This window comes from Pseudonaja textilis, chromosome 1 (assembly GCF_049901715.1).
Source record: "Pseudonaja textilis isolate UNSWEBS1 chromosome 1, rPseTex1.2, whole genome shotgun sequence".
NCBI classification, from domain to species: Eukaryota; Metazoa; Chordata; class Lepidosauria; order Squamata; family Elapidae; genus Pseudonaja; species Pseudonaja textilis.
The window spans coordinates 109,390,537-109,462,625 of NC_141990.1; the positions used below are offsets into that span (position 1 = coordinate 109,390,537).

The 72,089-nt window shown below is 36.2% G+C and overlaps 1 protein-coding gene across 19 annotated transcripts; it reads left to right on the forward strand.

The window, feature by feature from the left end:
* Nucleotides 1-19,387: 19,387 nt before the first annotated feature.
* Nucleotides 19,388-53,091, forward strand: MAP3K7 (mitogen-activated protein kinase kinase kinase 7). Of its 19 annotated transcripts, none has more exons than XM_026726716.2 (17): nt 19,388-20,058; nt 22,076-22,186; nt 24,596-24,661; nt 25,228-25,273; nt 26,019-26,157; nt 27,368-27,492; nt 28,439-28,567; nt 31,413-31,543; nt 32,430-32,511; nt 33,445-33,596; nt 34,193-34,358; nt 37,782-37,862; nt 41,907-41,974; nt 45,250-45,364; nt 47,518-47,579; nt 48,479-48,594; nt 50,091-53,091. In XM_026726716.2, the coding sequence occupies exons 1-17, from the start codon at nt 19,969-19,971 to the stop codon at nt 50,269-50,271; spliced, it is 1,860 nt and encodes a 619-aa protein (XP_026582501.1). In that variant the 5' UTR covers nt 19,388-19,968; the 3' UTR covers nt 50,272-53,091. The 19 variants fall into 19 exon arrangements, with proteins under 19 accessions (XP_026582501.1, XP_026582503.1, XP_026582505.1 ...); XM_026726718.2 differs by having other exon boundaries at nt 34,193-34,352; XM_026726720.2 differs by having other exon boundaries at nt 33,445-33,593; nt 34,193-34,352.
* The last annotated feature ends 18,998 nt before the right edge of the window (nt 53,092-72,089 follow it).

Genomic DNA, 72,089 nt, shown 5'->3' on the forward strand with positions numbered 1-72,089 from the left:
ATATGAAATATAAATAATCTACAACAATACCCAATTATGCCCAATATTCTATTTTCATTAAATAGGAAAAGGTGAAGGATCCCCCAAGTTAAGCTTAACTCTTGTGGGCAGAAATATGAAATGTTCTGCCATTTTCATAATTCATTGATAAATAGATGCTGAACTAGAAACTGGTTGCTATCAAGTCAATGAACATAAAAATGTTAAAAGTACAAAATGTAAGGTTCTCAAGGCAACCGTAATTTTACCATATGGAGTATCATGTTTGACAGAAGCTTCGCTTTGGATCAGCCTGTTGTATGGAGATAATAAATACCTTTATTAGCAGATATAAGAGCTCTTGATGGAAAGCACATAAGAGGATTTGTGTTCAGAAGTGAGGCTTCAATTGTACCATCCTTGCACTGGGCTTTTGAGAACGAAAGAAAAGAAGCCAGAACATTAGAACATTAAGCATGAGTGAACAACTAATACTGACTCCCTCAGGACAAAGAAAACTAAGGCTAAGGTTTTTAACTTGTATTACAAAAGGAATATCAGATTATATAGCTGAAGTATTATCCAAAACAAATTAGGTTCACATTATATATTGGGAAATAAATATGTTATACAATTCTGTTGTTGGCTTCCAGTTTTTCCTTATTTTGGGGTGAAGTGGCAAGTGAAAAAAATGCAATTTACAAACACAACCTTCTAAGGATACCAATATCTCAATAGCAGAGAGATTCTCAACATTTTAATCAAGAAGCATAAGATTTCCCTGGATAATGAATTTCCTTGAAATGGATTAGCAACCAAGTTCCATTCAGCCAGTGGGTTTTTTTTTAATCTCTCTGGTTTTTAAACTGCTTTCACATTCTGTTTATAATCTGCAAGGGATCCATTCTCCCAAATTCGGTTCTATTTTATTACTGCATTGAAAAATACTCTCCAAAAACAAATATTCCCTAAACTTTTATCAATATCAAAAGTCAATGTGGCATGGCCTTTCCTAATTGACATTCACTGTTCATGGTTTTTTTAATGGTTAGTTGTGTAACTTTTAATTCACGTATATATGCTATGCAACAATGGTCATGCTTTACTTTCTCCAAAGAATTAGTATTTAAATAATCTGATCATCCAGCTCTGCCTAGTGTTTGAATAATTCTAAGGGCTGTTGACAATTTTAATCCATTTGAAGTTGCTTCACTTGAAGTTTCATCTTCCATGAGATCATGCAAAAAACACATTGTAGTTAACTATGTGTGAGTGCACTACAGGATACCTATCAACAGGTATTCTAACAGTGTTAAGTGTTCATAATCCAATTGCTTGTCTAGTTCTATGTTTTTATTTTCAGAGGCATTTAATCTGTCTAAATAGTCCCGTGCTCTAAAGGAAAGTATAATTATAAAGTATAAGGAAAAGACTTAGACAAAACAAACTTGAAAGTTTTAAAAGCCATTGAAAACTCAAGATGTCATTAACCAAAATACATCTTAGCAAGATGGAATTCCTATTGTGTATGTTGCATTAATTCTGATAAAACAGAGATTGGGAAGGCAGGAAACTGCATGTAAACAATTTTTACATTTATTTTGATGTAAATTTTATATGTTCTTATGAACATCAATACTTTCATTTATACTGCTACAGATGAATGGAAATAGATTATTTGCAGAAAGCCAGATGCGATATTTAATTAATAATCTCTATCCAATAATCTCTATCCAAAACATTTACTTCAAACAACATAACAGCCAATCATCTAAATAAGCAATTTAAATATTCTCATGTGAAAATTATGTATCAGCTTTTTGAAAGCTCAGGATTATACTTTATAACCTAAACTTGACATTTCATGACATTTGAATATCAATATTTTTTAATTAAAGGTTTTTTTATATATACATTATTTTGTGATCTTTAAAATCTTCATATATTGAAGGACTTGAGCAAAGTATTATCCTGGAAAGAGAATTTGGAAAGGAAATTATATTTAGGATCTGGTTTTTAAGAAACAGACCTGACCCATCCATAATGTTATGCCTGCAGGACTTGAACCTGGAAATCATCAACATGCTTCATACAAACATGCACCTTCATGCATAGATAGGTCCATAACCCATCTGGATTCAAGGATCAGAATGCTCCTCATAAGGCACCAAGACATAACAAAGAATATTTGCCAAGACCAATTTCCTGGAGAGAATTTTCCCAGGTGAATAACTACATCCATGAATCCAACATTAAGTGTTTCATTACTGGAAGATAATAGATCCAAAGAATCAAGATTCCCAGGTGGTTTTCTATAGACAGGGTTATATTTGGGAGATTTAATCTATTAAATGAGAGACCGTTCAAAATGTGCTCACCATTATTTTCTTGTACTCCTGAAATCCCTCTGGGTAGGCATTGGTGGAATTCAAGACAATGTAGTCCTCCCATATTAATCATAGTGTGCAATGAATCAAGCTGTGATGTACCAGTGATTATAATCATGCTAACCAAGTGTAAATGAACTTTAACATATTTTTATAGATTAATTACATTCTGATGAGTCAAGTGTCATTGGATTACAGTGGAATATAAATGCAACAAAAAAATTTAAATATAAGATTTCACTCTGCAGACCAACATTAGAAAATGTCATGTAACTGGGTTTATTTGGTTACAAGTGGCACAATTTCTATTCAGTCTGGAGAATTATTATCCTCACTTACAATATCACTACCACTGCTTCAGAATTATAAACTGAAAAATTCTAATATAGAAGTTTTCTTTTTTCAGATTGCCTAGAAAATCTAGCATCTCAAAATGGAGGACAGGCTGAATTTATTTTACTCTATTTCTCATTCAATATAATGAACAATTTAAGTTGTTTGGCGGTAGTTTTGATTCCTGGTGACTGCCTAAACAAGTCCCACATTTTTTTTACATCAATTACCTTCTTTTTTGGGTGAGTGAGTGACCAGCTCAAAGTCCCTCAGCTGGTTTTAGGCCTAAAGCAGGATTAGAACTCAACTTTCCCCACCCATAGTCCAATACCTTAATTCCTGGACAAACTGGTCCTCAATTAAGTGTTATTGAATAATACTGCAAGAATGTACTGGTTTTGCTTAGGATGGTACAGTATATCTACAACATTCCTCAGTGGTTACTCTAAGTATGGAATACTGTCACAAGAACAGCCTATTCTTGTTCTTTTATATACATCTTATTTCTTTTTCTTTTATTTTCTTTTCTTGTTTTTATACATTCACCCATTAGCAACCACTTGTCTATTTTCTTAACCTCCCTTCCTCACTCTCCAAGTTCTTCTATTTTTCCCTTAGTCTCTCTGTAAAGAAGTACCTACTTAATTTTTTACTTACTTTAGTAGAATGCAAACAATCTATCATTCCATCACATATTAATTGTCCTGAGTACTCTGTCTTTCTTTGTCTGGTTAACAGTGGCTTATCTATCTCTCAATCAGGTATTCATTTATATATTTTTAAAAGTATGTGTTGCCTTTATAAACAATTTTTCCCAGGGTAGCCTACAAAATGATTTAAAATAGCAATCATTAAATAAAAATAACAGCTAGCAATACAAAGGAGCAAACGTTAATAGCTTTCAAGAGCAAAAGTAAAACAGTAGGAATAAAACAAAATTTTAAACACTATGGCAGAGTTTTTAAAATATCAAAATATGAGCATATTAGAAGAAGAGAAAAGATTGTGATATGAAATAGGCTTTATAAGGAGGACATTCAAGACCTCCAAACTATCACAGAAAAACCCATGTCCCAGGCAGCTATACTTCAAAATTTGGACCTTGTTGTTGATTTTAAAGTCCAGGTGTAAACACAGGGAAATAGTGATCCTTTAGAACTATAAATGATGTTATCCAGCTCTTTGAACTGAGACCAGAAGTGTACTACATTCCTGTGAAGATCATGGGTCTCTTTCTGAGTATACAATAAATTGGAATGTCTAATGTTATGACAATCTATACAATTCATTTTAAATTTATAAATAAAGAAAAAATAGGATTTATTTATTATCCTGATTCTATTAAATACCTTAGGATAAGTATTCTCAGAAAAACAAATTTGTTTAGTTTCAAATTGTATTATCCAGATCAAAGATATTCAAAGTTGGATGAAAATACCTATGAGTATGGGGAAAATATTAACATTTGCTGAGTTCTATGTAGACTCTATATGTGAATCAAGAAACCACAAATCAACACACATATGATAACTACATACAAGGAACAATATGGTAATAGGGACCTCTTACCTCTAGAATCAATAGATTGCCTATGCAGTCTCTTCACATAATCCTATTTGTTCCTCCTATGGTGGTTCTTCCACAACATCCAGTTTTTGATACTTGAGTTCAGCTTTTCCTTTCTTAGCTTCCTGGATTCCTCTGATATCAAAAAAGGCCCAAGGTAAGATTCCCTCCCAACCTTCCATTCCTATCTGCTTTGCTGATTTTTATTTTCTGTCTCCAACTCTGCTCTTTTTCTTCTTTCCTCTCCCCTACAACTCTTCCTTCTGCTGTCACTTTGCTTTTAGGGCAGATGGCAACCAATGTCTTCTTTGTTTTAAGGAGACACTTGTTCTTGCCTATTGTTGTGGTTTGCTTGCAGCAGGTGTGGACGGCTGAGGTTTCGGAGAGTGAGGACTCAGATGAGGGGCCTGTGTGTGATGCAGGGATGGGGCCAGGACCATCAGGGAATTGAATGCTGCCTTCAGAGATTGTGGAGGCTGGCAGCAGTGATGAAGTGTGCAGGGCTTGAAGGAAAGAGCAGCTACAGCAACATGGGCAACTCGGGAGTAAGGCTGCAAGGTAATGGCCCCTCCCTTAAGAGATAAAAGCCATCTGAGAAACTGGAGTTCTTTGCAGGAAGCAAAGAAGTTTTTGCACTCAAGCCTTGTGGATGTTCAGAGTATCTTGGTTGGTGTTTGGAGATTCTTTGTGTTTGAAATATTTCTTAGTAACTTTATCTAGTATTCTTGGCAGCCTTGCACAACCTTAGCAAGCTCGTTCTTATCAGAGACAATTAATTCGAAACAGCCTTTTAATTGTGAAGGAATGGAATTCATAAAGAATCATTAAAAGGTTTTGCGGTTACCTCTGTATCCTGTTTGTTTCCTTGGAACAAGATTTGGGTCAGAACATCTATCTCTATTCCTGTCCCTTTCCAGACTCAGCAAGAAAACTTATTCATAGCAACTACAGTACATCTGACACAATATCAAATTTGGAAGGGAAAAAGAAAGATTTGAGTAATGGTTCCCATCTGTTCCTAAAAGGTTCCCTTTGGAGAAGTGAATCATGTACCTTGAACAGGCCTTAGTTGGATAACCCTCAGTTGACATATGCAGGTAAGTGTGATTAGGGCTCCAGTTCTTTCCAGCATAAACTTCACTTGCTGACTGGAAATATATAAAAGTAAGTGTAAACTTGTTGACTCTAGAGAGGTGTAGTACAGTTTTCATGAAGCAAAGCCTGAGGCAGATTACATACTGGTCAACAATAACTATTGAGAAGAGAAGAGAGAGATAATAACATGCAGCAACGAGCAGCTAAAATATACATTCCCTGAACCTGGTTGTACCGTTCATATATTTGGCTCCACCCATTTTTACCTCAGCAAGAAAATGATGTGGATCTAGAATGGCATCTAGTACCACAGACAGCTGTGCAGGTCCAGTTCCAAGATCCTTCGCTTGAATTCAGGACCATGGCTAGCAACCTGTAGTAAGTAATAATAATAATTAACATCATAATAGATAAGATACAGTCATTTAGCAATAGCACTTAGACTTATATACGGCTTCACAGTGCTTTACAACTCTTTCTTAGCATCAGCATATTCCCCAACAATCTGAGTCCTCATTTTACTGACCTCAGAAGGATGGAAGGCTGAGTCAACTTTGAGCCAATCAGGATTGAAGGAATAGAACTCCTGGCAATGGGAGTTAGCCTGCAATACTGCATTCTAACCATTGCGCCACCTTGATAAGTAAGGTTCCAAATTCAACCCGAGACCTTCCTGAAGCTCCAGTACTCCAGTAGCTTTTTCTCCATCTTTTTTGAACATAAAATTAGTTTAGGAAATTCTCCAGAATCTTCCTCTCTGTTCTAAGAATCCTAAAAACAAATATATCTGAGTGCAAGTTCCAAGCCAAAAGGCTCAACATAATGATTAATAATTTCTTCATAGTTGCTGAAGAGCAATCTGAAAATTTTTGATCCAGAGCAATAACAAATATGTGCAATGTGTGATGGAGTAAATATGAATACAGGTAGTCCTCGACTTTCAATCACAATTGAACCCAAAGTTTATGTTAAGTGAGTTTTGCCCCATTTTATGACCTTTCTTGCATCAGTTGTTAAGTGAATCATTGCAGTTGATAAGTTAGTTACCCGGTTGTTAAGTGAATTTGGCTTCCCCGTGGACTTTGCTTGTCAAAAAGCCACAAAAGGGGATCACATGACCTTAGGACACAGCAACAGTCATAAATAACCATTGCTAAGCATCTGAATTTTGATCACATGATCATGGGGATGCTGCAAAGGTTGAAACTTTGAAAAACAGTCAAACATCATTTATTTCAGTGCTGTTGTAACTTTGAACAGTCACTAAATGAACTGTTGTAAGTCAAGATCTACCTGCATATTGGTGCCATCTTTGTCCTGAAGAGAAGAGCTGAAAGTACATTTGTGACTTTTTGCCTCTTCTGATTTGGGCTTCAAAAGGGCAAGGCATTTTATGCTGCTGAGTGTAACTGAGCTGTGATTGTTCCTGTCAGAAGTACTCCTGAATATCTAACCAACTAATCAAAGAATGGATTCACCTCTGACAGGTCAGTAATCTGGAAAAAACAAAACAAAACTGAAATGTGAAGTGTACAGTACTTGTTTATTACTAATGCATGTGAGGTATTCTAGGCTGACAGCCCAATTTGTTCGAACAAAATGGTGTTGGCTAATTGTCCGGAACCCCAAACTGAGAATTGAGAATGTTATAAACACTTCAGGAAGCCACTATAACAATGTACTCAAATTATTATATTGAAGTGTTTGTGTGTTTCTTCCTATTCCCCTCACCAGAATTCTCCCTTGTGACTTTTAGAATTGTGCTGTCTACTTGCCTCTATCCACTTGCCCCTATCAAAAGTTGTAATTTTTCTTGATCCATACAGAAGCAAATACAAGTAGCCCATTTGTTTAATGACCATTCAAAGTTAAAACAGCACTGAAAAAATTGACTTATGAACAGTTTTCACACTTATAACAGTTGCAGCATTCCACAAGAACAGAAGTCGGGCACTTGACATCTGGCATGTATTTATGACAATTGCACATGGTCATGCGACCACCATTTATAACCTTTCCAGCTGGCTTCTGACAAACAAAGACAATGGGGGAAGCCAGACTTACTTAACTGTTTAATTCACTTAATTGCAGTGATTCCCTGAACAACTGTGGCACAAGAGGTCATAAAATGGGGCAGAACTCATTTAACAATTGTCTTGCTTAGCAATGGAAATTTTGGGCTCAATTGAGGTCATAAGTCAAGGACTGCCTGTATCATATGATTTAATATTATTTTGAACAATACTTTTACTACGTGATGTGAATGGAATTAACATTTAACATTTTCCCAATATATAGCAATAGCACTTATAGTGCTTTACAGCCCTCTCTAAGCGTTTTTTACGGAGTCAGCATATTGCCCCCAACAATCTGGGTCCTCATTTTATCTCAGAAGGATGGAAAGCTGAGTCAACCTTGAGCCTGGTGGGATTTGAACAGCCGATAGTAGCAGAAGTGGTCTGCAGTACAGCACTCTAACCACTACGTGACAGAGGCTCTGTGGTTTTTTATATATATATATATTTTAAATATACATTTATTACCACATTTTATAGCACTGTGGTGCTTTATAGCACTCTCTGGGCAGTTTACAGCTTTTGCCCTAATGATCTGGGTCCTCATTTTACTAACTCAGAAGATGGAAGGCTGAGTCATCCTTGAGTTCGTCAGGATCGAACTCCAGACTGTGGGCAGCATTTCCCTGCAATACTTCATTCTAACCACTGCAACACCATATGTTCACATATGTATGCTAGTATAAATTGAAACCTTGCCTTTGCACTTGGTGGATTACTCTTCAAAACTTCTGATACAGGACGTACAACTAACAATCACAATGAATTCCATTACACCCCTTCCCAATAAGCATTTTCAGAATTTTAATCCAAGTTTCCAGCAAACATTGATTGCATTTCAAAACATTTTAAAAAATTCTTTTCCACAAAGAAACTTCTGCAAATGAAAGTTTTAAAAATAGAAAATGTATAAGAAAGTGTTGCAAAAGGCTTGTAATAGAATCTATAATCAATTTACAAAATATAAACAGTAACATGATGATCACAGTATTTTTCAGAAATGATTAATTTTTCAAATGCTCTCATTTAACAGTGTAAAAATGGGTTTCAGAACAAATGAATCTACAAGTAAAAAGTTAAGTAATCATGGTCCCACAGTACCACCTTGTGGGAAAAATGATGTGTTATTTCCCACTCAAAAAGAAAATGGAAATCAATGCAATTTCTGTTTGTTATATTTTATTTAGATAATAATAATGTAGTGTAGTACATTATATGAAATGCCTACTTTATTTGAAAAGTCAAATTTAAAGGAAAACAGAAGCCTAAACATAGACATGCCCTTTAATTAAACATATAAAACCCAGGGGTAATCTCTTTTTTAAACAACTGTTTCTTACCATGACAGATTTATTAGATTGCAAAACTTGCTATAAGAGATGAGAACGTACATATACATTATATTTTTCCTGTTTTCAAGATGTTTTATGAGAGTGTCTACAGGACTTATTAGAAGTATTGCTCTGCCAGTAATGTTTGACACAATGGAATCAGATATGCCAGTGCACAGATATTCAAGCAGCAAAACTAAAATGATCACAGGTGGAACATGGGTCCCATGGAGAAGGAATACATTTGTGTACATCCTGGAAACCTGCCACTTTTACTCTCTACTGGCATGGAAGGGGGTATTTTCTACCCCTCACGGAGACGATTGCACCCAACTACCCTGTGAGAAAGAACAGCAAGACCATCTGCTCTACAAGTAGGATAATGGTGGTCATCTGAGCTTCCATCCACGAGTGATTCATGTCTTATCATGACTGTTCTCAGTAGAAGTCTTAAACCATCAAAACCCGGAGATTTTGTTTGATTTGCTTTTTCCCTCTCATCTCCTCTCGGATTAGGGGCAGGCAATTTATAGGATTTTTGATGGATCATAGAGTCTCCACAGCAACCCTCTTGAACTAGCTGGAATGACAAATTTCAGAACCTTTGCTGCATGTTTGTTTTGATATTAAGCAATAAACTGAGTGCTTATCTTTGCAGACATCCTGAAACAAACCCAATACCTATATACTTGGGCTGAATTCTCAAAAAAGTTTAGGCGCAAGGAATAAATTTTCTCCTGAAGCTCATTCCAGAAGGACAAATGCTTAAACAAAAGACCTCAAGTTTAGGCCCACATACTTCACTGACCATGTTTTACCACAAAGGAGGAGGAGGAGGAGGAGGAGGAGGAGGAGGAGGATTCATCATGAACAAATTCTATTTGTTTTTATATACTGTATCGGTTATAGAGTGCTTTGAGGCTAAGGGAGAACTGTTCATGCTTAAATAAATAACCCAATCATAGCCAATTAATGACTTTACTTAATCAAACCCCAGGTCTTGGGTAAGATCTAGAAATTATTCTGCTACTGACACAAGTGGGAAGAAAAATAACTGTCTCCATATTAAGAGCTATGCTTCATATATTGCATAAGATAATCCAAGATTTGGTATAATGTGGCACTAATGATGTGCAGCAAGTCCTATACTAAGAAAATATATGTCAATAACAAGGTACCCAGCATGGGGTTTAGGTTGAATTTTAGGTAGAATTATCTTTCTGGGTTCAGTTCCAAGTGGGGAAAAAGACACTGGAAACATGAAGTCTGTTTGGAAAGATGGTTTAATGGTGGACAAGGCCACATGGCTTGGAGCTCCAAAGAAGGAAGGATGATCACATGCTTCAAGGTGAAGGAAAAGAGCAAGAAGGGGGAGGGTTGAAAGTGTCTGGTTTTATACTCTCTGTTGGGATTTGAATTTCAGCTTGTATTCTGATTGGTTGTCAGACTCCCATGGGGCCATGCAGGGGCAACTCTGTAGGCTGTCCTAAGTCCTAGGCTTGGTTGAGCCTTGCTAGATGATGATGTAATGAAAGGGCTTTTGTCAATTCCTGTAGCTCCACCTGGAGATCTTTGTTATGTAAAATATTCTGTCCCAGGCCTTAATGGCCCACCCATTAACAAAGGTGGGGTTGAGCTTCTGCTTTTGAGGTGAGTTTCTGCTTCGGAGTTTCTACTTCTCTTTTTAGGGGAAATATTCTGCCTTTTTAGTATTTCCTAGGATATTTCATTTTTCTAGGAAAGGAGTGGGTTTTAACTTCCAACAAGGTCACACTTATTTCAAGCTCACAAGGCAGAAAAGTATATTACTGTGGCTCTAGCGATTTGAATGGAACAATTTTATATTCTAAAATGTGACCCAGACTCATATGAACATTCTAATACATAAGGATAAAATTCTGGTAACAGTGCAGTGTAGTAAATGTTCTTAAGGCCACACATACAACCATTTCTCAAAATATAAAATAAATGATTTAATTAACACATGCAAACAGAAAAGCACATAAGACCCAAAGTATTCAAATGTTCTCTTTGGGGAAAATTAGCAAACAGCATTTCTTCTGGAGTCAGCTCATTCCAGATATTCAAAAGAATAATAATAAGTATACAAATAAAAACAAACAGATAAAACCAACAAATGAAGACATAGTCTGTGTTTGGATTAGATTACTTGGTGTTCAAGAATCAAACTCCAAATCTTGAGGTAGGATCAGAAATTGAGTAAGTCTTGCTATAATCAGAAGCCTCAGTCACCGTAAAGGCCATTTCTCATTCTAAGACATAAATATGAGGAAATAATCTTAGCTACTGAAGTAAAGTTCCCCCCCCCCCCAAAAAAAAAATGGGGAGGGATATTTCTGCATTGGTCATCCTCGGCTTGCTTCTTAGCAGTTAGTTTTGTTGCAACTTTCAAAAAAATTGCCTTATGAAAGGATATAAAAATTTCCCTCCAAATTAGATTCTATTACTAGATGAATCAGAAATAAAATCAAGCAAAACAGAAGTTCTGGGTCCTCTGATAGCAACTGTACATACAAAAGGTCAAACTTATATAAAAGGGCTTTATGATGGCTCCACATCTCATAACTCTGTAGGAATGCAAGAATTCAAGGGGAAAAAAAGCTTTTTTTCTCCACAAGAGCCAGAAATCAGAAGCAGTGCGTGCTTAGCCTCAACTTTGGAACATTGTTTAACTTCTTCATCACACTGACTCAGGGACTTTTCTTGAATCTTGCTTCTTTCCTTTCAGGATTTTCATTTTGTCGCCCAAGTGAGGAACTTTTCCTGTTTAACCTCTAAGTCAGGTGTCTCAATTTCCTCCTCTGCATCCACAGCTGGCTGATTATTTGACAGCTCCAAACTTCCAAGCTCAACCTCCAATAAATTTTGCTTCTTCTGAGCTCCATCTGCAACTATCGAAGACCCCACTTGCTCCTAAATATTGAAGTCAGAACCTCTTAAGACTGCTCCTTTAATTCAGAACCTCACTCAATACACCCAAAACCATCTATTAAATAGGTATGTTGGGGAGCATGACAAGGAAATATTGTTCAATTTCCACCATGGTCCAATAAACCAGGGGTCACCAACCTTTTGGACCTCAGGGACCATCCAACTTATAATTTTAAATCCCATGGACCACTACTATGAATTTTGACGTTGCTGACATTGATGGGAAAGTCGGTCCCATATTCCAGCGCTGCAGTAGTCACAAGACTGGCCCTTTGGTCATCCTGGAGCAGCTCCTAGTAGGCTGGTGCACCCGGGTGGAGAAGCAGCTGCTCTGGGATGACCAAAGGGCCAGTCCTGTGACTACGGCAACTCTGGAATATGGAACCGACTTTCCCACCAAAGTCAGCAAGCTACCCAAGGGCAGATTTCCCTCCCCCACCGGTGGTCTTACCTTCCAGTTCCAGCTCGCATGGCTCTACTCAAGGTAAGGTTTGTGCTTGGCCAAAGAGTGGGGACCAGCGGGTAGGCGGGCCATGTGGGGGGGCTTTGGGTGGGGACATTTCTCTGCAGACCACCAAAATTTTCTCATGGACCACCACTGGTCCCCGACCCACTGGTTGGCGACCACTATAATAAATAACAGTTTGCCAGGTTTGTCTGTCAGTAACTGCTTCTTTGAGTTCTTTTAAGCTAATATTTATGATAATAGGATCTAATCATTTAGTCTCCTAATTTTTATATTGGCTTTTATTATTGTGCATGTTTGCAAAACTGCTTAATTAAATTTTCTTTAACTTTCTTAAATATATTACAATTTCAAATCAACTGTATCTTCAATTTCTTTGAACTGATATATCTCCATTCTCTTTTTACTCTTCTTTGGAAATTAGTTAGATATTTTTTCCTTTTCCTTTTTGCCTTTCCTCAGCTCTTTTTCCATTCAAGAGAAGAGCTACAGTCAGCACCAGGCCTTGGTTTTCTTGAGTGAATTGAGCTCCCTTATATTTATTTGCAAAATACAGTCAAATGAAGTTGCTCCTGATGATGTCCACATGGAGAAAAATACTTAAGGCCAGTCAAAAAAGGAATTTTGTATAATCACTTAAGAATCCTGATGGAAGAGTAGTATATTATCTACTTTGTTTTGTATGCCAAGATCGCATTTGCCAAATTCCAGATTCTATTTCCAACTTTAACATTCCATTCATTTAAGATGAATCTAACATCTTCCTTTGATATTTACATTTTTTTTAATTGTTACAAGTCCACATAGAACTAATCAGTATTATGAACTAATCATAGAACTAATCAGTATTAACATCCTTTACACCTGTAGTTGTAGCATTGACTTGGATCACCATAATATTCCCATGGTTCTACAAAAGCACTGACCTTCATATTTATTTGTTAATAATTAAAAGTACTCCATTTAACAGATTAACAGATTTGGAAGGAACCTTGTAAGTCTTCTAGTCCAACCCCTCCCCGCCCAAGCAGGAGACAGTACACCATTTCTGACAAATGGCAGTCCAGTCTCTTCTTGAAAGCTTCCAGTGATGAAGCTCCCACAACTTCTGAAAGCAAGTCATTCCATTGGTTGATTTCTCACTGTCAGAAAATTTCTCCTTATTTTTAGGTTGAATCTCTCCTTGATCAGTTTCCATCCATTATTCCTTGTCTGGTCTTCAGATGCCTTGGAAAATAGCTTGATCCCATCCTCTCTGTAGCAGCTCCTCAAATATTCTATATATTTATTCTATTATCTTCTTGTCCACAGTAAAAGATTTAGTGGTCTTCTGAGTGACAATTCAGAACCATTTCATTTCACTGATTCTCAAAATGTTAATATTCATTTTTAACATTTTTGTTCTGACAACATCAAGTTTATCTTGATTCATTTCTGATATTCAACTTATCAATTGTATTTATAACTCCATAGAACTGGATTTTCCTTTTGCCCCTTAGCATATCAGCAGCAGGATTCTCTTCTGGATTTAGCCCAAAATGTCAGTTTTGGGCCCTACTTTTTAGATTCGTTCTTGCCTTGATTCAATGTTTCTCAACCTTGGTAACTTTAAGATATGCGGGTTTCAACTCCCATAATTGTAAGAGTTGAAATCCATATATCCAGGGGTGGGATTCAATTTTTTTAACAACCGGTTTTGTGGATGTAGCTAGGTAGGCGTGGCTAGGTAGGCATGGCTTCTTTTTTTTTGCAGCACAATACCCCCCCCCCCCATTTTTTTGCCTCCTGGGCCCCAGGGGAGCCTCCTGGGGGGTTGTTTTTGCTCCCAGGAAGCCAAAAAATGGAGCGCGAAGGGGCGCAGCTCTTCCCCGCGAGCCCCCTTTGCCTCCTGGGCCTCAGGGAAGCCTCCTGGGTGAAGCAGTAAGACAGCGAGGGGGATCCCAACACAGCTGATCGTTGAAACAGCTGATCGTCAGCTGTTATCTTAAGGAGTGACTGGGATGGGGGAGAATGCAGTCAGCAATGTCAGTCATGCGAGATAAGGACTGACTAGGCAGGGAGGGGAGGGGAGGGTGGAGAGCGGCAGGGCCAGCCAGGGGCACAATTTGCTGGCTCTCTGAACTGAGCAGAATCATAAAAACCGAACAGGTAGAATCCCACCCCTGCATCTTAAATATCTTAAAGTAATCAAGGTTGAAAAATATTGCCTTCACTGTTATCTTCCACTATTTTAGTTGTAAATACTCATTTTAATTTTTGCCAGCATACTGGAGTGGGTGGCTATTTTCTTCTCCAGTAAGAAAAAACACCCTGCCCTCCAAAAATGGCAATTTTAAAATATGTAACCTTGTGATGAATTTGTCAGCTTGGCAGGATTTCAGTTTCAATTGGATTATCTTTGACTAGGATCAGTAATAAGTCAGCCATGAAACTGTGTTCAAGTTTGCTTAAATTAATTAGTTAACTTCAGAGATAAATCAGAGATAACCCTGCATATATTTTATACTTTTCACAACCTTTGATTAAATGGGGAAATTATTCAGACAATGCAATGACAAAATCCTTTATGTCAGGACATAAGCAATCTATTACCCAGCAAGTATTCTATGACATTACAGAACCAAATGCTTTCATTCCTATTGAGCCACAAATTCAAACCTATTACAGAATATATATCTTTTTTTAAAAAAGTCCTCGAACAAAGTAATCTATAATTAAGTACGGGAATATTTCTCTCCATTAGTTTCTCTTTAATCTTATAATTTCAATTGTACAGTCTTTCTCCCAACTGAATTTACAAGACTAGCCTCCCCAGCTGTGTTTTGTAAATGAGTGTATTTTATAGTCGTAAAATAAAAAATAACTCTAGAACAAAGTAGTAGCAACCACTTTCTAAGAGCACGCTTGAGTCCCATATAGAGAATAAGAGTTAAATTCCATTTGAAGGAAGCTTTAGAGTACAGTAGAATGAAAGATGTTCTTTTCTAATCATATAGTTGTTTATGCCAACTTGCTGCACCCAATATAACAGCAAGAATAACCATTAAAGTTTGAGTTCTCTTCAGAATTATATGAATATGATGGGAGTGCTTTCAAGTTAAGCATTTATTATTTAATCACCCAACCTCATTAATTGTACAGAAGATCCAGATAATACAGTTTTTTCTGTTTTTTTCCCCCTTACCACAGTATTAAAGTGAATTGTCAACAGAAGAAAAGGTGGAAGAATTTTTGGTTGGCAGTCCCAGGTATTTTTCCATCAGGAAGAAGGATACTTCTAGTTTTATCACAGAATCTCAGCATTATTTATCTGGTGCTACTGACACTACTGCATTTTAAAAATAAAAGCCTAAAGAAAAAGCTTTTGTATTGCAGACTGACTGGGCAACACAATTATGTTTGTGTGTGTGAATTGCTTAGAAAACAACTTCAAAGATATCGTGAGCCTAAATCAAAAGTCATGACATGACAATTTTGGTGGTTCGGACCAATTATCTCTTTCCCAGCAGGATGAAAGTTGTTGAAATTCTCTGCAACTACCAAGTATGATATTTTACTCACAGACCAAAAGAGAGCACATTTTCAAGCAGTTAGCAATCTCTCTGGAGGCCAATTGTTGGTTTTTAAGCACTCAGCACTTCGTGGCTCTTATTGACCATTATGCTTAAAGGTGAGTTTTATTTGTTTGTCTGACATATAACCCTCAACAATTCAACCCACTTCTCCACAAAAGATGCCCTGTGTAAAAGCTCTCCTTCACTGATATAAAGTGCTGACTCTGATTTTCAGCTGTAGAAAAAGATATCACAAACAGCATGTCAAATAAGTCTTTACAAGAATCATTGAGAATAGGACATAAGGGCATTTTTTTAATCAGCCTGCCCAATAAATACACATAGGTTACTAGCATAAACAAAAAAAAACAACCCTGATTTTGTTCCACTCAATGTCATGGTTAAGGTGAAAAGAGAAAAATTTGTAAAATGTATGGATATGACCATGCATCCTTTTGTACTAGTTACATAAAGAATCACCAACTGTTGAGAACTTTGGCACATAATCAACCCATCCTCCCAGATTACCAAAATATAACTTCTACCCGTTTTTCTTGCTTGACTTTAAAAGAGTTTCACTTTCTGCCATTGCCTGTAGCAAATCCTTCTGAGATGGGGAGGGCTGCCCTGTGCCAACTCATACTATGACAAACATAATCCTGGTCCTTGTCCGCAAATTTTTAATGCTGCCTGCCTTTTGGCAGTGCAGGAGAGTTAGGGCTCTTCCATTACGGCAAAACACCATGACTTCCACCTCCATTGCCAGTCCTGAAGCAAGGAGAGGAAGACAAGGTTTTGCCCTACTTTGCCCCACTTCTCTTCCCACAAGAAAATGGAAGTAGCGTGGACACAGCTTCACATTATTCTAACACAAAGACAGGCATTGTTCTTTATTAGGATACAATTAAGTAATATGCAGTGAATTCTAACTGAATGGAGGATTTGGGTGAGGTGAATCAATCCACATATTATATTGTTTTTCATCCTCCTCTTCGAAGATCTGCCAGTGCAGCATAGTAGCTAATATATTGGATTAGGACTTGGAAAGCCCACATCATCTTACTAACTCCCCAGCCCTCTATTTTGGCTTGGGCTACAATACCTTTTGCTCATATAGGAGCACCTGTCTGAGTATCTGACACTTGAGAAATGATGCTATCATGTGAACTCCTCTTGCACACAAGTCTACTCTTCCCTTTTATTCAGCTATCTTCCAAAAAAACCAACATCTCTAAACAAAAATCAAACTCTAGAGGTGGTTAGTCAAGAATATCCCACCTCCACCTTCTTTATATATTGGTTCCTTTCTTAGCTAATTTTTTTTGTTGGTCTTAATTTTAATGTTTCGACTTTTAATGTTTCATTTCTGTTTTATAATGTCACAGCGTTCTATAGTAAAACAAAAAGAAAACAAAAGGAATGGAGAAAAGGGAAAAGAAAGGCCAATACTAGGGGAAAGACTTTGCAGTACAAATTTTTCACTTGTTGTGAGGAGGTTCCCTAAGACCATTCGCCAGCCAACTTTATTATTCATTGGTGATGGGACCAACTCCATTTGGGCTTCTCCAATTTTGCCACAAAAGTACATTTGAGTTGTCAGCTCCATCTTTCAATTATATTGCCACGGGTCTCAAAGCGCAGTTGAATCTTTGTTACTGTTGGAAGAATTATCTTTCTGGGTTCAGTTCCAAGTGGGGAAAAGGACACTGGAAACATGGAGGCTGTTTGGAAAGATGGTTTAATCTGTTTAAAGTGGGGACAAGGCTTGAGCTCCAAAGTGAAAAGGATGATGATATACTTCAAGATGTTGGGTGAAGGAAAAGACCTTTGCTGAGATGCTGAGAATCCCTTATATACCTTCTGTTTGGATTTGAATTTGAACTTATATTCTGATTGGTTGTCAGATTCCCATAGGGCCATGCAGGGGCAACTCTGTAGGCTGTCCTGAGTGCCCGGCTTGGTTGAGCCTTGCTGGATGACAATGTAATGAAAGGGCTTTGGGCAATTCCTATTATAGCTCCACCTGGAGATATTTGTTATGTAAAATATTCTGGCCCAGGCCTTAATGGCCCACCCATTAATAAAGGTGGGGGTGAGCTTCTGTTTCTGAGATGAGTTTCCGCTTCTGAGTTTCTACTCTTTTTAGTGAAAATATTCTGACTTAATATTTTTAATATTTCATTTTTTCTAGGCGAGGGGTGAGTGCTAATTTCCTACACTACCTAGAAATGTCTTTCATAAGATTGATAAATCAATGTCAAAAATGATAAAATAGTTGGGGTATAGGAGGGATGTGGGAAGAAGCAGGAGAAAACCCTAAAAATGAGTTTGCAAACCCATCCCACTCAATAGGTTGCTTTCCCCCTTTTTTATTACAGGGAATATTGATGCAGGTATGGTGATCTTCAGAATCCTGGAACAATTTTATCTCATTTTATCTCGTCAGAGAGGTGCAGCAAGGGATGTGAGTGTTGTGGGAGGAAGGGGGCTCTGCTCTTAAACCTCCAATCCATCTTTTGCTCCATCCTACCTCTTTCCTCCCACCAGGTCTGTCTTTAATTCAGCAACTGTAAAGATGACTACAGTACACCTCTTATTTTCAGGCGCACGTCCAGAGTACCCAAGCAATAGAAAGCAGTCGACTCTTTCTGTTATTGGCGGTCAATACAAGGAAGGCGGGAAAGGAAACCAGGGCCTCAGCTAATCACTGCACTGAAACTCATTCTCCCACGTTGAATCTGTATAGAGGTGAAGCGATCGCTCTCTTCAAGGCTGCGAGGGCCGCGTGGTTTGGGTTGACGTGGTTTCTGCCAGCTCAGCAGTTGGCGGGAAGGACCAAGAACGGAGTAAGAGCTGAAGGGCCCTAAGTTTCCAATCCCTCGACCAGGGAGCTTTGAGCCAGCCATTCTGCCTAAGCTCCTTCCCGCCGCATAAACGGTGTTGCCGGGAAGCTCAAAAGTCCACAAGAGCCTCACTGAGCTTCCAGAGAAATGCAGTGTAAAAATTAAAGCCGTTTGTTTACCATTTCCGTCCGGGAAAGAGGCGGAAGGATTTTTTTTCCCCCTTCTGGCAGCCGGGGAGGAGTGAAAAGTAAAAAGCCACGAGGTTGAGCAGGAAATGGGAGTTTTCTTTTCTGCATTGCATTTCTCCGAAAGCCCCTTTTCCGTGCTCAAATCCCGTGGCTTTTCACTCCTAATTCCTTCTACCTCTTTTCGCAGAAATGGCAAACAAATGGCTTTAATTTCTGCACTGCATTCCTCCGAAAGCTCCCTTTCCATGCACAAATGGCTTTACAGTGCTCCCCGGCTGCCGGGAGAAAAAAAAACACCGTTTCGCTGCTTCTCTCCAGTCGGAAATGGCAAACAAGCGAAAACCGTCCTAAGAGGATGCCGAGTTGAAAAAACGGCAACCCTCGCCAGTCTTTCGTCAACTCGCCGAACAAGGAGCAGCGGCGACGGCTTCTCTTTTCTGTCGCCTCTCACCTTCGCTGCCGGCCTAACCGGACCCTCCGGCCCTCTTTCCAGAGCGAGGGAGCGGCTCCGGGTATCCAGAATCGCGTTTCCCGCTCCCGACCTCCTTCGGCTGCCTTCTGGGAGGTTCGCAAAGGAGGAAGGCGGCGCAGTTTCAGGAAGAGGGAGGCGGGGAAGGAGGAAGAGGCGGGCCGCCGCTTCTGCTACCAGGCCGCGGTCCTGGTGGGGCCTTTTGCTGGCGAAGCAAGAAGGGGGACCGGAGCCCCAAGAGTGAAGATTATAGCCGGCCGGCCCCTTCCCATGCAACTTCCCCAATGTCAGACGTGCCGGCGGCGGCGGCTCAGTTCTGAGCGGCGGCTCCCATCCTCCCCATTCAACTCTCCTCTTGGTCTTTTTTTTTTTTCCCCTGCTGCAGGGGCGCGACTCCCAAATTGCGACCCCGGAAAGACCGCGGCCTGCGCGGTTAAAAAAAAAAAAAAGTGGGGAGAAGGGGATCCGTGGGCGCTTTCCAGCGTGAGTCGCAAAAATGACGAGCCGGGGTCCCCCGGCCTGGGCTTCCCGGCGGCCCCAATAAAGCCCGGGCGGAACAGCCTCGTATGAGGCTATTCCGCGGCCCAGGGGGTGCCTCCGCCAGGTTGCTGAGCAGAGGAGCCGGAGACCCAGGCTGGCGAGGGGAGCCCCTCGAGATCCGCCTGGGCCCCTTCCGCCCCGTCCCCCGTCAGACGGTCCCCCCTTCTTGCACCCCGTGGGAAGGGAAGGCATGTCTTCTCCCAGCTCCGTGGACATGATTGAAACCCCCCCGGTGCTCAACTTCGAAGAAATCGACTACAAAGAGATAGAGGTGGAAGAGGTGAGAGAGGGTCTGCAGCGGTGGGAGGGAGGGGGAAGCTCGTCCCTGAGGTCCTAAGTGTAACTCTTCAGGAGAAACTCCTGTATTTCGAAAAAACTTCCTCGGATGTCTGTGTGTGTGTGTGTGTGTGTGTGTGTTGCCTACCGCGCAAAATGTTGACAGCAGGACGAAAAGATCTAGGTACAAATTCACACTTAGGAAGCTCACTGGATTGACAGAAAAAAAATTAGTTTTTTTAAAAAATGCAGCAAAATTGCATTTCCACTTTAAGTGCTTAGGGCCAGACTTTTACCCTAAAACCTCGTTTTAAAGCTCACCTGTTGCAAATTGATATGACTGAACAGACAAAAACAACCTATTTCCCTAAACAGTTGCAGCTCCTATCATGAAAGTTGTTTTATCTTGCAGTTGTTTACAGCATATTTTATAATTTTTAAAGAAAAGTCTGTTACATTTAATATAATAAGAACAAAACAGATGTTTGCTTCTAAGGAAGAAAATCTTCTGGATCTAAATGGCCAAACAAATGTATAGATCATACATTACCAGTAGAAGTTTGTGTACCAGATATTGTATTTTGAAAACCAGACAGGATGATAAAACTCATTACTAAGACAGTACTTGTATGTCCTACAGAAATAAATGAAAACTGCTTAAAAATATATCTGCCTACTGGTTTTATACAATTTAAAATGATTCCAAAACTGTATGAGTAGGGTTTTTTTTCAGTCAGATCTAATCAATATCTACAAATCTATTTTCTACAAGGAAAGTAATACTGGAGAAAGATCTTAGTAATAGCATAAGTGAAGTCACACTTAAAGATAAGCTGTATTTTACATATCTGATAGTAAATCTTTTCAACAGTGTACAGTATTGTGGAATTAACAAATGACATAACAAAAACGTGTTTTTAATAGTAAAACTTTTATATACTGTTGTTTTAAAAGGTGCATGTTTGGCTGGTTTTAACACTTAAAATTTTCAACTTATAATGTTACTCTACAATAATAACATTAAAATTGTAAGTTTACATTATAAACCACTTTAAAATATATCAGATTTCAGAAGTTAACTAAGAAATGTTTTAAATAAATTAATGCAGAAAAATGCACAGCCCTATAACTCGTTTAACAGTTGTTGTACCTTTTCTATATTGAATTTGGAAGTGTTAAAATCACTTAAGTCCATATGAAGGAATAATAACCAGGCAATATTATCTCTTATAATAATGGTACTCCCAATAAAATCCTTTTAATTTGTATAAAAAAACCTTTTTGGGATGTTTTACTATGTCAAGTCTGATGTTCCTTTTGCTATAAAGATACACTCCTATGAAACATTTTTGGTAAGGATATCTCATTAGATTCTGTGGGATTTAACTTTTCTTTCTGGGCTGAATGAGCTGGTGGCTAGGTACACATCATCATGCTAATTTGTTTGGATTTCATTTTGTGAGATGTGAGAACCAGGCCAATATTGCTTGTTTAATAAATTATGGCTAAGCCTTGGATTAATATGAAATGTGAATGTAGTGTTAATTTCATACCATCTGAGTTGCAATTTTCCATAGGCATACATTTAAGACCCACAATAAACAGTGACTAGCAGAAATTAAATATTTTTGTGTTAAGCTTCCACACTGCAGTAGATAAGAGAAAAGGAAAAGGTCTTGGTTCATATATTTCCGGTATGCTCCTCTCTTCTAAGGTTCTTTTTGGGTTTGTTTCTAGACATCATAACAGCATCCTACAAGTTATTCATCTCATCAGTTGTGCCTAAATGTTAATGATAATATCATGATTTTGTTGCTTGTCTTGGACTACCAAAACTGAAAGTTGTCAAATGCTTAGCAGGTTACTGTAAAGAGCTTCTAAAAGTTGACAGGTTATAAGTTTGGACAGACCTTTTGTAGAATATAAATATGTATTTTTCTATGACATTGTAGAATATTAAGAAAAGTTGCAAGTTGTTTCTAATAGTTGCTTCAAAGTCTCCAATTGTTTTTTTTATTCAGGTTGTTGGACGAGGAGCCTTTGGAGTAGTTTGCAAAGCAAAATGGCGGGGAAAAGATGTGGCCATTAAACAAATAGAAAGTGAATCTGAACGGAAAGCCTTCATTGTAGAGGTATAATTTCACTTTAAAATTTGTTCAAAAGAATTTGATAGGTACCAGAATAATTTTTTAAAAAGATGTACAGTGAAAATGTAACTGTCTGTAAGCTGCAATTAGAACTGGTATTCATGGATTTATTAGGGGACTTTTTTATATATGCATAGTATTTTTGAAATGAATTTGGGTTATGGATAAAAGGTGAATTGGGAATCATAGTTCAGGAGATCACTGAAAAGCACACTCCCTGTGTATTGGTATTTTCTTTATTGAGGAATACTGTATTTTCTAAGTGATACCAGCATGGACTCAAATAAGTGTTCTGCTTCTTTGGTCATATTGACCCAAGCAAATTAATATTTCCCCTTTTGTTTTCAGTAAGTGCAGAGATCTTCTCTTCTTCCTCCTAGTGATTTGATATGCTTACTACTAGAACTGAACATTTGTAACTAATTCACACAGAATGTATGGACATGACAGTATTTTATTTATGTTATAAATAACAAATGTCATTTTTTTCAGAGACTCCATTTAGGATCACCATAATCATAATTTCAGGTACACCTGAAATTGTTCCAGCAGTTTATTCACCAGGAATAAATCATGCTTCTAACATACTGCTTAATATCTATAAATGACCTATTTCCTTTCCATTAAATGTGAAGTATATTTACATAGGGTTATTGCCACTTAAGTTATTGAGCAGAGGCATTATTTGAAAATACATTAAGTAAAAAAGTTGACTATATTTGGGTTGACCTTTAGGGCAGAACTTTCCGATAGGAAATACTAATGCATACATCTTACACTTAAAACTATCCAATAAATTCTATTCCTTTCTGTATTAAACCTATGAGTACTTCATTATCATGCCATTCAGTTAATTAATATTCTAAAAGGATTAGGACTATACTGTGCTTTGGATTTGAAAGTAAAATATGTTTCAGGATATGCAGAGGTAGAAGTATAGCACCTTTCCCTAACTCTTAGAGAAGCTACGGCTATTGTGCGTCTTTTACAAAGTTTTAAAACAACACCGTAAAAAAAAGAATAAATGAACTGTCCCAGAAACAACATACTCTGTAAAAAGAAAATACATCCAGCAGAGGCTCTGTCTCCATTTTGTCCAAAATCTGGGAAAATAGCTAGGTCTTTAAAAACTTCCTGAACATGGTACATTTGGATCTCTGTGAGGATATCATCCCAGAGGGCAGATATTGCAACAGAAAAAACACAGGTGTTCTTGGTTTAAGGAGTTGCAAATGGTGTCTATAGTTCCATGTCTTTAAAAACAGGATATTTTGCTTTCAAAACTAAAACCCTTCACACCTCTAATTCATATATACACATGTAACAAAATCAACAATGTAAAGGTTTATTTTAAATTATGTAAAGCCAATTGCTGGATCTAAGGCACTTGTCTCTTGTTAGCATCTTAAGCTTAAAAATTCAGTATCACCCTGTTGTAGCTGTATGTAAGTTGATCTGATTAGGTATAAATGTTCATTTGAATTGATCAACATCAAAACTTATCGCCTGAGCGTATCTTTTTTTTCAGCCAAAGTAGGGATCCTTAGTTTACCTTTTTTCCATTATAAAAGACAGGAATCAGTCCTTAATTTAATTAATTAATTTTATTCATAAAAACAGTGAGAAGGGTTTTTGCTGCTTTAAAAGCTTCAAAAAATAATGGAGTGAAACTGCTCCTTCCTTAAATCTTTTGGCAGTCTGAAAGATGCCCAGTCCAGTAGCTTGCTTTGTACTTGACTTTGCAGAAGCTCAGAATTAGGTATACAGTATTGAATGAAGTGAAAGGCAAACCATTCTATCTAGAAATTATCTGCACTTCTTGAAAGGAAGGCATGTGGCCTATCATTTCCTCTTGATAACAAGCCAAGTATTAGTCTTCCAAATTGTTTGCTGCAAATTTGTGGATGTAGGAGACTCTTTCTAAGAGATGCTGTAGTTTATAAAGAAATTGTACTACAGCATTATCCCAAAACAGAACTGATAAACATATTTCTGAAATCAAGTATAGACCTATTATATCCTGATGCTATAATATGCTCCCAGCATAGAGAATAGTTTGAACGTAACCGAAAGTCATAGGGAACATTGTTGAACTGAAATACGAATCAAGGTAGTATCATCATAGGCATTTAACAATCACATCTGATAAGTTAGCATACCCACATCCACTTAGAGAGTGACAATTTGCCCAGAAATTTTTCAGAAATTCTTTTTAAAAGGTAGCTTCTGTATTAGCCAACACACTCTGACTAATTTAAATGTAGAACTGATGTGCTACTCATTCCTATGTGTATACAGAATATTATACATCATTAAACTGCTTTTTATGATCATTTATATAAAAAAAAGTTTTATGTAAGAGAACTTTAACTACATTGCTTTTTAAAATTTCAGCTTCGACAACTATCACGTGTTAACCATCCAAATATCGTCAAGTTATATGGAGCTTGTTTAAATCCAGTAAGTAGCAACTTTTGGACAGTCTCTTTATTTAAGTGAAATATCTGTATCTGTTTTAGTTTTATTTGGCTTATTTACTTATTCTAAGTTGGGTTTTTCATTCATGAGAAAAGCAGTCCTTTCGCATTTAGTTTGAAATAGACAGGTTTCCAGTTTCCATTCCAGCTTTGTTCTATAGATTTATTGATCAGTGTTTCATTACTCTATTCTGATTCTAAATTAAATGAAGAACTTCTAAAATTTATTTTCTTTATCCGCATGCATACATGTTAAAAACTGAAACATATTGTAGATGACCACAAGAGTATTATCAGGATTTTTAATAAGTGTTAATGTGCATACACAGTTGTGTACTTGAATAAAGCAGAAAATAAGAAGAAAAATAGAGCAATTACATATCTGACCAAATCTGTATATGTAATTGTTTCTGCACAGTTTTAGGATTAGAACAGAATTGTATATTATTAAAATAAGATGGGAGCATTTCATAAGAATCCTTGTTCTAAATACTTCTTTCATATTAAAAAATAATAATAAATTGGTCGTCTGCTTTTTTTCCTCATTAGGTATGTCTTGTAATGGAATATGCTGAAGGAGGTTCTCTCTATAATGGTGAGCATCATTTTTGAATTGCATTGTCCAGAACACTGCCTAAAATGTTGCCACCTAATTTTATGTCAATACATTATTGTGTAACTTTCCTATTTAATATAATAATTTTATAGCACTGATTGTCCTGGGTTGAATTTTATTGCTACACTTATAGCTTTTGTTAAGCATTAGGGTCTGCCTCATAGAGCAAGTGGTATACTGGATGAATTGGTGGGTCGATGGAGAGATTTAGATTTTTACCCAATTCAGGCTGTAACAATTCCTTTAAAATAAAGCTGATGATTTTTTTCCTGTTGGGGGCTGAGAGGCATTCCTGATCTTGTAGTGATGACTCAGCTGCAAATGAGATTGAGACAAAAAAATAATTGAAATGTTATTAACATGTTCAACAGATACTGCAAATCAGTTGTAATATAAAGAAAGGGGAAGCCAGAAATTAAATATTTACCTACATTACTTTTATGAATTTTTTTCTTTTTCTCTGTTATATATATATATAAACAGATTATTTCTGGTCACACAGTTAATCATTTTTCCTATAAGTCATACTGACATTAGTTTGTGACAACGTTTGGAGGTCTGTGAGGGATGCACCCAAGATTTTTGTTATAGAAGCATAGGAACAAAAATAATTTCTGTTGTGTACTTCATAAATCATGGAGCACCTTTCAGAAATAGTATTCCCATTTTATATCTTCTGTAATGTACAATAAAATTCTTTTTAGTTTGTACCTTTGTTTTTCAGTCCTACATGGTGCTGAGCCTCTACCTTATTATACTGCTGCACATGCAATGAGTTGGTGTTTACAATGTTCCCAAGGAGTAGCATACCTTCACAGCATGAAACCGAAAGCACTCATACACAGGGACTTAAAACCACCAAAGTAGGTTTTCAAGAATTCTGTAAGACACTGTCATTCTTAAAGGCTTTTTTGTAATAAACCTAGAGAACATTGTGGTTTGTAATAGTAATTCTCAGGTGCAATGTAAGTTACTTGAATGTTATGTAAATATATTTCATTGTCAGTAAAGGGTATAATTTTTATTTTTTTTATGACATTTATATGCTGCCCACCTCATTATAAAGCAAGCTTTGACAATCTTGATAATCAGCTGTAATAATTGCAGGAGATCTAAAGCTTATTTATGATGTTGTGATTAAAATTAATAACATTGATGTATTAGTCTCCGATAACAAGTTTGAAATCTTTCAGTTAAAATGTGAAAGGAGGAATTAGTTACAAAGGAAACACTGATTGATGTACAGGTCTGTACTCTGGCCTGGATTGTTAAGAACAATGGGCATCCGTGATCTGTTAAGCAAAGTTACCTTGTTTGTGAAATACATTTTTGCTATTATATTTATCACTCAGATAAATCACTTGGACATATTTTCTGTGTCGCTCACCAAAATAAAAGCAAGATAAAATGAAATATAAAATTATTCTTTTAAAAGTAAATAGAGTGGGATGGGACCCATCAAATGACTCATTGTCGCCAGGTGGGGTATTTTCACTAGAAGGGGGATATTGCTTTTTTATTTTTTTTTATATATTGCTTTTTTATATTTTATATCTTTGTTAGCCAGCCAGAGTCACTGAGAAATGAGTTGGGCAGATATAAATTTTCTTGAATGAATGAATGAATGAATGAATGAACGAATGGTTAAAACTAGATATTGAGAATAGTTGTTCCTGTAAAATCAGTCTTGATCTTGATACATTGCAGTTACTTGTTTTTGCATTCAAGAACAAATGGGTATGAACCTAGTTGCTCCATTCAATTAGATTGTACTGCACAGTAGAATAAACATTTCCTTCTCTCTTATACTAAAGCACATTTAATTTCTTCAATGTTGACTGACCTCTGTCTTTCCAAATTCATTTTTCTATGTTTTTACAAATTACTAATATTGTCTATTTATGCCCCTTTAAAAAGTATATTGTTTTTAATTACAGTAAAAATCGTATATCTACTTTTCTGTTTTTTATGTTAAATCTACAGACACAGTACATACATTGCTTGGAGAATATTTTCTCTTAACACTTCATTTGGCAAAATACATACTATAACTAAATTCTATTTGTTTTACAGTTTGCTCTTGGTGGCAGGAGGGACTGTTTTGAAAATATGTGATTTCGGTACAGCTTGTGATATTCAGACTCACATGACCAATAATAAGGGCAGTGCTGCTTGGATGGCACCTGAAGTTTTTGAAGGTAACGAAGTGTTTTGAAACTGACTACCATTCTCAAGTAATTTTTGTAGTAATTTTGATGCAGAGATTCATTTGGTGCAGATATACTTTTTTCTGTTGTTTATAAAGATATTTCAGAAGCCAGTAAAAAAGACACAGTGAACTGAGTAGTTATGATGTGACTTATATTGTGAAAGTTTACCATTTAAATTAATGCAGTTTAAGTATCCTAATTTAAATTACATAATTGGAATAGAATGACTTACAGTATATATGAGGAAAGGAATCTGTATCTATTTGTAATGTACACATGTATGTAGCCCTACAATCATTGAATGGAAATATTACACTATTGTATTACAGACTATTGTATTACAAACTTACTAGCACTGAAGTGCCTTTGACTAAATTCTAAAAAGTAAATATATTTTTTCAGTATGTTTCAAATAAATAATCTATTAAGAAACAAATTCAATTGTTATACTGGAATTCTAGAAAATATCAAATACGATATTTGAAATCAATGTTTTTCAAGCTTTTTTCATTAATAAGTTAAATTGATGTAAAATTTAAATCATGAAAGTTGTATAATGGGTTTTGCATTCAATATTACAATAAAACAGGGTTATAGTGGTAATTAGTCAGCATATGATCATAAAATTCCTCTCTTCTTGTACTTTGAGGTTTGATGCTATGAATCACATTGTGTAATTGAAGAAAAGTAGAGATGGTTTTTCATTGAACAACATGTGCATGAATATGTAAGTCATTGGATTCACACCCGTTTGTATTCTGTTAGAAAGCACATGTTTAAATCAACCTGTTTTATAAGTATATTGAAGAATCAATTATAGAATTGGTTACAACCAGATTAATTTAATATTTTTATTATAATTAAGACAACACCTATAATCTTGTTAGTAATAGAGTATATTTAATTAAAAAACATGTATAAATTATCCTTTCAGGTAGCAATTACAGTGAAAAATGTGATGTATTCAGTTGGGGTATTATTCTTTGGGAAGTAATTACTCGCAGAAAACCTTTTGATGAGATTGGTGGTCCTGCTTTCCGGATCATGTGGGCAGTTCACAATGGTAAGCTCAAATTTTAAGTGACGAACAAGTGTCTTTATGGAAAATGCTGCTGAATTTTGCCACTGATTTTCTATATAGTATTCTAGATGTGCTGATGCAAAAAAAGAGATGTTATATGTTTGGCTTGCCTCCACCATCTTCAATACATAATTTGATTGGCTAACAGATATGTAGGGCTCCCTTAACATCCTACCCTAATACCTGAGGAAACTGACAGATCTGAATGGCCTTCTGAAAAGCCACTGTAGACATGTTGGTGGCAAATCTGATTATTTAAGTTATATTTTCCTCAGTTTCATAGACAGCCAAGGCTAAAGTTTAATAGAAAATAAAAAGATAAAATGCAAGCCTCTCTTCTTGCCTCTTGTTATTTTACTTAATAACCCATCTTCGTACTTTTGTATACAATGGGGACAGCTAAATATAAAAAGGAATATTTTTTAATATGGGTTAGAATGAAACAGACACTGGCTTTTGTTTTGAGTTTGGGGCAAAACAGCCCTATCCAAAATCTTCCATTGATAGGTCCATGTTGGATCTGCCTTAAGGAGACTAACTGAATATTTTGAATGTTCTGGATCAGCAAACAATGATCATTTGTAAAAAGAGTGGCCTTTTTATTCATTCTAAGATTACAAAAATAGGTAGAATTGTGTTTCTTATACGTACCATTTGTTCATCCTTTCTCTCTCAAAAACATTAGAAGGTCCCTAAATGAAAATAGTGAAGTGGTTGGGGTAGGCTGTTTATTTTTTTACTTTTTCACATCTTGCATGCACAGTTAACCAATTTTTCTCCTTCATATACACTTGTGTGCCTGTTTGTGCTACTCCTATGGGAATAGCATTAGAATTCATCAATAAAACATACTATAAATAATCATTTCCCCTTTGATTTCAGTTTTAAAAAAGCAAGAAAACATTTTTTCTAGACAGCAATGCTAAACCAACCAAAAACAGGTTTAAATCTCCCCAGGAAATTACACAAGAGGACACACAGAATATATACTCTAGCATTTACAAATTGAAGCCAACAAGCTCTCAGGTCTAATACACTAGTCTTTGTATTTATAGAATATATTCTGAAAATTCAGAGATTTGAACATGAACAAAATACAAACACAGTGCAGTCTTCATAATGCAATTCATTATTTGAAAAAGGTTTAACTTTACTAGAAATGTTTATGTAATGCAATAATGAATGCATACAACTTGCCTAAAAACAAAAAAAAGGTACATCAGATATAATAAACATATAAAACACTACCTATTAAATCTAAATTCCTCAAAGTCCTGGATTTTGGACTTGAGGTGGAAAAAAATAAACTTTGATTTTGGGTTTTGCTAATTAGATAGATTGGTTGTTATAGAAATGGCTAGTACATATTACTATGTAAAAGTAAAAAGTCAATGTTATATGTTATTACCTTATTCTACCGTGCTAAAAAAAGTCGGAATTCAGTGTGTTTCTCTTTTTTCCCCCTTTACCTACACTTTTTCCTCTTCCCTTTTTCCTTTTCTATTTTCCCATTATTTATTTATTTTCTTTGTATTTTATATTTTGATAAAAGTTGAGAGGCTCAGAAACCTAATTCCTCAAAGAAATAGTTTTAAAAAGCAGTGAGCCTATTTCTAGGCGTGCTGGCCATTGAAGTTAGTCTTTATCAGAGCTTATTTTGGGATCGGCCTGACCTACTTCTAATGCATGTGCAGCCTTTCAATTAGTTTACGTAAATTCATGTGATATAGCAGTGCAGTAATATTTTTTTACAACCATAAATTTAGACAGTGCTTTCAACCCCACTGCTTTATCACCCCTGCCAATATCAGCCAACAATGGCCAAGATGGAGCCTGTCTCTGCTGCTCTATTAATTAAACTAGAAACACTTTGAGGGAGAAAACAGCACATTTATAGTATTGGCATAGCCAGATCAGTCTATTTTCTAAAGCTCCTGTAGGCCAGACAAGGAATAATGGATGGAAACTGAACAAGGAGAGATTGAACCTGGAAACAAGGAGAAACTTTCTGACAGTGAGAACAATCAACCAATGGAACAGCTTGCCATCAGAAGTTGTGGGAGTGCCATCAGTTGAGACTTTCAAGAAGAGATTGGACTGCCATTTGGCAGAAATGGAGTAGGGTCTCCTGCTTGGGCAGGGGGTTGGACTAGATGACCTACAAGGTCCCTTCCAACTCTGATTATCTGTGTCCAATCGCTTTGTTTCGAGGATAGGACAACTATTTTTCCTCAAGCTTGGGACAAAATCTATGGAACACAGGTTCAAGGTTGAAATATTGAAATGTGGTGCTTATATCTTACTCCTGATATTATATTATATTATAGCCATATTATAATAAAGCCATATCATACTTATTTTTGTTCTTCATATATGAGAGTAACAGTTTGAAAAAGAATGCATATCAAGTACAGTACATTTCTCCAGACATCATCAAACTCCTACTTTCATTAATTCTAGTTGGACCAGCAATAAGAATTGTAGTCAAACAAGGCCTGGAGGTTAAGCATTACAAGCACTGCTAGTTTAGAAGAGGTCCAGCATTTTCTCATTTGAATATGAATTTCAGTTCAAATTTTGTTTTGGAAACTAGTCTCTTCTTCATCATGAGTAAATCAATAAAGAGGCAAAATATTTTTTTATGATCAGGATTAAGACAAGTTTCAATGTGTAAAGTTGGATAGGGAAACAGAATAGTCTCAGCAAATATTTTACCAAGTCTTCAAGGATAGGTTAGTTCAGTCAAATTAGAGCCAAATAATTTCTTCAGAAATGCATATAATTCTTTAAAATGTTACTGTTTATAAACATTGTATATTTTTAATAGGTACACGGCCACCGCTGATAAAACATTTACCAAAGCCTATTGAGAGCTTAATGACTCGGTGTTGGTCTAAAGATCCTTCACAGAGGCCTTCCATGGAGGAAATAGTCAAAATAATGACACATTTGATGCAGGTATAATATTTAAATCTTAAATATTGCTGAAATAGACTGGTTTTTAGAAGGAATGTAAAATAGAAGATGTGAATTTGATAGAGTGAAGACAAATTTTGGAAGGGAGTAGAATATCTTTCATGACATTCTGAGGGACCTAAAATAATAAACCTTCTGAACTTTGCAATAATATTTAATCAGCATTTAGCAAATGTAAAATACATGGAATTAACACATACTTTCCACAAAACAAAACCCAATCTAGTGCTTTGTTCCAAAATCAAACTTGTTTTCTTATTCCTGCCCTTTCTTTCTTTCTTTGACACGGTTGTAAAGAGGAATAATCTGAAAGACGATGAAAGGAAGGACAGGAAGGTCTTGCATGGATTTTTTTTTTTTAACTAAGTGTAGTTCTGGTGCTATAGTCCAAAACATTTGGAGGATGCCCAAGGTCTCTATGTATGTTTAAAAGTGTGGCTTCTTAAAAAGCTAGAAAAATAAATGATTTTGGTTAGATAGGCAAATTAATCAGAGATCTCTTGGTTCAAATGAAGCTTTTCATTTGTAGAGAAATAGACATTTCTGATTCATTGTAGCCATACTAGAAGAGTGTATTTTTATTGATACAATAAATATCATTTTTTCAGTGCTATAAATAACAGAAAAATTGAATTTGATTTAAACAAAAGTAATATATTTTAGCCCTTTTTGTTATTAAATACCTTTAGTTAATTGCTTATCCTGGTTTGGCTTTTCATGTTATAATTATTAAATAATAAATTCACAACTTACAGCATTATTTTGGAAACAAATTGAACCTAGCAGCTTTTAGGTACTTTTCTTACAAATGGTCCTTGCAATAAGGGAAATTGCAAGATTCCAGTCATATATTCTTCTTTCATTGCAGTATTTTCCAGGAGCTGACGAACCTCTACAGTATCCCTGTCAGTATTCTGATGAAGGCCAAAGTAACTCTGCTACTAGTACAGGTAATCAGATTGCCGTATTTTTTGGTTTATAAGACTCACTTCCCACCCCAAAAGTGGGTGGAAATGTCTGTGCATCTTATACAGCATATGTTGCCGAATCCCCGCCCATCCGCCGGCCCCCATCCTTCGGCCTCTGCCTCCCAGCAATTTGCCTTCTTGCATCAAACAGCAAAAAGCCTGGTCAGCTTCAGCACAGTCTGATTAGCACCAGCAGCTGATTGGCAGTTGGATTAGCTTCCCCACGATCACCTGTTTCAGGCTGCAGGGATTACCATTGCCTATTGCCGTCTCCGCACACCCCATTTTCGGCTTCCGCATCCCATTTTCAGCCCATTCTGGGCAGCGGAGATCAGAACAGGTAGAAAATCAGTTGCACGGAGGCCGAAAATGGGGCCTGGAAGCCAAAAATAAGATGCAGAGGCCGAAAAAAGGGGCATGTGGACACGGCAGTAGGTGGTAGCAATCCCTGCAGCCTGAAACAGCTGATTGTCAGGAGGCTGATCCAACCGACAATCAGCTGTTTGTGCCAATCAGGCTATGCTAAAGCTTACCAGGCTTTTTGCTGTTTGCTGCAAGGAATCAAATTACTGGGAGGCAGATTTTTTTTCCTTGTTTTCCTCCCCAAAAGCTAGGTGAGTCTTATACTTTGGAGCATCTTATACTCTGAAAACTACGGTATATGTTTCAGACCTCAAACTCAAACATTTTAAGCCAGGAAGCATAATCTTTTACTCACAAAGAAACACATTGTTAATGGGAGGAAGCTTCAGGGCTACAGTGGTCAAGGCAAGGATATCAGATACCAGGGCTGTGGCACAAGTGCACAGAGCTGAGATTTTTCAGTGTTTAGCTTTTATGGGGACACTGAGGATATTACAGATTTTTTTTAAAATCACATAATCATAACTTTAAGAATATTTTTAAAAATCACAGGTTCATTTATGGACATGACTTCCACAAATACCAGTAACAAAAGTGATATCAACATAGAAGCAAATGATTTTCAAGGAACTGCTACGAATGATACCATTAAACGTTTGGAAACAAAGTTGGCCCAACAGATGAAAAATTCAGCAAAGCAGGTGGTAAGAATGTAGAAATTTGTATTTGAGATCATTTCTTTTAAAAGCAATATGGTACGATAATCCTTTAGTTATAAAGTTATGAGCAGGATGGCACCCTCAAATAACATTTTCCATCCTTAAAATCAGACTGCTAAAATTTTGGTAACTTCCTAGCTACTGTTGTTATTTGGCCTTACCCACCCAAAACTTTTTCAGATTCCCAGAAAACACAGAAGGAAATCCTAACTTCATCCATTTCAGGAAACCAAAAATTTGCTTTATCTATTGTGGGCCTTGTGGCAACAAAATAACACTTTAAAAAATAAAACCTTCCACTCCTAAAAGCAGATGATTTGCCCCAGGCATAAATGATATTAAGAGTCTTCATGGACTATTTTTAAAGCTTAGAATGAAAAAAGATAGAAAATATATATTTGTACAGTTTTTCTATGATAATGTATAGGTTTACAAAATATTAAATGCTTCCTTGTGGCTTTTCTCTTCCTGTGTTGTAATGTTTATAGGTTTTCATAACTTTTTCAGTATTAAAAATGAAAAATGAAAAATTATTCTAATTTTTGTTTATTTCTGAAATCAGTACAATTATATTTTCACAGGGAGAATCAGGACGTTTGAGTTTACCTCCATCTCGTGGTAGTAGTGTGGAAAGCTTGTCAGATGTTCGTGGGCGACCACAGTCAGCTCATGTTTCAGGAGAAGGCAAGCGAATGAGTGCTGACATGTCAGAAATTGAAGCAAGAATTGCTGCTTCTGCAGGTAAAGGTATTATTTTTTAATTTCCCAATTGTTTTTAGGAGTACTTTTGGCATTTTGAGAATATATTGTGCACCTGTACAATAGCTACATTCCATGGCTGTTGCCACTCCATAACACTCTCATTTCTCCCAAACAAAGTAGTCAGACTAAAAGAAAGATTAAGTTGTTGCAAAGTTGAAATACGAATTGCAAACCAGATAACTTTTTTTAAGATTGCAGCATTCTCCTTTAAATGCCAGTTCCACAGAAGCAAAGTGATGAGAGCCAGGTACCATAAACATGATGGTAAAAAACAAGCATTTAAGGCAAATGTTGGAGTAACATTCCAAAATGCCAAATCTCATCTTTGTTCTATCAGAAATAAGCAAAAGCAAAATGCTTGAAGAAAGACAATGGACAAAATAAGTGAAGTATATTTGAAAATAATGATGGTACTGGAGGCTTATGTTTTGTAATGTAGTAGGTTTTTAAGAAATTGTCCATGGACATTCTTCTGCCTGCAAACACCACATTATAATTTCAATAAGGTTGTAAGATTTAGATGTATAAGAGCTAAAATAAGGAAAAGCATATACATTTCTCTGCAAGTCACATGTTGGATTGCATTTTATGTTAATTCCTTCCCAAATGTTACAAAACATTAAGATCTTTGATAAGACCTGCGTCCTATAATACTGCCAGACATTGTCATCCTCCAATATAATCACTGACTTTTTCAATGGAGAGCTTTATCTTTCCATGAAGCTTCTTTGTGTAAATTTCATCTCTTGATTTGATAGTGCTCAACAGCTCAGGAATATCCCATAAGCCTTTGGCACAAAAGAGGGAAGGAGATGCATTCTACACAGGAAGCAAGGAAGTCATTGAAATTTTCTATTTTTTGTATCAATAGGATACATCTACCGTGTTTCTCATATAATAAGGCCGGGGTTTTTTTTTTTTTTTTTTGAGCCCCCCAAAAATGGCTAGGCCATCTTTTCGGAGGTGACTTAATCCCCCCCCCCTTGCATCTTCGGGTGGGCAGCGACAGCTTGGATGTTGACCTCGGCGTTGGGGCACTTCGTTTCGGGGTCAACGCAGGTAGCACCATATCCCGGTGTGCAACAAAAGTACTTCCTAATGGCAAGCCCCCCCCCCATTCCCCCCATTTCACATGTTTTAGTATAGGCCTTAATTTGGGGGGAGGGGCTTAATTTCATTTCATGCCTATAAAACATGCTGGGACTTCCTATTGGGGGAGGCCGTATTGTTGGAGAAACAGGGTACTAAACCAGGCATTTTCTGTCCCTTAGTAGTAGGTCACGGTTTTTGTATAACATTTTTAATTTTGCTAATAATTGTTCATATTTCACTATTATTTGTTGATTAATTGACTGATCAAATTTATATGGATTGCCCACGTTACAAGAAGTGACTCTAGGCAGAGTACCATTATGGGATAATTTTATCAATTTCTTTTGATTTAAGAGCTATTCTAGTGCTAATTTATTATAGCATAAAATGACTTAATTTGATGGCTATAACATTAATAAGGCTCAAAATTATAGGCTACAGTATGAATAATAAAAATCAAAATTAGTTTATAATAATAGTCCATCAATCTGTATGGTGTATTTCAAATGCTAGACAATGATTGACATTCAAAATCTATTGACATGCCCTGAATAAGGAATCATTTCTTTTTATGAAGTAATCTTTCTCTTTTTATGTCTAATGAATTATTGGCCAAACTTTATAGAAGTTAATTAAATCTCTATCACAGAGATTTAGTCTTTCTTTTTATTCTAAGCATTACAGCAGTGGGTAAATACTTAGAATGTCTTCATACTTCGTTCATGAGCAGTCAAACAGTGATCCTTGTATTATCACTTAATCAAATCCTGTTTGTAATTGATTGACTTGGGCAAGATTAAATTATTCAACTTCCCAAGGCAGCCTGCCAAATATAAAGAAGAAGAAGAAGATAGAATATTCTGAAGAATGAGAAAACAAGGGGGTTTCAGAGAAGTAAAAATTAAAGAAAAGCCAACAAAAATAGGTTTTGGCCCTCTTCTTCATGTCATAAGTCCAATTGCATTGCCACGTTTTGTGGGTCCCAGGCTATTGTTAAATATTTCAACGACCTTTTACTTGTGTTGTAAAGTCATACACACACACACACACACACACACACACACACACAGAGGAACTGTTTCTGGTTTCTTATTCATTTGACACCAACTTCTGACATCAGTGGGATATATATAGTGAAGATGAGAAGCAGTACTTTAGTGTTAGGATTGGGCAGTTTTGGCAACATAAACAAGTATAATTATCAGGACAAATTTTCAGATAAAAGGATTTATATCCAGATATATCTGTTAGGAAACGAATTTCTTGAATATTGCTTATGTAATAAAAACATGCTCAGATTTGCAAAATAAATCAAAACCTGTTGTAGCTGGAATATTTTAAGAATAAATTAAATTATATTAGAAGACCAGTGGAAGAAGCAGATCTCACTTGTGTGCTATTATACGAATTGCTGAGAGTAAAGCAACACAACTTAAATCTTTAACTGCAGGGTACAGAATCATTACTCAGATCCATTCCGCCAGTTCAACAACCTTGCCCAGAAAAAAAAGTGTCCTTAGTAGGTCATGTTAGGACTCCCTTAGGATATGTTATTATTAGTTGCCGTATTGGTAGCATTTGCCTAATCTAGAACAGGTTCTAACTTAACATTTAAACATCACCTCCTCTGTATATCTTTTTATGTTAACTGGTATCATTAGCAGCTATATTTAATTCCAGTGTTTCCTTCAAGCTAGTATTTGTACTCCTTCCTAAATCTATTAATTATGTGACATTGTCCTTAATATTATGGCAATAGCTGATTGTGCCTCTTTCACAAGAGTAACAAATTAGTTTACATTTAAAACATCAAAAATATTGAATGTAATTTCAAAAAAAATTCAAAAATTTATAGACAAGATATTTGGGTCAAAGTATGTACCTTACATTTTGGTTATTTTTTAAAGAAGTTTAGTTATGTTAGTTAACTACATTTATTTTGCATCCCAAATTGTGAAGAGCTATGCATTTAATATACATTACCAGGACAGTCAGAAAAAAATTCTAGTCGCTCATAGCTAGGGTTTGTTGTTGTTTCCTTGTTACTCTTTCTATTCTGTTCATTTGAATTTTGTGTCTCTAACTATAACTAATGTATATTGTTATACTGTTGATCCTAGTTATGAATGTTGCTCTTAACAAATGCTTTACTGTTTTAAGCATGAACGGAAAGCTATGCAGTTCAGTCTGCATGTCCTTTGTTTGCATGAGTTTAACCAAATTAAGTTTATAAAAGAGTAGTTCTAGTCTGAATGATTTTGTGTTACCATTATAGTCGTTTGCATGTGTATTGTATGTGTATATATGTTTTTTCAGCCTTTTCCAAACCTAAACGAGGCCATCGTAAAACTGCTTCATTTGGCAACATTCTGGATGTCCCAGAGATCATCAAACCAGGTATTGCATGCCAGCTGTGTGAATCTATTGACACAGATGCTGGAATAATGACTTTAAATACTTTTTGCTCCTGTTCATGGGTGATTGATTACAAAATAATTGAGGAAAGTTTTTTTTATCACATGTTTATGTTTCATATTAATGAACAAATATGTAGCAAGATTGTTTTTCTTTTTCAATGTAAGAAGATCTCGTCACCATCTTTTCCCCCTCTGGTATTGTGATCAAGCTGGAGATCGAGACAGCTTTGAAAGAAAAGGATTATTTAGAGTGACTTGGAATGTACACAGAGATAGTGAACATGCTTGTCAGTGGCCTCTGGTAGAACAGTTGCAGCCCTCTGACGATCACATTATCACCATTTGCAACTTTCCTTTCAGAAAGTCAATGTGCCACTTGTGCATCCTACCTAGCCCTCACCATGCCTCCTACACACCTGATTTGTGCCTGTTGCATAATGCCTGGTACTTCATGCATCTCTCGCACACTCTTTGCAACCCATGCAAAAACACTCGCACAGCTCTTTGGACCATGCAGGACCTCCCTGCACTCCCACAAACTCCCTCCCTCCCTCTCCCAGCAATGCCACCTGGGACTTGCGAATTCCTTCCAGCTTCCCCACCAACATTGGTCATGGGGAGCTGGCAGGAAGTCGACCCACCTAATGACCATGGGATTAGCTAAACGGTGGCAACTGAGACTGCAGGGAGTACCATTGCAAAGCAACGAGGTCATCCTTTATGGTTACATCACTTAGCCGCAGAATTTCACAATTGCCATCATAAGCCGAGGATTACCTATACAAGTTAAGGTTGTGTTTTTTTCTAGCAGGTTTAGTTATTCAGTATTTTATGTATATCATCCATAATCAGAAGCAAATTTTTGTGGGAGAGAAAACTTAAGGAATAGTTTCCAACAGTATAGGAATCTTATTTTAGAAAAGAGGCTCCAAAATCCTGGTGTTATTTATTTATTTATTAAATGTATATGCTACCCATCTGAATACATCAATCTTGAAACATTAATCCAGTATATTTCATGCAACACTATTCTTACCCCAATATTATACAATCAGTTGGACTTGAAATATTTCTCTTTTTGTCATCTTGGGTATATTAATACCATTGTTTTAAATTCCACATGAAAACATTAACATAAAAAAATCAGTTCCAAATTAGAGCAATGTTGTAATTGAAAGTCTACAATATAGAAAGTTGTGCTTTTAAAGTCGGATTCCTCAACTATTACTGTTGATTCAGGAGCAACAAGTATTTACTGTATAGATTACTCTCTTTGTTTGGCTGTGCTTGAGCTGTTTGCCAAAAGCCTGTAATAAGTAGCAGCAAAAAAAAATGCTGTAGCCTAACCACCTGCTTCAACTCATTCTGTTGGTTTGAGTTTCTCCTTTAATGTAGTTCAGTCTGCACTAAATACAACTTTCCTGAATGAAAATATATGTTTTCAATTATAATTCTACTGTAATCTGACTTATTAATATTATGTGTAAGCATGATAAGTGTTTCTGCAATCCCTATCTTAGGTTCTCTAAGTTCAAAAATGTTATTAATCCAAACTCAGTTTGAATATTCCAGCTACTTTTTACAAATTTATTTCAGTTGAGCTATTTCTAGAAAATGAATGTGGGCATCATTATTACAAAACAATGGACAAATCATCTTGAGGTTTTTCCTGAATTGCTAGGTTTTGTAAATCTGTTAATGATCTACTGATTAATCACCTTTGAGGCCCATGCTAAATTGCTCAGACTGCAGAGCATTTGCATAGCTCTGCTAATAAACTACGGCTTTAATAAAAACATGTTTTATGCTAAAAAAGTATAATATTGGGGGGAAGGGCTGATTTAGTTGCCTGGAAATGTGATACATGTCTTTCTTTATACTTCATACTTTCCAGAAGTTCAAAAACTTTGAACCTATGTGCAAATTTTCCCATATAGCCAATAATATCCCTTTTGGTGAAAAAGTAACACACAATTTTAATCAATCAAGCATAATCCTATTTTAAAGAATTGTACAAATTGCAAAGCCCTGAGCTTTTGTATTTACTTTACGTATCTTGTCCAGTCGATTAGTGGAAAACGTGTAAAAAAGCTGCTAATAACTACAACTAGGTGACCAAAAAAACCCTTTTATCTCCAAATTTTCTTCTGTGTTCTCCAAAACGAACTGAGGATATCTGAACAAAGCACCTAAATACTTTGTAGCCTGCATTTTAAAAAGTAATTTGATTCAATCCTCTCCAATTCATACTTTCGAAGCTCTGCACAGCCTTACTCTATAACAGAGAAAATTCACTGGTTAAATTGATTGCTTATAAGGGTTGGAGACATGCCCTTTCCATCATTTTTTTTTTCATTTTTCCACCCATCTTGTCCTTCTGGTAGCTCTTCAATACCTTATCCTGGAAGGGAACGTGGTGAACCACAAGGTTAAAACACTGGGCTGATGATCAGCAGCCTCACGTTCAAAATCCATTGCCACCCTGGTGCCAGTGAGCTCCTGTCACAGACTCCAGCTCTTGCCAACCCAGCAGTTCAAAAGTGGGCAACCACAAGTAGATAAATGCCACTTTGGTGGGCAATTTCATGGGACATGAAAGAAACCCCCAAATGCTCATCCCCCTGGGCAATGGTGATGTCACCAGCAAATCCTTTTGCCACGGAAGTACTTTAATGCTTCTAATATGGAAGTATTTGTATTAGTATTACCCTATCCTGGAAATCAGAACTCCCTTCTGATTGGTGCCTGGGTACAAAATTGCCTGATTTAAGAGTATTCCCATTTTGAATTTTTGCTTCATGTAACAGGAATAAAACTGCAAAACTTCATCTTGACCTGGGAAGATTTTCGAGAGGGCAGAGAGATAGGAGGATAAGAAAGGCACAAATATATTTTTCCACTCTTGCGTCTATTGGACACGTTCCAAAATATTAAGCAACATACTGGTTTTATTTAAAGATATTTAATTGTTTACAGTACTTAAGCTTCCATTCCCTTCATCTCACTGAATTTTTTATTGAAATTAAAAAACACCTACACAGATATATTTATCAGTGAGTTTAAAAAGTAAACCCTTAATACATTTTTAGATGTAGAATGTTTTTATATATTTTAGAAGTTAAAATATTTTAAAAATATTTTTCAATAAAGTTAAAAGGAAGTCATACATTGTAAAAAGCTGTATGAGGGACATTCGGAAATTATGTAAATGATAGCCATAATTGAATTCCGTGCTAGAATAGTTGCTACTGGTCTGTTCATGTAATACAGTCTTCAAAGACTAAGTTTCTAGAGTGTTGTGTCAGCTGTTAATTTCGACTTTGGGATGTTTTCTTTGTGGACAGCTGATGTCACATCCCAAGAACAAAGACCATTATAATACCAAAAGGCAGAGAAAACTTTTCTTTGCCTTGTCAGGTCATCATATTTTTTTATGGATCTGTTGACCATTTTTTAATACATTTGATAATATTCAGAGCTGTGACTAAAAGCAAGTTAGCTTTTTAAAACTTTAGTGCTGATTTGAAGAGCTATTTCTTTCTGCACTGGATCCAACCAGTGCAGTTGATTCTTTCTCAAATAAGAAATCTAGGAACACCACAAGTTGGACAAAAATCTCGTAAACTATTTTGGAAGCTGCACTTTTTCACTGATTAACCAACGAAGCTATACAACTGGCAACCTTGGCATGAGAAATCCCCATAACATAACCTCCTTGAAATAGATGTCATTATCAGTGCCAAAGCCACCCCCACACTTGCCCACCCAACACTTAAGCCTATTAAAGCACCACTGACAGAAGATGGTGAAGAAAAGTGACTCTATTCATGGGACAGGAGGATTTACTGCTTTAGGATAGGCTTTCTGTTGACAAGCTGGTGGGTGGGTGTGGCAGCTGTCTCTGCTCTCTCCTCTCCTTCGCATATACAAACAGACTCTTTATCTCCTTGCTGGATTTGTACACACTCTTGCAACATTCTTACTTGATGTAAATTCAGTAGTTTCTTTTTCCTTCTCATCCTAGCAGGCAACGGACAACAGAGGCGCAGATCCATTCAAGATCTTAGTGTAGCTGGAACAGATTCCAACCAGGTAAATTATCCAATGCGGATGATTCCTTTAAAATTGCCTGAATTTTATAAATTTAAGAAATGTATGTCACCTATCAAACTGAATATCTAAAAATAGGAATATATAAATATATCTAAGGAGAACTAGGATTGGGAATATATAATGTAAATTGTGAACGCTTTTTTTCCTTTAAAGAAAATCCTTACCAAGCTTATAATTCTGTTAATAATCCATTGAAAGAGTTAGTTCTAGGTAAATTACATTTAAAAGACTACATGATTTACACATTGGAAATGCAAGATATGGTTATCAAACTGTTGTGGACTACATATTTCTTGGGTTCAGTAAAGTTTTGATCCTCTCTTGGAAATATATGCAAATGTATTCAGTGAGGCTTGTGTCAAAAAAGGATGCTTAGAACTATAACTTTGATTAATTTAACACTTGTGTTTCTTTACTGCTAAATACTGAGCATTGATATATATTTAAAAAGTTACTATGACTTAGTGGTTAAGGAAAATAAGAAATAAGATAAAATGTTACAAAATATTTCTTACATGAGTGTGTACAGATACAGAGTATCTCATTTGTATTAGTTGATGGTTGAAAGTGAAAGCACTAAAGGAAGAAGGGAAAAACCGCTATTATAAACAATTCTTTTATACAGAACTTATGCTTTGAGTAACATTTTTAAATGGTAATTTTTAGAGTATGAATGCAGGACAGAGGTAGGCTGCTGCAGGTTCGGATGGGTTCGCTGAACCCCTTGTTCCGATTCTGCGTGGTTCAGAGAACCGGCAAATTGGCCCACCAGCTGGCCCCGCAGCTGCCTGTTTTTGTGCGAAAAACAGTCTTAAATCATCCAAAACAGCCGGAAAGCAGCCAAACAATAGCCTATTCTGGGGGCTGTTTTCAGGCAGATTTTATCTGGAAGAACAGCCTGAAAAAGGCCCAAACAACAGCCTGAAAATAGCCTGTTTTTCTGGCTGTTTTCAGGCCATTTTTCCAACCAAAATCAGCCTAAAACTGGGTGGGGCCAGCCAGTTATGGCTGAATCCTACCTGTTCCTTTAAGGTGAGGGGCCGGGAGGCGGGGCTGGGTGTGATGAGTGACGTCACCCACCCAGCCACATGATCAACCGGCCACACCTACCCAGCCAGATTACCAGTTGTTAAAAAATTTGCAGCCCACCATTGATGCAGGATTTATATGCAGTTATAGGTGGATATGACCTCTGTAATTTCATGATTAAATTGGAGGAGAGTGTCTGTGAACATATGTTTGCACACAAAATCCTTGATTACGCGAATCAAGAATAATAAAAATTGAAGTAGAAATCAGATTCAGCATATACATTTATAAACAGCTCTATAAGCCTTCCAAACAATGTGGCTACTTTAGTGCTTCAGAAAAAAAGTTTTATTTATGCCCTACATGGTGTAAAGCACCTTTTTCAGATTTGTTTGCCAGCCTGTTATATTTATTAAGAAAGTAGTCCTTAGATTAATCAAAAGCTGTTTTAGTTTAGAATGATTGTGGCTGGTGACATAATCAAATAAGAAAAAAAAACATAGTTCTCGTGGCAACAATTCAGATGGCAGAAAAAAAAGGATGTTTCAGATATAATGCCTGACATGTAGAGTTCACCATACTGTTGAGTAAATCATCCGATGACATGTTGCCTTCCCTGCTACATATCATGTTCATTTCAGTTTTTATACACGTTTTAATCAAATTTTCTTTGATTAAGTTCCTTTTATTTTTGTGGTGTTAAACAGGTATCAAGACTTAGGGCCAAACTCAACATAATAATAGTCATCCTTTTAATGAATTAATGTTGGGAGGCAAGTCCACTTCTTAGTACTCCTCCCACACTCATGGCCTCTGTTTAAACAAGCAAGTGGAAGCCATGGCTAGGAAGGCTTTTGCCCAGCTTCAGCTGGTGCACTATCATTACTGTACCTGTGTTAAGATGTCCTCATCATCCTTTTTCTGTAGACTACATATTTTTAAAAAATGAGAAGCTCGAATTGGTGCAAAATACAGTGGCACAGGCACTCACTGGCAGTCACTGCTGAGAGTATGTGACACCAGTATTGCAGGCCCTGCACTACTTAGTTTCCAGGATTGATTTTAAAACTTCTGGTGCTAATCTATAAAAGCCCTTATTGCCTGGTTGCAGGTTATTTACAAGACCATCTCCTCCCACTGGAATCAGACCAACTTCTATGATCAGGAAAGTGAGCTCGTTATTCCCCATTATCAGGAGACTAGGAGAGGCAATACTCAGAGGCATCATTTTTTTAAAATAGCTTCCCACTTCAGATTAAGTTAGCCCCAATCTTCGTTTGCGGTTACTTTTCATATTTTATTACTATGCCCATTATTTCTAAACTTCCAAGAGTCTGATTAAAATGCATCAAGGTGATAGTCTAATAAATAATGAATATATACTCAGTGGCAGTGCTATTTAGAACATGCTACTTTTAAAGTTGGTATACAGCCATCAAGACTAATAGTCTTTAGCAACAGCAGTCGCACTTAGACTTATATACCACTTCACACTGCTTTACAGCCTTCTCTGAGTTGTTTACAGAGTCAGCATATTGCCCCCAACAATCTGGCTCCTCATTTTACCCACTTCGGAAGGGATGGAAGGCTGAGTCAACCTTGAGCCAATGAGAATTGAACTCTGGCAGTCGGCAGAATTAACCCACAGTACTGCGTTCTAACAGCTGCACCTCTAATTCTTTCATGAATTTTTCTAGTCCCTTTCCAAACTAGTAGCCATCAACATACCCGATGAGAGAAAATTCAAAAAGTTACGAATTTTTTTAATGTTGTTCCATGTAGTGGTCCTGAATTTCCCTGCATTTAATTTCCACAAATAAACATATTTTTAGAAGTCAGATAAAAGAAAGGAGAAAAAAAAATCTATGCACTTTTTTTCCTTATTTGATTTTATATACTATGCACCCTCTTGTCCAATTTCCTTGTAAACTAGAAAGCACCAGACTATAATAAACCTCCTAAATTGGTTTTCCCTTTCCCCATTTGGTACTTTTTAAACTATATAATAACAGTTTTTAAGATGCAGTAAAGCATAACTATGCTAGGCAGAAGTTCTAATAGGTCACTAAAATGTCTGCATTAGACCACAGTTGGTTTTGCTTATAGGTGAGGTAAAGATAACAAAATCTTTGTGTGATTAATTAATCCGCAGAAGAACTTTGTATTTACAGTATTGTCATTTGCATTAGTAGTAAGAGTTTGTTTGTTTATAATTATTGCTATAGGATAGCAGAAACAGCAGTAGATCATCTAGTCCTAGTGTGAGAATGATCACTACCTCGGGACCAACGTCCGAAAAGCCTGCTCGTAATCTACCATGGACCCCTGATGATTCTGCAGGTAAAACAATCCCTGACCCTATGGTTGTTTATCATTTAATGCTTTGAAGGAGTGTTGGTAATTAACATGGTAATGTATATTCACCAGGCCTGAAAATTACAATTTTAGATTGTAACTATAAAGTTGTTGATAAACATTGCTGAGCATCTGTCATGGGCTAAATGAGGATATTGTTATAGCCTCACCATCTTGGCTTGGTTCTTGTATGCTTCACACCCCTGTAAATAGAGTGGGGGGGAAAAGGTAATGACAAGTGCCATCATATACTATTTAAGAGACCCATTGCTACTCCTAGTCATGAAGGGAGATAAGGCAAATGCTATCGGGGGACTGACCTGCCTACTGGCCTGCCCTTTTTCAGATGGTGCTGGATCATGAGTGGATATTTTAAGAGAACCAGCAAAGTTATCTCCCAAATGTTGAAGTTAGATGGCTACTTTTTGTTGCAATATATTTGGTAAACTACGGTGCATTTAGAAAGCATTCAGACCCCCTTCCTTTTTTCCCATTTTGTTACACTGCAGCCTGATTTTACAGTTGTTGAAATTCATTTGTTTTTCATTAATCTACAACTGCTGCAAAGAGTCTGAATACTTATGCCAATGTGATAATTAAGTTCTCTTCACTTTGTCATTATGGGGTACTGAGTGTAGATTAATGAGGGGTAAAAATGAATTTCAACAACTGCAGAATCAGGCTACAGCATAACAAGATTGACAAAAGTGAAGGGGGTCTGAATACGCACTGTATTTTAACATAAAATAAGCAAAGACATTGATATATAAATTAGAACAATTGTATATATTTTCATTTAAGGCAGACTAGAAAACAATGCTCATATAATGTTCATGCATTTTTCGCCATGGACAGACCTGAAATCTAGTATGAAAAGTTACTATTTTATACTCTGTCTTGTGATATAAATACTCATATTGAGAACAAAGAAACAAATGACATATAAGCTATTTCAAGTAACAAAATAATTTCAAATAATGACTCTTAATAAACACTGATCAATATAGAACAATAGATGACTAGTGGTAATTAAGATCGTAAAGACCAATCATTGGGTATTTAATAAGTTTTCAAAAAAATAATCATGAGATATATATTCTTTGCTATCTAATGCCTTTAAACTTAGACAAACATTCCTAGTCCAAGTGCACCATTGGGATGCATTTTATTGTGGACTTTTGGCCTCCCAAAGAGACTTCAGGATCAAGTGCCTTTTCTGAAATGGAGGTGCAGTTTCTTATTCGTTCATATTTCCCTTTGAATTGGGAACAGTATGTGAGCTATGAGTTTCCCACATAGCATATAAACAACCCAAAATTCAGAAAATAGAATCCTGAAAAATATACAGATTGATAGTCAAGCATTCTTATTTTTTTTAAATCAGATTTTCCCTTTTATTACCCCATAAATATCTTTAGGATAAATAAATGCTTGTTAAACAGTTCTGAGAAAATACTACAGGGTGCAGTTGCTGAAAACATGTGAACAAAAGTTTCAGATATAACCTTGCTTTTGACTCTTTCCTGAAGAAACTTGCATTATACACTATACAGCCCTGCAGCTGAAAAAATTGAATTTTTTGTTTATCAAAAAATAATTTATTTTTACAACATAAAATCTGCAAAGTTTATGTTGCATGTTCAAAATATACTTTGACCCAGAAGAACAGAAACTCATTTGAACATATGTATATTTAAATGGAATTAATGTATTGTGCCTATTGCCAAGTTGTATGCTTTGACTATGTAAAAATAAAATATACCTTACGTTTAGGTGTAGATAAAAGTGGAAAGCAAAATTTAACATCTTATATTTCTCATGTATCTATCTTCTTTAGTTACCATTCTAGCTCTTTATTTTCCTACCATAGTAAATCCTTCATGATAACTAGAACTATATTGTGCATCTAGTGAACTGTCATTGGTGTAATAAAAGATAACATAGTATACTAATATAGTACGTTTAGCATTGCAGCATTTCGGCTATCTATCATATTGTTTTATGTGACTATACTAGCTTAGTTGCTAATTTGAGAAGTACTTATGGTAGACCTTTATATATACCATTATACAATAAGAGGACAAGTAGATGCGCCTAGCATGTCTTTACAATTCATACTATCTGTATTTTTTCAACAGATACCAATGGGTCTGATAACTCCATCCCAATGGCATATCTTACATTAGATCATCAGTTGCAGGTAAATTACAGTGTAATTTTATTGTCAAATTTCCTTAGATAGTTATATCAATTTGTATGTGTAACACAATCCTGATTTGAGGTCATCATGGGTTGTTTTTCTTAAAGGGTGCATACTTCCAATTAGTTTGCTTGGCACAGGAGCTAACTATTGACAATGGGATCCTGTGTTAAGTCAGAATTAGTGACCTGATACGATGAATTGCAGTTTTAATGTAACACCTCCCAAGATCAGGTTGCAACATGCCAACATTGCATCTCATATTCTGAACTCCTCAACATGGTCCACTGGAATCTGTTTGGTGCTCCATTCCAGGTAAAGAACAAGAAACCTGTGGTGAGAGAAAAAATGCATTTAAAATGCATTTTGTCAAGAATGACGTTTAAAGAGAAAGATTTTGTCTTGCTACTTTTGGACTTTTTGCTATAAACCAAATGAAATGCTATATTAATTTTGGGATTTGACAATTAGAACTACTTATGATTGAAGAAATACTTTTGAATATTGAAAGTTTATAACTATTGAAAAAGGTTGATAGTTATTTTTCTATTTTTTCATCATTCATTTGCACCTTCGCCTCCCTTATTTTCTCTTTTTTAATTCTTTTTTCTTGTTTTTTATATTTTGTCTTTTGCAGAAAGGTTCAGACAGCAGCATGTTTTGTCTACCATTACATATATTGTCTAGATCACCTGATATTATTTGCCTGGGACAGATACTCCTATATTAATAAAGAAATACCTTTATTTTGCTTGCTTTTCTGGCAACAAGATATATTATGGACAAAGTTTAATTCTCATGCTTCCAAGAGTCGGAATAATTTATTAAAACATATTTGCACATATGTTCATTAAAAAGTTGATTTGTTTTTTAATCTGCATGTATTATTTTATTTTCAGCCTCTAGCACCGTGCCCAAACTCAAAAGAATCTATGGCTGTGTTTGAACAGCACTGTAAAATGGCCCAAGAATATATGAAAGTTCAAACAGAAATTGCCTTATTGCTGCAACGAAAGTAAGTTTTAAAATACATTGAATTGTATTCATAAATTTGACAAAGCACAATATTTTCATTTCAAAGTGAGTAAGATACCCTGTGTCAGAAGTCCTGAACCACTAATCTGAAGGTGCCAGGTTTAGAAAGGCTAATCTTATGTTTGAGATACTGTTTCCAGATTCATAATGAACCCTTGTTTCCTAAATAGGAAATGCATTTTACTATTTTCATAACATTTTCCTCAGTTCTCTTCATTGTCCTTCAACCATTAGTCTTAGGCAAAGTAAATTATATTAATGTATGACTGATGGTACTTTTGACTCTTAGTGTAATTTTTAAAAAAAGAGAGTTCAGCATTCAAATTGCTTGCCAGTATTTCCTGTTTTCATAAGGAGATCCCGCAAAGTACATGGCCTAAGTGGACTGTGTACAAGGTGCCTTGTAGTCCTAGAGAAAACTGAAATAATTCATCACAGATCTACTAGAATTATTTAGTAATCCAAAATAGAGACTTAAAGTGTTTTGAATGCTTACCTCGTCTATTAAACGAAGGGAAGCTCATGAGGGGAGAAATCAACATGACTCTTACTTTTGCTTTTTTAGCAACTATTCATCTCACCATAGATGAAAAGCTATTTTAGTAATGGTGTAAAATTGACAAAACCTGAATGTGTACCAAAATAAGTCAATATAGTTAGTTAGGTGTCCTTTTTAGCAGTTTTGTAAGACCATAGAAAAGTGTTGAAGGCTGTTAGGAACACAAATTGTTCACTGATATAAAAGGAAAATACTTTCTATTTTATGTTCAGTGCAATATAAGTATCCCATGTTATTATGTAAAATGAATCTTTCCATTTATCTCAAGATAATGTTATTTCCAATAATACTTTCATCATGTCCCATGTTTCTGCGTCATACATAATTTCACTGAGGCAGTTATTCCTTTACTCTGTCTTTCTCCACACCATGGGCTCAGACAGGAGGAGACATGCATACATTCACACAGACAAACACAGAGAGATGCGCTGATACACACATCCCCAATTAAGCATATGTAAAGCTACATATTAAAAGAAGATACTGGGAGATTTCAACAAGGATGGGTATTTTTCCTCTTTTATTGTCAAATACTTTACTGTATACATAGATTACTGCATACATAGATTACATGCACACAGAAAAAGTTTGTGTGAATATATTATGTTGCATAGCAGTCTGTTGTATTCCAGTTACTCTTCATTACAGTTCCTACATTGCTGGTCATTGTGCTGGCTAAACATAACAGATGTTAAAACTTTAGAGGGCATTCAGATATATAAATATGTAGGCAAAAATAGGTATTTGCACCTTAATGAGTCTGTAATCCAGTCGGTATATCATACATCATGGGTTTTTTTGGCGCACTAATAATTAATCAACTTATTGAATTTAGCTACCAATGAAATTGACTATGAATATTTAAATTGCCTATTTAATATTGTGGATTAATTAAGTAACCTTCTTGTTTAATGTAGGCAAGAACTAATAGCAGAACTGGACCAGGATGAAAAAGACCAGCAAAATACATCACGTCTAGTACAAGAGCATAAAAAGCTTTTAGATGAAAATAAAAGTCTCTCCACCTACTACCAGCAATGCAAAAAACAGTTGGAGGTCATCCGAAATCAACAACAGAAACGTCAAGGGACATCATGATTCACGGAACCCCAGATTGACAGTGAAGCACAGGAACTTCTATTTTCTAAAATTATCCCATAATATGACAACTTCCTTATTGGTGTGTGCTGAATGTGTAGATATACCTGCTGCTCTTCCAAAACCAATGCAGTATGGTTTTCTTTGGGTGAACATTGAGTTGTTTGAGAAAGTTAAGAGCGGCTACATGAATAATCAACAGCACTAACCATGAAGCAAAATATAATGAACTCTGGCTGTTTGCATGCCCCTTGTGTGATGGCTACCCTACCAAAACTGATTAAGTGGCTGCTATATTGTAAGATCATTAGGTTTTCATGCAATAGGAGCAGTATAGAATTTTTCTATTTTTAAAATGTTTTTGTTCTTCCCTTTTGAACTGTTTGCCAAAGCAGTCATTTTCCAGGACTACATTTCCTGATTACATCAAGTTCAAGAGATAATGCTGGTGGAACAATGCATTCTTCTAGTTGCATTGTTCTTCATGCATTTGGCTCCTCTATATCAAAGGGATTTCTTAGACATATCTCTCAAGTATTCTGGTGCAGTGGGAGAGACATCAAGAGGGTAGTCCCTTTCAGGCCCTCCCAATCCTTTTATATGACCCCCTTCCTTGATTTATCATCATGAGCAACCTTCCAGACCTCTAGTTAGTGTTTGACAAGAATAGTAGTTTCATCGTCTTATGCTGTAAAGATTAAGTGAAATTGCTTGCAAAATACAAGCATTTCTGTTCCATCGTTTGGAAGCAATAATTAGAACTTGGTTGAAAAATTATTTGTGTTAACAACATACATCCTCAATTTAGTAAGTTCTTCTCTTTATCTTCTTCTTTTGTTTGTTTTATAACAAGGCCCACAACAAAATGATGGTTTCATATGTGACTCTGTGCCCCAAATTTCAAAGATACTGTGGAAAATTATATGAGTTTTGCAAATCAAGTCTTTGAAACAAATCTAATTAAAAAACCAAATTTATCAAATAATGAAAAATATACCTATCAATCTGTACTTAGTATTGTTTGGTAGAAATACATTAAATTTCATCTTCAGATGCCAGGGGTAAGCAATTTCTTCGGAGGTGCCACTTTTCCTTGTTTAAATATTTTTTCCAACCTATGAGGAATATGGCAACCATATCACAGACGGAAATTACATTTTTGGACTGGAATGTTGGCGGGGGGGTGGAATATTAGATGGAAAGTGTATTAGGTCTAATGAAACTTTCAGTATAGTTTTGCTTGTTTTTCATGTCCACCAAAATCTTATAACTAAAATTTTGGCAGCACTATCTGGACTGGGCTTGCCCTGGTGGGAGTTATAAACTGAAATGTTTACATTGAAAGGTAGCTATGAGTAGTGGAGCTATATTTTTTGTTCTATATGAAATATTAAGCCAAATCCTTTGCCTCTTCCTTGCAAATAAGACCTGCATTCAACATAGCCTTTTGTCATGAAAAAAATATATGGTTGTAGCCTCGACATGGCAATACATTTCTTAAGCATTTGGAACAACTTTGGGTATTGAATGACTTGAAACTTTACAGCAGTGATTGCTATTGTTAAACTACCCAAGCACTCTTTGAAATCTTGGTATTCAGTACAGGTTTGTGTCATATCAATTTGTCCTTTATAGAACATTCTGAAACCATTTGATCTGTGTTAGCTATTTTCTCAAAGCATGAAAGAAAACATAAGATATGGTGGCCCCCAAATACTATTTTAATGTAACTTCAGCTTCACAAAACTGGTATGCGTAGAGTTAGAATGTGGCATTATGTTGTCTTCTCAGAAACAAGTACTGCTATATTTACTAGAGGCCTGGTGGCACAGTGGTTAGAATGCAGTATTGCAGGCAAACTCTGTCCACAGCCTGGAGTTTCATCATGATAGGGCTCAAGATTAACTCAGCCTTCCCTCCTTCCGAGGTTTGTAAAATGAGGACTCAGATTATTGGGGGCAATATACTGACATTGTAAACTGCCCAGAGTGTGCTGTAAAGCACTATGGAATGGTATATAAGTATTGCTATTACTGCATATAGAATTGAAGCCTTACTATTTGGCAATGTCTGAACTCAGTGGAGCTAACATTACAGGATTGCAATATTTCTCCCCTCTTGTGTTCTTTAATTTGGCAAGCATCAGGGTCTATGCTCTGAAAACCGGCTTTAAAATAAATTATCCTTGGCAAGTTATAAGAGCTAAAACCAAAATTATTTTACATAAATTAAGGACAGACATAATTCCTGAAACCCATATTAGCTAATTTGATTTGGTAGCTAAAATAAACATTGGTATCAATTTAAGGATATGCATATTTATAGCCACTGGCAAGGAGAAATCAAGAATTGGAATAGCAGAAGTTATCTAAAGCACTGCTGTTTACTATGTGCATCTCTCAGGTTAGCCAAGTGGATGCAGTTGTGATGTTCTGCTTTTCCAAAGAGAAAACAACATTAAAGTCTAATCTGTTATATCATAGGCTGCAATTACAAGTGAAGATCTGGAATAATAATGTCTATTGTGTGCTATGTGTTGGGCTATAATCACTATATTGAAAGGAGGAAAATTAAGAGTCCACAGTTTTGTGGTCTACAATGAATGAATCTGCACCATTGGTGACAAGTTACATTCTAGATTTTCAGAAACTGCTATGTGCTGGTAGAATGGAATTGAGAATCTAGACAATATAAGAAATGGAATTAATGAGGACAAAGAAAGATTTTGCTCTTCTGGCTCTAAGCAAGAACCAGAACTTTGTATCTCCCTTGAAAGCCGAACTAAAGCAAAAATAAAAATAGTATATATTCTTTCATTCATTCTGGGCCTGTAGCCCATGTATGTTTGTTTCCAGCTTGGTCACCCAATTCTAAGTAAACAAGTGGAAAACGCTAGTTATAATTCTTGATTCATAAGTTACTATGATAATTCTCACAAAATAGCCAAAACAATAACATTAGAGTCCAGAGTTTTGCATGAATCAAGTCAGTTTTTAAGCTCACAATTTCTGCATTATTAATGCTCTCAATGTGGTACACATGCAAAAAATAAAAAGTATCCTCTGCTTAGAGAAAAAAAAGACTATTTGGCTTGAAGATTGCCAGAGCTAATTCTTGAAAATGTCAACATGGCTAACCTTGTCTGGGTAAGAAACAAAAGACCCTAGTTAACATTTGGATGACCAGCAGAGGCTGAATTGGGAAATCAACCAGGAAGAAAATAATTGCAAACCACCATTGTATTTCTACCAGGAAACCTGCTTGGACAAATCAATGAAGTCACCAGGAGTTGTACTTGATTCAAAAGAAATTTTGATTTATATTTAAAATGCACCTCAAGGTACAGTTTATTCATCTGTTTTTTTCAATTTGATCTTGGAGAATGCAAAGATCGTATGTTATGTTTTCTTCCATTTCTTACCCCATATAGCCCTAATCTATGCAAAGGGAGGCTAATAAAGCACATGCCAGTAGGAAGTAAGATTAAGCAACCTTTGATTCAGAGAAGGGCAACCCTTGTCCCTAGAAACACATGGTAATCCTCAGGCCTCTTTCTGGAGTGAGAAATTCTTTCTTGAGACAGGAAGCCTATGCACCAGTGGTGGGATTCAAAAAAAATTGCTACTGGTTCTATGGGCATAGCTTGGTGGGCATGGTGTGGCTTGTTGGGCATGTCAGGGGAAGGAGACTCTAAAATCTCCATTTCCTCCCCACTCCTGGGGGAAGGTTACTGCAAAATCCCATTCCCTCCCCACCCCACTAACCTGCTTTCCAGCTCCGTTGTCCTGTGCAGGGCAACAAAAGAAGACCCAGCCAATCAGCTGGGACTCGGGAGGCAGATTATAGATGGGGGTGGGGCCAGTGAGAGGTGGTATTTGCCGGTTCTCTGAACTACTCAAAATTTCTGCTACTGGCTTTCCAGAACTGGTCAGAACCTGTTGAATACCACCTCTGCTATGCATTAGAAAGATTGTTTATCTTTTATTAAACTTTTTTTCCCTAAATGAGAACATATTCCACTAAATCCAATGTTTTCTCACAGTAAATGGAAAGAGATTTTTACTTCAGTTTTTTAAGTTTCTACATTAATTGCCATGTCACAGAAAACATTAAATATTCTTTATTCTAGGTGTTTGTAGGTTAACAGTAAAATCTTGATTTGCAGCATCTATTAACCTTTTATGAGGAAATCAATTTTAATAATTGCTTCAAGAAGTTTGCACTTTATTTGTCTGATACCCTTTTTTTCAATAACTCTACTGACTAGAAATGTTTGGAAGTAAATGCTGTCCCTCCCCCCAAAAAGTAAAACATTCAAGGGGCATAAAAGAACAAAGAAATGTTATAAAAGGAAGGAAATAATAGTAAACTCCTTTGTTATAATATTCATTTAAAATATTAGACTTCAGGGAAGAAAGTAGAAAGCAATTGTATCACTTTTAAAATTTTAAATGAATGAATCTTTGGTTTTAGTTCCCATTTTAAATAGGTCTCATTCACTTATTTCATAATTGTATTTTTCTTTTAAAATATACATTTTTTATTTTTTACATATTTTGTTTTGTGGAAGGATCTTTTCTGAAGTTAAGGTATTGGTTTTTAATATAACAGGAATTTACAGATCTGAATCCAAGCAGAACCAATGATTCCTTTGTACTGCAATTTGTCCATGAGCCAATGTTACTTGCCAAGAGTTAATAGCTAGTAGTTATCTGATGAATGGCTAGGATATTTAATGTTCCACAGAGAATACCTTGCAATGGAACTTTTACATATGTTATGGATTATTTAAGTGAATAGCTTCAGCATTTTGCATATGCAGACCAATATGTGTAGATTAAGAGGAAATGCAGTCTCTTATTCTCTCTCACTCACTCACTCTCCCTCCCCCCCCCCACCTTCACCAATATAAAGCCCCACTGACAGTTATCAGTAGTGGTAAGAGAAGCCTAGAATATAACATTAGAACATGTGGATTAGTTAAAAGGTAAACATTTCTCTCCCACAACTTTAATGTCCAAAAAGCCTTAAAGAGACCATTTCCCAATGGATTTACAAATACAAAAAAAGAAGGAATAAGGAATAATCCACAGCCATAAAAGAAATCTCCCCTCTATTTTGGAGTTTTATACATTTCTACCCCAATGGAAACCGCTTTCATTGTCTGTATGCACCTATTTCTGTATCCCCAAAACCTTGCCCTGAATGCTGAAGGACCCTCCTCATGGAGGTTTACTTTGCCTTCAGCTGTCATGATCTCATGTCTGGTCTACAGTTGTTCCCAACAGAGAAGGTGGTTTTGTATTTACAGAAATATTTTTTGTAATAACATGTTTGGCCAAATCGAAATAATTTCAACCAAGAGGACTTTTAATTGAATCCCATGGTGGCTAGAAATGAAAATTCTCAAGTGAGAACTTCAAAAAAGATGAAGGTATTGTGGATAGTGAAAACATTTCTGAAAAGGAGTTTCTTAAATCACTGAATGAAGAATCTAAAAGAATGGACCACAAAGCCTATAGTCGTCTTTGCCTATGCACCAATATTCAGAATATGAGAAGCAAATAAGATGATTTTGAGTTCTTAGCTCAGACAAAATTCAATGGTGGGATAACTGCTATGAGTCAAATTGAAGGATATGCATTCAAAAGGAACAGGAACAATAGAAAGGGAGAAGTTACGGTGCATGTTTAAAATATCCATTCCAGCTCACAAACTAAATGAGTGGTTTTGATTGCTGTAGAATAAATCATCTGGAATAATAATCGAGGAAAAATAAAAGCAAAATAATTGTTGCTTTCTACTATTGCCTGTCCAACCAAAGAGAATTAATTGCTAACGCTCCCATCCTCCTCCATCCATGTTACTGGCAGGACCACATTCCCTTTTAGATTGCTCAGCAGGAACAAGTCCAAGATGCTGTTGAGTTTGTTGGCATATGATATTCAACTAATCATTATCAGGAGAAGCAGTCTAGACATTATACCTGATGATAACCTTCAGCTTAAAAAGAATTACTCCTTTGTAATCAATGTAGTGGCTGTTCTTTCAACCATTATTCTATTAAGTATCCATTAAATACCATCTGATGTCTCTGCCAAGAATATAATAGACTTAATATTCAAAATAGCCCATTTGCTTACATATAGATGTTTGGTTCCAAAACACCGAAGAGGAATAGGGCTTCCAGGGTTGAAGGTTAACTAGCTAGCGCCTAGTGCAAAACCTAATTCTTTTGACTTATTAACCATATTGCTCTCCTATTGGGCTGCTTCCCCTTTGGTCATTCTAAACTGGTATCTTCTAAATGAAATGGAGCAATATCTCCTGAACTTTCATCTGAAGTAGAGGGGCACTGTAGATCCTGTGGTTTGCAAGAGAGCATGCAAGTTCATCCAACTCACTTTGAGAAGCAACATAGCTCCCCCCGCCCCCAAACTATCTCTAGCAACCGTAGGAATGACAGAGAAGATAGAAGTTATAGCACCAGGTTCTGCTGGCTTGAAGAATCAAGTGAATATTTTTACACATGCATACAACATGTCTCGTGGGCTTATAATACATGTGCAAAAAGTAACTTTCCAGATTTAACAGACACTTCTCCACCTTGAATGGTCTGTTAAATTGCTCTATAATCAGGTTTTAGTCAAGTGTTTTATTAAACATCCTAAGTAAGCAAAAGCACACATGCACACACGCACGCGCACACACACACACACAAAGCTTTGAACAAGAAATAATAAGAGCTCCTGGATGTAAAATATATGAATATGAAGCTATAGATCCTTGGATTTCGTGTTTGAAGAAATGAAGAAAAGCTAGGTTTTATGTAACTCCAAAGGTGTAGAACTTTCATTGCTTCCTGAGTAGGCCATCTACAGGAGGTCTAGGCATTCAAGATGGCAGCCATGACAATGAAAATGAAGTCACCAGTGACTTAAGTGACTAGTGGAATTCTTCCTTTCAGATGACACTCTTAGGAGTTATTGAATGGTCCAACCATCTCTTAACAGTTGCATAAATGCTAACACACTCTTATTGCAAAAATGTTATGTTCCACTAGGTGGAAAACCCCAAGGGCACAATCAGTCTTTAAAAAAACTGTTTAACAAGAATGCCAATGTCTAAGAGTGCATTATCTGTATAACAACTGGAAATTGTTTTTTCTGGGATTGTCTGTTCATTGAGAGTCAGGCAGTTCTTTGAAATGAAAGTTGATTTCAAGTCACTCAATTCAACCAATGGACTAATCCCAATTGGTCTCTTCATATTTCTGCCATTTTGGAAGGACAAAATTGCTTTGCTTTAAATTCTAACAATCGCTGTAAAAACCCATGTAGAAAATATAAATGCACCAGTCAAAATGATCTTGCAGTGCGAGTCATTGCCTCTATTAATGCATTCCCATTTGTAATTCTTTACACAGTATGAGATTGGAAAGCTGTGATTAAAATTAATTAGGTTAAGTAAAGTTTACCTTCTCTTCCCTCCACCCCCGCCCCGAACACTGCTATTTGAAGGAAGGGAGGGTAAAACACTAGCTGCATCTGGCCCTGCGGGAAGCAACAGCATCTCTCATACACAAAAGTGAGGCTGCTTCACTAGGCATTCAACACCCTCTCTTTGGCTTACCTTCTGCAAGATGAACTCCTTTCCAAGAGCTAATGAAGTCCAAAGTCCTTGCAAAAACAGGAACTGTGATCCAAAGTTATAAACATCTCAAAGAAAAAACAATCATCTTAGGGGGAAAGAGACTGCTTTCCACTTGCCCCATGTTCGGGTGCTTTCCATCTCTACAAAGAAATAGAAAGATGCTGCATTGAAATAAAAAGAGTATTATTATTATAACTATTAGTATTAGTATTTAATCTTTAGTGAGATTCACAGCCTTTGGGGATGGTTGATAGCTCAACTGCTCGAGTCCTAACCAAAGACTTAGGAACTGTTCAGGTAGCATCGGAGGATATAAGCTGTTCCAAGTAGGGTGGTTTTTTGTAGAATCATGGTATTCAAGTCTGATAAATTCAAAATTTCCAAATAGTGAGGTAGCCCTTTAGGTATTGCTCCAAGGGCTCAGTTACAATTGGGATAACACACAATTTATTTTTTCCAAAGTTGCTCAACTTCAATTTGTAAGTCCCGATACTTTGTGATTTTTTCTTGCTGCATGTCTACACTTCGTGCATCACCAGGTATTGCAATGTCAATGAACCAACCCTTTTTCTTTTCAACTATTGTTATGTCAGGTGTGTTGTAGACCAAGTGCTTGTCCGTCTGAATTCTGAAGTCCCACAAGATCTTGACTTTTTCATTTTCCAGAACCTTCTCAACCTGATGTTCCCAGTAGTTACTATACTCAAATCCAAACTTTTGGCACAGTTTCCAGTGAATGATTTTAGCAACTTGGTTATGGCGTTTTAAGTAGTCATTTTGTGAAATTTTGCTGCACCCACTGATTAAATGGTCAACTGTTTCATCTTTGTCACTACAGAGGTGGCATTTGCTGTGGTGGTGACATGCTGAATCTTTGCCTTCATGCAATTTGTGGCTAAAGCTTGTTCTTGAGCAGCCAAAATAAAGCCTTCAGTTTCTTTTTTCAGTATTCCTGATTTTAGCCAATTCCAAGTAAGCTTTTGGTCAGCTTTGCCTTCAGTACTTTTCAGGTATTGGCCATGTATAGCTTTGCTTTTCCAATTTCCAATTTGTTTCTCAATTACTTATTTTTTGTATTCAGCTTTTGACTTGGTGGTCTTCAAAAGGCCTCCTTCATGTACTTCCTTAATCATTGGCTCTTCACTTTTCTGGATGTAGTCATTCAAGCTGTGTCTTTCTTCTTCGACAGTCTGCTTTACTTGTGGGAGACCTTGACCACCCTCTGCTCTTGGTAAATATAATCGATCAACATCACTTTTAGGATGCAAGGCATGATTCATAGTCATAAGCTTCCTTGTTTTTCTGTCCAAATTGTCCAGCTCCATCTGGGTCCAGTCAATTATTCCTGCAGAGTATTGAATCACAGGTATAGCTCAGGTATCTATTGCTTTTATGATGTTTCCACCACTCAATTTGGACTTTAAAATTACTATTATTGTTATTGTTGTTAAAATAGAAGGCGTGCCAGAAAAAAAATCTGTTTGGTTTCAGTATCTTTTTGCCCTCAAATCTGAAGCAACATGATTCAGTGTTGAATCACCAAATCAATGATTTTTGAAGACGGATGATAAAGATGTGTCTCATTTACACAAATCATTTTAAACCATTCATTACATACCCACAGCAGATGTTGGAAAGTCATTAAGTCCAACTCCCTTCATAGAGCAAGAATTCATGTGAAAGCATACCAAGTAAATAGCTGTCCAGCCTCTATATATATGCATCCAAAGAGGAAAGCTCACAACCTCTGTGATTGATTAAACAATTACCATAATGAGGTTGGGGGTATAATAATCAGTAGGAGTCAGCTCCATATAGCATAAAGCTAGGATTCTGTATCCTGTATTCCTGGATGATAGAGTATAAGACACTGGGCTATTGTGGTTAAGGTATTTGACCAGAACCAGGGACTGCCAGATTCAAGTCTACATTCAGTCAATGAAGTTCTCTGGCTGACTGACCCAATCAGCCTCTCCTCCCAACTTACTCTCAGGATTGATGTTATGAGAGAAAATTGGAGAACTACTATGTGCATATAGCCTTGAGCTATTGAGGAAAGATGGAATATCAACCTAACACAATACATACATAAATCTTGATTTTCTTCTATGTGCCATCCTTCCAGGTATTTGAAGAATGCTGTCATATCTTCTTTTCATAAGGCTAAACATGTCCAGCTCCTTCAGTCTCTCTTGAAGGAGATTGAATCTTCCCTATTGGCATTTTTCTCTGTACTGGAGCAAAGTCAATCTATAATGCCTGAAGGCTCTATCATTTCTTTAAAATACATAGCTTGCTTTTGATGAAAAAAACCTGGGTAACAGAAAAGAGTGGACTTTCTTTTGTAATCACAGAATAAGAAATAACTTTGTACCTATATCTGCTGCAAAGAAAATTGAAAATTCTTTTTATTCTTCCTTTCTGCACGTCTTTTTTCTTTCTTCTTCTTTTCTCCCTTATTTGCCTTTATTTGTTATTAGTTTGTATGAATTTTTATGCTATTTGTAAAACTTGCAATAAAAAACCATCAAAGAGAAAGGATTCCCTGCTATAGACATAGTCATTTTTCTATCTCTGCCACTATTTTTCGGATTTTAAACCATTATAATTGATGAAACGTCTGAGAAACCCTAAAGCTGAAAAAGATTACAAAAATTCAGCTAAAGATACTATAGTTAAAAGAGATGTTTCTTTGAATCTGTGATTTTGGACTTTTTCACAGAGCTTGTGAAAAAGTTAGCAGAGCTTTTATAATTTTTTTCGTTACATTTCCTAGTTAGACATAAAGATAATCTCCTACAATATGCTTTACATATTTTGAACACTAGATGGCAACATAGGAATGAAATTATTCTACAAGATCAGAAAAAAAAAAGTAAAAGTGTACAAAAATCTATGAGCATATACAGGTTGCCCTTTCTTAATAACCATTCATTCAGCAACCTTCAAAGTGTCAGCAGCATTGAGTGAATGATATTTATGCCCAGTACCCAAAGTAACTATCAGTCTCCCCTAATATCTCTACTCTTTCAGTTGCCCTGAATTCCTCAACAGTGATGGTAGTGCCAACACTGGGTCTGAAGTAGAGGCCTAGGGGCTTCAGCTAACTGCCCCCCCCGGGCCTTTACTGCAGATCCAATACTCCCAATATTACCACCATTGCCAAGCAATGCTTCTTAAAGCCTCTCACTGTGGCCAGTCACCCCAGCACAGCAGCAAAAGCCACATTTATCCCACTCTTCATAGTGCCCCTTCACTGGTAGTGCCATGCTTAGGTATCCTTTGCTGTCTTATTTCTCTGGCTGCTGACAAAATGTAACTGGTCTGGCCCTATGCAAGGAAGCTGCTGGCCACACCAGACCTTATCCCCAAGGCTATGGGCACTGTTCTCCAAATCATGTGCAATTCTCAGAAGACTTCAGAAGAATAGTGAAAACAACTTATGTGATTTGGAGAAAGGCACACACAATATAGAGAAAGGCTGCTGCGCCCTTCTCACTAAGATTCAGAAGGCCTCAGAAACTTTCCAAAGCACATGAGAATAGTGCTCACAGCCTCAGAAAGAAGGCCTGACATGGGACTTCTGGTGGCGTTTCCATTGAAGACGAATCAAAGACCATGATCGTGTGCAGCTTTGATCCGTGCTTGCCCTGTTGGAGGGGTCCCTGAGGGATCGGAACCACCTGACCCACCTTGTAGGGGTGGACGAAGAGAGGGAGACAGCCAGCTGGGTTGAGGGGAGCCTCTCCCCTCCCTGACTTGGTATTTACTCCCCTAGAAGACAGGGAGAAGTGGCAGTTTCATGGCTGCCTTGAAGATGGGAAGCTGCCTGCACTTAAGTTTGTGCTGGAGAGTGGAAATGGTGAGCAGCATGTAACTGGATAAAAGACTTTGAATATTTTTTTCTATAATCCCAAAAAGCAGAAAGAAAGAGCTCTCATTTGGAAGAATGGCAGCAGCGAATGGGGAATAAGAGAAAAATATAAGGTGAAGAAAAAACAGAAATAAAAGAATTATATGAAATCAGATTAAATTTGGAATAATATACAGAATTGGACATTAATTAGGCATTGAATAAAATGCTGGACTTATTTGGAATGGATAAATTTAATGTTAATTCTACAGAAAAGAGAATTAAAAATAAAAACTTTAAAAAGAAAGAGATATAGAGCATGACCTAATGGCTAAAGATTTTCCTCATGTTTTTATGGAAAATTACTGGTCGTATAAATATTTGAAAGAGAGAAGAATTGGAATAAAAGATTATTAATACAACAAGAACCCTGGAAGCTTTATTTTAAAAAAGAGGGACTACAGTAAAATATAAAAGAATGCAATATTTTGGGACTCTTGGAGGTTGACTGTGACAAGAAAACAGAAGAAAGAGAAAGTGAGATAAACAGAGATTTTTGGCAAGGACTATAACAGAAAAATTGGATCTTTAATAAAACAAAGAATAATCCAATAGATTAAAGAAATGGAAGAAACAAGCAAAGAATTTAAGTCGGAGCTGCAAACTGTAAGAGATATTTTAAAAGAAAGAATGAGACTGCTAGATATAATAATTAGTAAAGTAATGGCATTGCAGCTTGCAGAAGAACAGAGAAAGCTCAAGCCGATGAGTTAGAGGAGGAAAACAACAGACTAGATGGATATGGAGAACAAGGACCATTGCCAAAGGACATAAAAGGACTTAAAATAGAGACATTGACAACAGAAACAACAAATAAAAGAGATAAGGCTCCCAAGACTAAGAAGAAGAAGGAATTATATAAGAAGAAACCCCAAAAGAGAGAACTGAAAAGAGTGGGGGAAAACATGGCTGACAGGAAGAGGGAAATAAAAATATCAGAAGGAAAAAAGAAGAAAGACCGGGAAAACTTAGAAAAGGGGAAGCTGGCTAAAATTTTAAAAAATGATAAAGCCGAGAGTTTTAGAGATAAGGGTTAGGGATTGTATAAGGGGGATACCACATGGGAATGTATATTGGTATTTAGTTTAAAACTTGCTGGGAATTATTTTAGGATTGTATAACTATATATATAATTGTATGTAAATTATGCGGTTATGAACCCTTTCTTTGGAGGATTAAAAACAAGGGAATGGAAATGTATTAAAATATATAGATAAATTTGGGCTAAGTGGAAAAGGAAGAAAAAAAAATGATTATTAATGATTATAAGAAAAGTGAAGATAAAATGAGACATATTAAGAAGTTATTTTAGTGGTTTTTTGGAGGGGGATGCTATAAAATATATACATTTCAAAATATATAGTTGATTATTTAATTGATACTAGAAGTATATAATGAGAATATTTTATTATGATTAAAGTAGGGGAATGGAAAATTATTAAATTAGATAGATTAAGGGGATATACCATGTGGATCCTAAATATATTAGCTTTATTTTACTTTTACTCTTTTTATATTGTTTATTATATATCGGCTTAGAGAAAATTAAGGACAATGTGTAATGTAAAATAAAATAGGTGGTAGGCTGAAAATGGAAATAATAGGGGATAAAGAATTGAAAATTTATGTGTGGATGGAATGATATTGATATTGAATTAATTAATTGAAATATGAAATGGCAACTTATTAAAAGATTAGTGAAATGGATAATGATATGAGATGATATTATATAAGATTGATGGAAATGAAAGTATGATTATGTACAAGTGTTATAATCCGGAATCATGTTGCTCATGTATGTGTGTAAAAATATAAAAATAAAGAACTTTTTGATGGGGTAAAGGAAGAAGGCCTGACATGAACAGCAGCTGCCTCGTATAGGGTCAAGCCATGCATACCTTCTCAGTAATGGAAGATGGTGACAGTCAGCTGGATGCGGTAGGGTCAATGGAGCACAGCACACTGGAGGGGGTTGGAGCTTTTTGCTGTGGTAATGAGGTGGTTGGTCATGATGTGGGTTTGTGGTGGCACTTCTTGTTAGCAGTAGGAGCACCAATGGTGCTGGGACTGAAGTAAAGGTTAACGGTGGTAGTGGTCAGCCAAGAGTGCTGAAGACCCCAGGCCTTCACTTCAGTATTGGCGCCATCACTTCTGCCAAAGAATGCCACTGTACAGCATGACCAAAGTCCAAAGCCATAGGGGAGAAAGGTGGGTAGTAGGAGTTCAAGAAGAAGCAATCCCTTATCTTACTGAGTTTCATGACTGAAAAGGACCAAGCCAGGAATAGGTTGGATCAGGAAAGGTCCTCACCTAATGACCAGTAAGATTCAGATAATAACAATAATGCAAATCGCTGGATATCAGCTGCTAAGAAATGTGATCATGTGTCATTGCATTTTATGATCACATTGCTTAGCAAGAGAAATTCTGGTCCCAATTACCCTTGTTAACCAATGACTGTCATACATACAGTCATACACAGAGATCTGAATAGTAGATGGAAGAACTCCCCCCATATTATAGCAATTTTTTGCTACTATTACCATTGAACCATGTGTTAGTATGACAAGTATTGAACTGTGAACCACTTGTAGAAATCTACCAATCTATATTTGATGAGTGTAGGAGGTAATGGTTCACAAACTTCAAAAATTCACAATTGCAAAACATGCTAAATGTTAGATCCCTATGAGATGAATCAAAATGTATGAGCTGGAATAAATCATATAGAGTATAATTGGATAATTTGCATTTAATGTAAAGATGTGAGATTGCTTGAGTTTAAATATGGTCACTTTATTATATTGCCATAAAATAAAAATAGAATCAGAAGGTAGACTCGGTAGACTACAAATAGGCTGAGTAGAATTCAACAGATAGACAGATAGCCTATCTAACAGTATAATTATCTCAATACTATTCTTCAATATACACACATGAATCCACCAGGGAAACCCAACTGATGAAAAAATGAAAGAATTTTATGAAATAACTATACATAAAATGAACCAGAAGAAACATACTTTTAAAATCATTATGGATGACATGAAATGCAAGGAATGGAGGAAAATATCCCCACAACGCATATCAGATGTTTTATATTTGATAATTGAGATGGATATGAATGAATTTGTAGCAGAATAATATATTTTCATCTTAAATTGGTATTTCAAAAATAATGCAGCCCAAATGGATTTGGAAAAGTCCAAATGTCAGTATTAGTAAAGTAGATTTTATTCTGTGCAATAATCATAATAATCATTTATATGGATTATTTCATCTCAGTGCAGTATTGGGATTGATCATTCATTAGTATGCACAACATTAAAAATCAGCATTGAACAGAAGAGAATATTGTTGCAAAATGTAGCAGCTGCATCAATTATAAAATACTCAAGACTTACAAGGATGAGTTTCATGTGAGATGATCATATTGTTTCTGCACACTCAATCACTTGTATGAGAATTTAGCTGAAGCCACTTACTGTATAACTAAAACTGTGCTGTTTGCTAAAACAGAACTGAAATTGATGGTACCAAAAAACAGTCCAAAAAGAAAAATATCAGAAAAGATTAAACAAATGATGCAAAGAGAATGACAATGAACAGTCAACCTGAAATAATGTAGACTATACTGAACTAAACAAGACTATTTGAAAGGAATTGAAGGAATTTATTAGAAAGTACAACTGTCAGCTTATACAGTTTATATTAAAAAAGAACAAAAGACTTCAGAAAATAATACAAGAACTATAGCTGGACAGAAGCAGTTCTTCAAGGCCAAGAATAGAATGATTCAATCACAGCATATCAACCAGAAATCTTAAGAGTGCATCAAAGATTTCTACTCTAATTTATATGCTGGCAATGTAGACAACAGAATACTATCAGGTAGCTGAATGCTGACATCCCAATACAAGGCCACCATAAGCAGAATTCACAACCTTACACATGGCACAGCAACTGGCCAAGATGAAAGAACCACATAATCTCAAGTCTTATGAAAGAGAAGCAAAAACAAAACAAAACAGTCCACTGTCTCAATTTCTGTTTATTTTGGTCCTTGAAATTTTGAATAAAGATATAAAACAAGAGAGGAAGATTGTGGGTATAATGTTATGAATTAAGAGCTTTTGATTTGCTGCCAGTTTTGCAAAATCCTTTAAAGACAATTGAAACATTAATAGGAAGAATAAAGGAATTTGGTGTATTTTCAGGTTTCAGAATTAAGAAACAGAAAACAAAGATCTTAACAAAAATATGAAGATATAAGATCAAACAGAACTGATGAATAAAATGAGCTTTAAGAATGAGAAGAAGGTAAAATACTTGGCTGTTAATATGACAAATACGAATTGCATGTTATTTCATTTGTTTTACATTGTTATTTGTATATGTCTTTTGGTGTTCAGTTGTATGTTGTGAAAGAGCACCTTATTTCGTTGTTCTCAGGTTTCTGAGTACAATGACAATAAATTTATCTTATCTTATCTTATAATAATGATGTTAAGACATGGAATGTAGTTTAAAAATATACATTAAGATGGGAGAAAATATTACTGTTGTTGCTAGGGAAAATTTCTGTGATTAATATGAAGGCTTTGTCCAGAATGTTGTCTTTGTTTTAGAATTTAGACAATACCCGTTTTGACAATGATGTACCAAGTAAACAATGGCAGAAAGATACTGTATATCTACATTTGTGTGGTGAAGAAAAATGTGAGTTAAATATAAGATGTTACAAGAAATAAAAGTAAGCCTGGGGTTATCTGAATTGAAATTATATTTTGCAGTTTGTTGTTTAATTTGGATGAAAGAGTAGATGTTGCTGAAAAACAAGGCTTTTGAAGCCAGAAGAACTTGAGCTTTGGGTGGCAAGCAGAGGTGGTATTCAGCAGTTCTGGAGAACCTGTAGTGGAAATTTTGAGTAGTTTGGAGAACCATCAAACACCACCTCTGACTGGAGATTTTACAGTGTCCTTCCCCTGCCACACCCACCAAGTCACGCCCACAGAACCGGTAGTTTTTTTAAAAAAAAAAAGCTAAGGCAGATTTTTAAAATCATTTTGATAGGCATGCCATACTGAGAATAAGGAACAGATATGTACTTGAAAATACTTTTGTGGTTGCCAGCGCAAGAAGCATTTTATAGAAGAGAAATGATAAGTAAACACAAATGGCTAATATTGTGAAATGCTATGAATTTTGTCAAGAAGAATAACAGAATAACAGAATTGAAGAGACTTTGGAGATCTTCTAGTACAACTCCCTGCTCAGTCAGGAAACATACCATTTCAGACAAATGGTTGTTTAATCTCTTCTTAAAAACCTCCAGTGTCGGAGCATCCCAGAGGTGGTATTCAGCAGGTTCTGACTGGTTCTGGAGAACTGGTAGCGGAAATATTGAGTAGTTCGGAGAATCAGTAAATACCACCTCTGATTGTCCCCATCCCCATCTATATTCTCTGCCTCCCGAGTCCCAGCTGATCGGCTGGGTTTTTTTTTGTTGCCCTGCACAGGAGAATGGAGCTGGAAAGCAGGTTGGTGGGGTGGGGAGGGAATGGAGATTTTGCAATAACCTTTCTCCAGGAGTGGGGAGGAAATGGGGATTTTGCAGTAACCTTCCCCTGGAATGGAATGGTATTAAGTTGGTGGCACCAGGAATTGTAGGCAAACCCTTTTAACAGTTAATAATGTTTACTGAACATAACTGGTTACCCGTGGTTGCCACAAGTTAACTTGTTCACGTGTGGTGGCGGGCAACAGCTGATGCCTCTCACAGCCCCTTTTATATTGCAGGTGTCAGACCAGCCAGCGAATGAACAGTGGCTTCAACTCCCACCTGAATTGCGGACTGGGAAGAGGACTATGTTGGTACATAACAAGTGGGAATGGAGATTTTACAGTGTCCTTCCTCTGGAGTGGGGTGGGAATGGAAATTCACACCCACCAAGCTGCACCAAGCCATGCCCACCAAGCCATGCCCACAATACTTGTAGTAAAAAAAATTGAACCCCACCATTGGAGCATCCCACAACTTCTGGAGGCAAGTCATTCCATTGATTAATTATACTAACTGTTAGGAATGTAAGTCACCTAACAGTTGGGTTGGAAATATATAAACCAGGATAGACATTTTAATACTGTCTCTTTAAGGGAATGCTAAAATTGTAATTGGGTGTGGTTCCTCAAACAGTCATAAGATGGAGCCAGAAACCTGGGTTGTTTAGTCCTGTTGTTGAGAGTGTTGCCATTCCTGCATTTCCCTATTAACTGTTACTGATCATCGTTATTCTTGGATTTGATGTAAGTCTGTTACTGAACTGTGTATGATACTGGACCTTGTTATTTGGATTATCCCTGGACTGAAAACTGACTGCTTTAACCGTGAAAGACTTGGACTGTTTGTTGGACTTTGCTTAAATGTTTATTGGAAGTAAAAACCTACATTTTACTATACAGTGTATATGTGTGCTGGTTGTGTGTTATTCTTCACCACTCTCACTACGTCTCCCTGTGTGCACTCATTCTCCTAATGGGGAATTACCTCAACACTAACTGCCAGAAAATTCCTCCTTAATTCTAGGTTGGATCTTTCCTTGATTAGTTTCCATCCAATGCTTCTTGTCCTGCCTTCAAGTACTTTGGGAAATAGATTGGGCCCCTGTGCATAAGAATGCAAAATAAAATCATGAGAAAACCTAGTGACAGAAGGATATACTTCCCAGTGGTTTTCTTGTATACAACTACTAGAAAGATTTACCAATAGATAAAAGAATTTTTGACTGTGAGTGTTAGGAAAGTAAGTCACCTAACAGTTACTTGGGTTGGAAATATATAAACTAGGATAGACATTTTAATACTATGTCTTTAAGAGAATGTTAAAAATGTAATTGGGTGTGGTTTCTCAAACGGCCATAAGATGGAGCCAGAATCCTAGGTTGTTTAGTCTCAGAAGAGAGTGTGAGTGAGTCTCTATTTCCTTCTGTTGGAGAGAGTTGCCATTCCTCCTAATGACTGTTACTGATCATTGATGTAAGTCTGTTACTGAATTTTTTTGATAATGGACTTTGATATTTGGATTATCCCTGAACTGAACACCTGTGAATGACTTGGACTGCTTATCTTGGACTGTGTTTAAACATTTATTGGAAGTAAAACACCTACATTTACTGTACAGTGTATCTGTGTGCTGTTTGTGTATTATTCTTCACCACTCTCACTACGTCTCCCTGTATGCGTTCATTCTCCTAACAGGGAATTATTTCAACAGTGAGCATTCTTAAAGGCTGAAAGAGAATTGTATATAAATGATAAACAAGTTATTCCTAAAATTTCATTTTAGGATGTGAATATGAAAAGGGCTGCTATATCACGACGACAAAAATCAAAGTTTTTTTTTCTTTCTCTTTATTATCATCTATTTATTAATTCAATTTTAGCAGCATAGATATGGCAGACCAGGATATAAATGATTTTTTATGGAGTTTGGCATGATAACATAGTCTGTTACCTCTCAAATGCAATTTGCCTCATAATTATTAACTGTTTTTATTTCCTCAATGGCTTGTCAGGTATGACACTATCTTTTGCAAAATATAATATCACAGGCCCAAAGTACATTGCAGCATTTTGTTCTGTAATGACTTTTTCTGCCTTTGAAATCAGATAAGTAATTCAGGTTCATGGAATTTTCTGGTGTTTGTATAATGTAATGTAATAATGTAATGAAAACCAACCTGAAAACTATTTGTTAAGTCGACATAAGAGCTTAATATAAGAGCTTCTTATATTTTCTCCTTTTGTATTGTTATCACATATGGGCTCCCAGAAACCAAATACTCTTAGATAGCTTCAGAGAATAAATGTTTTCTGTCCCTAGTGATTGCCCATATGTTTGTAACTCAGATCTGGTGGCCATAGATGACAGAAAAGACGATAAAGGCAGAAAAGCAGGGAAGATGTTATGAAAACCTGTATAATTCATTGCATATGGTCTGTCCAATACCAAATCCATCTATAGATTTATCCTGAGCATTTCATCATAATTTGAATTTTGGTGGATACTTAAAACACTAGCCATTGGCTAGTCCAGAAACCTCCAACATTTATGGTTGTATAGCCACATTTAGAATTTTAAGGGCAGGGTACTCAAATATAGGGCAATAGATTGATCATAATATTGTTGTCTTGAAGGTTATGGATAGTTATGAAACACTGATTGTCCCAATTCCTATTTGAAATGTTCTTGCCCCTTCTTCTCCAGGATTCTACTATCTTTGCTTATCTTGACCTTTTTCTTGGGTATGTTTCCAAACTAAATACTGATCAGCAGGCATTCATTATTTCAAGCTCAGAGGAATTCTTAGTAATAAAGATGGTAGCAGGGCTTTGATTTCCACTGTTGGAAGTTTCTTTTGTTAAAAAAAATATATATGTAAAAATGTAGGTGGGGCATGGATTCTAATATAAGTAAATGTTCATGAGCATAAGTGAAACTGTTGAGTAAAATGTCTGAATTCCCTTAGGTTTTTTTATATACCTTTAGCAGAATGGGTGATAGCATGATATACAAGCAATAATCTTATTGATAGGTCAAGAACAAGAGCTTTTGGAGATTTAAAATGTAAAATATACCATCATCTACACAAGAAAGATTTTGATGAAGTAGAGTACTGTAACATATAATTCAAACATGGTAAATGTTGCTTAAGGAAAGATAATTCCTATCGGGTTTGCTACAAAAGCAAGTGAAAGCAGCTAATGAAATCTGCAATTTTAAGGGAAATTAAAGAACAAAGACAGCATTGACTTACAGATTATAATTATTATTTAAGTGCCAGGAAATTAATGAAAAATATCTCTTTAAAATTAATTCTTTGCACATCAGTCAACTGAGAAAAAATGGAAAAGTATGGGCTTCATTTAACATTTTGCATGTATTTGGATAGACAACTTGACCATGTTGGTTATTTCAGTGATAAAGGTCGAAGTAATTGTTGGGACTTTGAAGAAACAAATCCATGTTATTCAACACTTTATAATAAGCCTCAAATGCATTTTATTTCACTTAAGTTCCCCACTAAATAAACAAAAGCATCATAAATCACCCACTCTCTGTAAAAAAAGGAGTGATTGTGCAACTATGGGGTTTAGCAGGAACACAATGCAATGCATAGGAACTCAAGGAAATGCATATGAGGGGGAAACTGTAGGATGCTGAAAACAAGGAACAATTACCTAAAGAACATCGAAGTTTCCTTTGGGCCCTCCCATTTATCTGGCAAAGAAATAGTAGTTAAGTTTTGTTGGAGGAAATGTCCATCTGGATTCAGTTCCGAGTGGGGGAAAAGACAGTGGAAACATGGCGACTGATTGGAAAGATGCTTTATTGATGAACAGGATCACCTGTTTTGGAGCGCCTGGGCAAAAGGGGAGGAGATGCTGAGAGTCCCTGGGTTTTATGCCCTCTCTGGGTTTTGAACTTCCTGGGACACAGAAAGAGTATCCTGATTGGTTGCTGCCAGGGTCATAGCTAGCTTTGTAGGTTGTCTGTGTGCTAAGTTTGGTTGAATTCTGCTGGGCAATGCAATCCTTCCAGGTGCCCTTCTCATCCAGGGAAATATAATATTCTGCCTTTTTAATGTTTCCTAGAATATTTCATTCTTCTAGGAGAGGGGTGGGTGCTAACTTCCTATAGTTTGAACTTTTGAAAAGAAAAAAAAAAGATGAACGGTAGAGAAAAACCAAGTATATGAAAGGAAATATCTCTCTCTCTCTCTCTCTCTCTCTCTCATTTTCTCTCTCTCTCTCTCTCTCCCCGTCCCTCCCTCCCTCTCTCCCCCCACACCCTTCAATCTGGTTTTCCATGTAAATAATTTCCAATTCTTTAAGTCTTACCTCTTTGTTAAGAGAATTGGGCAGGACCAGGTGGCAAGGAAGAAAAAGCATTATTGATTACTTTACAGTGTATAGGCTAGATTACAAGAAACAAGGTATTCATTTCACTTCTTAAAACACTTTTAATGAAAAAAAGACAAGTATAAATAAATAGAAATAAAGTCCAGAAGGGCTTTTTAATCAATAGAATTGTGCTGATTAAAAATAATATATAATAAATAATAATATAAATAATTGTGTATCATGCAATTTTCCCTCAAAACTGTGGCTATAGCAACAGCACTAGATGAGGAGGACATGAAAGATATTCTTCTTTTAAGTTAGTTTCTTAATTTAGAAATATAGTATATTG

What these genes read in the sequence shown, in the direction of transcription:
- MAP3K7 (XM_026726716.2), top strand. Translation starts at nt 19,969, where the DNA reads ATGTCTTCTCCCAGCTCCGTGGACATGATTGAAACCCCCCCGGTGCTC. An exon ending in AAGAGATAGAGGTGGAAGAG is followed by an intron (nt 20,059 to 22,075) that starts GTGAGAGAGGGT and finishes TTTTTTATTCAG; the next exon opens with GTTGTTGGACGAGGAGCCTT. An exon ending in AAAATTCAGCAAAGCAGGTG is followed by an intron (nt 33,597 to 34,192) that starts GTAAGAATGTAG and finishes ATATTTTCACAG; the next exon opens with GGAGAATCAGGACGTTTGAG.